The sequence below is a fragment of the Camellia sinensis genome, chromosome 2, assembly GCF_055761805.1.
Source record: "Camellia sinensis isolate YWXY chromosome 2, ASM5576180v1, whole genome shotgun sequence".
Taxonomy (NCBI): domain Eukaryota; kingdom Viridiplantae; phylum Streptophyta; class Magnoliopsida; order Ericales; family Theaceae; genus Camellia; species Camellia sinensis.
In genome coordinates this window covers 27,860,384-27,932,472 of record NC_138962.1, presented here as the reverse complement: position 1 = coordinate 27,932,472, position 72,089 = coordinate 27,860,384, and the positions used below count along the sequence as shown (strand labels likewise).

The 72,089-nt window shown below is 34.6% G+C and overlaps 5 protein-coding genes and 1 pseudogene across 13 annotated transcripts; 3 read left to right on the top strand and 3 right to left on the bottom strand.

Annotated features, from left to right (window-relative positions):
• The first annotated feature begins 226 nt into the window (after window positions 1–226).
• LOC114323748 (uncharacterized) lies at window positions 227–1,682 on the top strand. Its single transcript, XM_028271410.2, has one exon. The coding sequence runs from the start codon at window positions 417–419 to the stop codon at window positions 1,155–1,157; it is 741 nt and encodes a 246-aa protein (XP_028127211.2). The 5' UTR covers window positions 227–416; the 3' UTR covers window positions 1,158–1,682.
• Window positions 1,683–5,535: 3,853 nt separating this feature from the next.
• On the top strand, window positions 5,536–6,603 carry LOC114323755 (uncharacterized). The gene has a single exon (XM_028271418.2). It carries the CDS (start codon window positions 5,831–5,833, stop codon window positions 6,275–6,277), a length of 447 nt encoding a protein of 148 aa, XP_028127219.2. The 5' UTR covers window positions 5,536–5,830; the 3' UTR covers window positions 6,278–6,603.
• Window positions 6,604–35,055: 28,452 nt separating this feature from the next.
• Window positions 35,056–45,548, bottom strand: PDV2 (plastid division2). Of its 4 annotated transcripts, none has more exons than XM_028195276.2 (3): window positions 45,035–45,545; window positions 39,719–40,388; window positions 35,056–35,644 (listed from the first exon to the last, which is right to left on the bottom strand). In XM_028195276.2, the coding sequence occupies exons 1-2, from the start codon at window positions 45,281–45,283 to the stop codon at window positions 39,723–39,725; spliced, it is 915 nt and encodes a 304-aa protein (XP_028051077.2). In that variant the 5' UTR covers window positions 45,284–45,545; the 3' UTR covers window positions 35,056–35,644; window positions 39,719–39,722. The 4 variants fall into 4 exon arrangements, with proteins under 4 accessions (XP_028051077.2, XP_028127684.2, XP_028127677.2 ...); XM_028271883.2 differs by lacking the exon at window positions 35,056–35,644 and adding an exon at window positions 37,612–38,350; XM_028271876.2 differs by lacking the exon at window positions 35,056–35,644 and adding an exon at window positions 37,612–38,309.
• Window positions 37,867–38,699, top strand: LOC114255966 (uncharacterized). Its single transcript, XM_028195513.2, has 2 exons — window positions 37,867–38,130; window positions 38,598–38,699. Exons 1-2 carry the CDS (start codon window positions 37,867–37,869, stop codon window positions 38,697–38,699), a joined length of 366 nt encoding a protein of 121 aa, XP_028051314.2.
• An 845-nt stretch (window positions 45,549–46,393) lies between the features above and the next one.
• On the bottom strand, window positions 46,394–60,238 carry LOC114255972 (uncharacterized; annotated as a pseudogene). The gene is made up of 13 exons (XR_014360732.1): window positions 60,088–60,238; window positions 53,927–54,106; window positions 53,209–53,281; window positions 53,016–53,099; window positions 52,512–52,628; window positions 51,957–52,391; window positions 51,646–51,818; window positions 48,272–48,514; window positions 48,044–48,143; window positions 47,864–47,923; window positions 47,694–47,780; window positions 47,475–47,603; window positions 46,394–47,045 (listed from the first exon to the last, which is right to left on the bottom strand). The product of XR_014360732.1 is annotated as an uncharacterized LOC114255972 (transcript).
• Window positions 60,239–61,579: 1,341 nt separating this feature from the next.
• LOC114255767 (putative E3 ubiquitin-protein ligase ARI2) lies at window positions 61,580–70,218 on the bottom strand. Of its 5 annotated transcripts, none has more exons than XR_003626945.2 (7): window positions 69,821–70,195; window positions 68,840–68,872; window positions 68,467–68,737; window positions 67,606–68,086; window positions 65,662–66,134; window positions 65,346–65,512; window positions 61,580–62,159 (listed from the first exon to the last, which is right to left on the bottom strand). XR_003626945.2 is itself a non-coding variant. In XM_028195293.2 (7 exons), exons 1-7 carry the CDS (start codon window positions 69,941–69,943, stop codon window positions 62,026–62,028), a joined length of 1,758 nt encoding a protein of 585 aa, XP_028051094.2. In that variant the 5' UTR covers window positions 69,944–70,196; the 3' UTR covers window positions 61,580–62,025. The 5 variants fall into 5 exon arrangements, 3 of the variants coding, with proteins under 3 accessions (XP_028051094.2, XP_028051109.2, XP_028051101.1); XM_028195293.2 differs by having other exon boundaries at window positions 65,586–66,134; window positions 69,821–70,196; XM_028195308.2 differs by lacking the exon at window positions 69,821–70,195 and adding an exon at window positions 69,436–69,782 and having other exon boundaries at window positions 65,586–66,134.
• Window positions 70,219–72,089: the final 1,871 nt, after the last annotated feature.

Genomic DNA, 72,089 nt, shown 5'->3' with positions numbered 1-72,089 from the left:
CTATCCTATATAAATAATAAATAATGACATAAATTTTAAAAAAAATTATATAAAAAATATATACAAAATGATGTGACAAATTTGCATTCATATTTCAAGTCAAAATATCTATTAAAAGAATACTACTGTTATATCATTTTGATTAAATTTTTTATATAAATTTTTTTTAGGGATCATTTTCCTTCCTATATGCACTCATTTTCCACTATCACAACCATCCATAAGCATAAATCCCTCTTTAGTTGCTTCAACAACAAGCCACATTATAACCCTAATTAGAAAATCTAATTATGACCTTACATGGATTCTAATCACTTTTACATATTCTCATCCATCAACCAAACCATCACAAACCACCTCTATATATATTTTACTCACCTGAATTATAAGCCACTGCCTAGCTAGCTACCAAAACCATGAAATACAATGAGATAACTCATTTCAGCCACCCACAACACAAGCTCAAGTTTGAGTACACTGAAGTTCCATTCAAGTGTGATGGTTGCAAAGAAGTTGGCATAGGCTCAAGATACAAATGCTCCAATAACAACACTTGTGACTATGATCTCCACATCCACTGTGCCCTCCCTTCCCCTTCTCTCTCCCACCCTTTCTACACCAAATGCTCTTTCCAATTCCTACCCCGCCCACCGGGCCCCACTCCCCGCTACTGCAACGCCTGCGAAAAGGACATCACCGGCTTCCTCTACCATTGCAAGGCCTGTGGATTCGACCTCCACCCATGTTGCGCGAAGCTCCCCATGGTGCTCGATGACGGTGAAGTGAAGTTGTACCTGTATAGGAAGGTTAGCGCATCGTGTCATCGGTGTGGGAGGAAGGGGAGGAGTTGGAGTTACCGGTCGAATTGCAAGAAATATAACTTGCATGTTGCTTGTGTGAAGGAGATGTTGGTGGAGTATTGGCATGAGATATATTTTGGGGGTGGTGGGAGTGGGGGAAGAGGATGGAGCGAGAGGAAGTTGGAGACTAGAATTCCTAGTTTGAGAGGTACACTTCAGACCCCTCATAATAGGAATAGGGGCAAAGGGAAGTGTTGTCAGATGGCTGCTTTGGCTGTCCAGTTTGTTATATCAGCTGTTCTTGGTGACCCGACTACCCTCATTGCTGGGGTTGTTGGATCATTGATGTCTATGTAGTGCAGTTCGGTTACAATCCGTAAACTAAATACAGAATCGAACATAAAATATGCGGATGATAAGATTTTACAAAGTTTGTTGGTGGGACCTACTTTTGAAAATCTTGTCAATTCATATACATTCTATGTCCGATTCTGTAACTTGTTTTTGTATCACTAAACTTAATACCGGATAGTGAGGTGGGTTGGTTTAAAATGTAGACGTGGCTATTAATAAGTTTAAAAACATAGAAACTAAATATAAAATTGGACTTGTGAAATATATGAATAGACAAGATTTTATTAGATTTGTTAGTTGAATCTATTTATAAAAAATCATGTCTATCAATATATATTTTTTTATGTCTAATTTTGTATTTTATTTTTGTATTTTTGAACTTATTGTGTTGATGTTAAAAGTTATAGCTTTGTTTGATGAAGATTTTGGTTTGGAGAATGGTGGATAAAGGTCCATATATGGATCTAATGTGACTTGTAAGTTGTAACCTACTTTTCTGATAATGCACCTTTTAAATATTTTGTTTGATATTGATATCTGTTCTTTCTTTCTTTTTTTTTTTTCTTTTTTTTTTTTTTTTTTTTTTTGGGATGGGGATTTTGATCTTGAGACTTAATAGCTTGATGTTACTGTTATTGCAAAGTAAGTTTCATTGAAGGCCAATTTAGGCATATCAAAGTGACATAAAAAAGAAAAGAAAAGACAAAAGTGATAACATAACCATCAAAATGGTCTATATATTCAATGATGTGAAATTTACAACATAAACAATTGGCGGCATGCAATCCTCTATCCAAAATTTTTTCTCAAGATCCTTTGTCAAGAAATTTTCGTATCCCCTTGCATCATCGTGTGAGTATGATTGCGAAATACTTGAGATAAAAACACAACATTTTTCAGAATGAGAATCTAGATTTAAAAATAAATATTAAGCGTAAAGATTACACAATTTTACGTATCATGACCAATAAATATCATAAATGAGATTATATGGGCACTTATTTATCTCCTACTAATCTAAACAAATAATCTCCATGATAGTCATATAATTTTTTTTATTAATAGATACTATTGTTATATAATAACACCATTCTATCAAATACTTATTCTGAAATCAACATCAACATTCCTATATTCTTTGCCTCATGTTGTAATCAAAGTTAAGACTGGCTTATGAATCTATTGGTGGCTCAATTTAGGTCTGTTTCGGAAATAAGAAAAATGCTAATTTTTTCGTGTTTTTAGTTTTTTTTTTTTTGACTTTTTTTTAAAAAATATACTAAAAAAAATGATGTGACTTAAAAAAATTAATAAGTCAATAAATTAATTTTTTTTCTTAATTACCAAAATAGGCTTAATCTTAAGTTTGTGGCATAGTGGTCCTTAAACAAATGGAGCTGAAATGGCCGCTCTCCTATTCTTGAACCCAAGTCACATCTAGTTTTTGTAAAAAAGTAAAAGGAGCTCAATAAAATACATAATATATCAAATTAACAACATTATTTGGGAACTCTTTTTTAATAAAGATTATATTAGGGTATTTACAATAGAATAGTTAAAAAAGTGTGTTAAAGTATGTTATATGATAAAAAGTAATAAAAGTGGGACCTAAAAATATGTGTTAAGGTGTGTTAAGAGTTTGTTAATTTTAGAGAGTGAGTGATGGTACAATAGATGTGTTAAGGGGTGTGTTAAGATGTGTGTTAAATATATATATATATATATATATGTGTGTGTACATAATAAATAAAATAAATAAATAATTTAATTTAATCAAAAATTTCAAGCTCAAAATTAAATTTTAAGTCTAAAAAAAAATCCCAACAAGTTAAAAAAAAAATTAAAAAAAAATTGCCGTTGACCGTTCAACCGGCCGGACATCCGGCCAGTCAATATGTAAGAACACAAACACACTCCCCTCCGCTAGCTAAAACCATCACTGCAGATAACAAACGTTTTAACACACACTACTAACACGCCTACTAATAGCTCCATTGTAAGACCAAAAATAAAAAATAACTTGTTAAAAATTAACAACCGACACTAAGGCCTCGTTTGGGAAGGCTCTGTTTTAGCCAAAAAGTCAAAAAGTTACTAAATTAGCCAATTAGCCAATTAGTCATACCAAAAAGTCAACAATTACGGCTTCTCTCTACTTTTTGCATAGCTTTTCGTAATTAGTCAAAAAGTCATCCCAAACATACAAGTTTTTTTTACCTACTTTTTTAACCAATTAGCCAAAAAATTACTAAATTAACCTGTTTCCAAACGAGGCCTAAGACCGTGTTTAACTACTCTGTTGCTGATGTTCTTATAACTCAATGAATTACTCTCATTTATTCTACTTTGGAACATCAAATCAACCCTTTAATTAAGTTAAGTGTGGGCTGTCCTCATTCACACTTCAATTCAAAGACCTTTCTCTATTCTTCCTTGGACTACCCCCAGGACTCACCTTTTTTTTCTCCAATAATTTTTGATATAATAATCTTGTCATGATACTTTAAAATTATATTTTAAATTTAAATTATTATTATAAAATTATTACACAAATTATTAAAGATAATTCTAACCTCAACATTAAACTCCATAACTATTTTGTGTACCTAAATTAAATCCTATAACTATTTAATATAGGCATAATGGAAGAATTATATATATTTGAGGCTCTTCGATGTCTAGCCTAAACAATGAATGCTTGTCACATCACCACTTTATGTTAATTAATAGTTTAGATTTTGTTTATGTATTTGCAAGAAAAAAAAAATTTGTTTGGAATAATTTAAAATAAGTATATTTTTGATTTTTTATAAAAAAAATATAAAAAAATAAAGAAATAATATGATCTAAAAAAGATAAAAAAAAAAAATATGCTTATATAGCACATCCCATATTAGTAGATAAATCTAAAAAGTAATTTATAAAATGTATCGAGATAACACAATTTGAAATAAATAATGGTATTAATCATGAAAAAAATATAAAGATAATATAAAAGATTATTTATTTTTAAATTATACATATAATAAAACACTATATACTAATTAAAAAATAAAAAATATTTATAAAATATTTTATAATATTTTTTCACCATCATAATAGTATTATTGATTTGAAATCTCAGACTGTTCTCTCGTACCCATAAAAGAAAGGGTTAATTACACTAATAGTTCTTATAATTTGAGACTTATGTCATTTTAGTCCCTGACTTTTCAATTGTGACACATTTGACCCTGAATTTTAAATCTTGTTCCAAATAAGGACAATTAAAAATATCATTAAAATTTTCAAGAGTAAAATCGTCAATTTAATAAAATATAAACTAATTTAACAAAAATAAATGTCAAATTTTTTTTTAATTTTTTTAAAATTATTTTTATCCACCAAGGATAAAATTATGTAAAATAAATAAAAATTATATGATTAATTTTTTAAAATTAATTTTACATGATTATCATCCAAACACATAATAAAAATTAATTTGGTAAAAATAAATAAATAAATGTCTAAAAGATTTATCAATTTTACATAATTTTATTTTTAGTAGGTAAAAATAATTTTTAAAAATTCAAAAATATTTGTTTGACATTTATTTTTGTCAAAATAGTTTATATTTTATCAAATTGACAATTTTACTCTTAAAAAATTTAATTATATATTCAATTGTCCTTATTTGAAACAAAATTCAAAATTTAAGATAAAATATATTATAATTAAAAAATCAAAAATCAAAAGTGATATAAGTCTCAAACTATAGAGACTATATATGTAATTTACTCTGAAAGAAAACATTTTACTTTAGTAAAGACGAAACCTCGAACACGCTCAAAACCAAAAAAAAAAATAGTTATATACAGAAGGTTGTTGTCGACTGTTTGACAGTTTCGTACTTGTTTCAATAAAAACGCCAAACAAGTCCCTAAAAAAATTAGTAAAGATCTCTTCTCACTCCTAGGTTATTTGGGATGACCTAAATAAGTATATTTTTTGTCTTTTTATGAAAAGATATGTAAAAAAATAGAGAGATGATGTGATGAAAAAAAGATAAAAAGATAAAAAGTGTGTACTTATTTAGGATAGCCAAACTTAACTTAAAATTTTTGTCCACTTATCCTAAATTACTCATAACTATTATTCATTTAAAAATTTTAAGATTTAAAAATTCTAAAATATATCTAATTATTATGAGTGATTTGACACATGAAAATACAAAATTTTGAAGATAGAAAACCCTTAGGCCTAAAAAATCACCAAAGATCTTTTAGAGTGTTTTTTTCTTAAAGTTTTCTAAAGTGATATATTGTGTGGTTGAGATTTAATGTTAAAAAATTAATATGACTTGTTATTAAATCTCAACTATACAATACACCACTCTAAAAAATTTTAGAAAAAAAAAACCCTAGAGGAAGCTTGCTCCTAATAACATACATTAGTCCAAAACCGACGACAAATACGACGTAGTAACAACGAAATTAAGAAATACAAACAAACAAACGACCCATCCGAAGACGCATCTATCTACCGTATCTATCTGTATATCTCTCCTCTTTTCTCTATCTTCCAAGTCTCTAAAATGAAACACATATCTGAATTCTAATCTCTCGCCATTTGATTCAGTCCATTTTTTTTTATAACTCAGTATCTGACCCACTAGATTAACTAATTACTACTCAAGGATGGGAAACTGTAACTCGGACGAGTCAACCTCTGTTGTTACCACGACGGCGAAGCTGGTGTTCTTGGACGGAGCACTTCAAGAGTTCTCGTCGCCGGTGAAAGTCTCCCACGTGCTTCAGAAGAACCCGGCGTGTTTCGTGTGTGACTCGGACGATATGTACTTCGATGACTTTGTTTCAGCGATGGATGGGGAGGAGGAGCTTCGGTTAGGGCAGCTTTACTTTGCTCTGCCGTTGAATTGGTTGGGGCAGCCGCTTCAGGCGGAGGATATGGCGGCTTTGGCAGTTAAAGCCAGTGTGGCTCTTGAAAAGAGTTGCGGCGGTGGCGGTGGCGGTGGCGGGTTAGTGGAAGAGAGAAGAGAGAGGAGAGGTGGTGGTGGTAGTGGTGGCGGTCGTCATAAAGGGCGTAAGTTCACCGCAAAGTTGAGTGTGATAGAGGAAGATTGAAGAGTGGGAACGGACAAATCAAGATAACTTGCACATAAATAGATAACATAATTGAAAAAAATTATGTATGATTTTGTAATTTATTTTTAGACTTTTTTTTTAACAAGGGCAAGGTGGTTTTCTCTAGTTGGTTACTTCTCTCTATCTCACCAGAAATGGCCTATGCTACTACTGTTTGGTAGTAGTGTCTTTTAATCTTTATAAGAGCCTAAATCAAGTTAAACTTGATTGTGGGTATGTATCACTTATTAAAGCAATTAAAGATTGCTCTCTTTAAATTTGTACATAACTTTGTATAAGTTGGCAAAATGACTAGCTTGAAGAAATTGATGAACGAGTTTTGATACTGATATTCACCTACATGAGTCTATATTATCTAATATTGATACATGATTATATCGATACTAAATCTGATACTACTATTTTAAATTGTATTGAAGTCTTATAGTGATTAATTTGTAGCAACGAGTTTATTATTGACAAAAATCTAATCAGAAGTACACACATCTTTTTTCCGTTCACTTTCAATCAAAGTTATGTTTAGATTAGCCCCTGAGATTTGGTTCAATTACATCTCACCCCTTACATTCTGAAAATTACATCACCATTTCTGCAGTTAATAGTCTCATTTCACAAGCCCCTACTTATATAAAAGGCAACAATTCCTAATAAAAAAATAGAGAAAATTACATTAAAAAAAAAGAAAAGAAAATGAAAAAAAACAAAAAACAAAAGAAGTAAAACAAAATAAGAAAAGAGAAAGCACATGAATTCAATGTCTTCGTTTTGTCTAAATAATTACAATGACATGGAGGTTAATGTAATTTCTCAAATCTTAGGGGTTGATATGCCTTAAATCCAAATCTCAAGGGTGTAAGTGTAATTTATCCTTTAGATTATTTTCTTTTTCTTTTTTTCTTCACAATATATATATATATATATATATTTTTCCATCTAAATCCCAAATTGAAAAGCAGCCTTAAAGGAATCCCAAAGCTTGAATCTTCAATCATATTCCAACCTGCCCAACAGATTGCTCATTGATTTTAATTTCCAGTACACACATGTATAAACTTTTGACATATTGAACTACCAAAAATGATATTCTCGTTTTCCTGGGTACCAAACACTGTCATGTCAAGGTCCAAAACAGTGAAAGCGTGCATCACATGGTTGATTTTGCTTGCAAGAAGAGATTCGAAGGAGCTCTTGGGATACATGAACTATCTTTATGCCAAACGGTATAAACTGTAACATGTCATGTGTAAAAAAAAATTTAAAAATAAAATAAAACTTTATCATAATTATGCAGCAATAACATTTTTGAAAAGGAAAATTAGTAAAATATCTCTCTCCAATTTTTTGTAATACGAGAGGTTCAAAATAATTTTTTTATTAGCTAAGGTCCCTCAACATTTTTCTAGAAAAATTTCGCCTGACTCAAAGAAGAAAATTAAAAAATTTCTAAGTCAAAGCAAAATTTCTTTGAGCCAGACAAAATTTCTTTTAGTCGAATTTTCTCTGTGAAGATGTTGAGGGACCTTAACTATTATAAAAATATTATATGTCATTTATCTTATAAAATTTTAATATCAGGGATCTTAAAAAAAAATTCTTTTTTAAAATAATAAATTATTTTTATGAGAGGTGCTAGGCTTCAGGAAAAAATTTCAGGAAAACCTTCAAGAAAATGGAGGAAAATGGAGGAGGAGAAGGAGGAGAAGGAGGGGAGGAGGAACTAGAGGGGGCCATCAAAATGGAAGGAGGCGGAGGCGGGGCTGGACAGAGGCGGAGGCGGGCTTGGTTAGAGGCTGCGACGGCGGGCTGGGCAGACGACCGGGGCTGGGCAGACGACCGACCGACGGCGGACGACCGCGGCTGGGCAGACGACCGAGCCCCTCCAGTTCCTCCTCCTCCCTCCTCCTTCTCCTCCTCCTCCTCCTCCATTTTCCTGAAGGTTTTCCTGAAAAATTTTCCTGAAGCCTAGCACTTTTCTATTTTTATTAATCTTTTAGTTAAAGTTGGGTAAGGACCACAATTAGCCAGTCAAATAGAAGTCAAAATTAACCCGATTTTATTGAACTGTAATATCACATAAAATGATAAGAAAATGATATATAAGTTCACTTTTTAAACTCACTTTCTAAATTCAATAATATGTCAAAAGATGATTGATAATTAAAATAATATTACTGTTTCACTCAATATTTATTTCTAACAAAGGTAATAAGGTTAGTGTATCGTGAAGGCCCATGTGAGCCATACCAAAAAGTTTAAAAAGTAAAAAATAAAATGAATGGCAATGAATGTATTGACTGTTGGTGATAATTACAAATAAAATACTAAAAAATAAGAATAATAGAAATTACAAAAACTATTATAAGGGTTGAGGCGCGGGAAATTCATTCTCTTTAAAGAGATTCAAGCCCTCTGCGGTTAGGCAAAGCCTCACACCGGTGCAACAGAAAAAACCTTGACTTGTTCCCCCAGGATACAACAGCTCGACTAAGTCGTATGGTTTACCAATACTGCACAATTGGTTGAACCCAAAGTTTTATCACATACACCTTTTTTATTTGCCTAATAATCTCACTTAAGACATAACAACACAACTAAAACTTCTTCTCTCATATGTTTCAAAATAGGAGATAAGCTCAATATATATAGAAAGGAAACTTAATAGGCAAGGTTCTTGGTGGATAAGATAACAAGAGACTTGACCAAGACCTTGGAAGCTTATTTAGAAAGACTTGGAATAGATAAGTCTTGGGAAGACTAGGAGAGGATTTGAATGGATAAGTCTTGGCAAACCTTATCTTGGAAGATTTGGATGGATAGGAATGGGGAGACTAGGAAGACTTGTTTAGGAAGTCTTGGAGACTAGAATGGGAAGCAAACTAGGTAGAAAAGAAAAGAGAAACAACCTATGACACATTATAATATTAAAATGCCTGCTAAAATTCTCCTACCTATTTTAATATTATAGGTAACAAAAATTGAGATTATTAGGAAAATAAGGATATTATGCATCATGGTAGGTGTGCTCTGCATTGAACCTCCATTAGTGAAACAATAATATCTACTCCAGAGCCAATAGTATGCTCAGCATTGAACTATGACTACTTAAGGGAAATAAATAATTATTGCATACACATAATATTCCAGGTGTTTACAAAAGCTTTAAAAGCTAGCACATTACGGCCTTGTGCGATCCCAGGATTCATGAGTGTGTTTGAGAATTAGCTCAAATCTCATAGGTAGCGGCCCCACTACCACACTCACATAGGTGAATTCTGTCAAGGATGCTCCTGTAACGATGACACCTCACTCAATAAGAGCTACAGAAATTCATTAAGAGTTCCTTTAATAACTCAACCTCTACAACGTTACAGGATTAATGCACTTACATCATAGGGATGGGTAAAAAGTAATTTAGTGCATTTCTCACGGCCATCATATGATCGTTTTTCTCTTTGAACCCAGTTATAGGATCTCTGGTCCCTGGGTTGAGTATCCTCATACATGGCTCCTGCTATATTCAATAGGCTTCAACCCCATCCCCCTCGATGTATTCCAGACTCTATCTCTTGCTAAGGCCTTAGTTAATGGATCTGCAAGATTATCATCAGATTTAATATAATCCACATTTATGATGCCATTATTCATATAAAATCTCACAGTACTGTGTTTTCTTCTGATAGGTCTGAATTTACCATTATAATAACGGTTATTAACTCGACCAATTGCTGCGGTGCTATCACAGTGAATCAATGTAGGTGGAATCAGTTTTTCCCAACAAGAGATTTCATTTAACAAATCTCTTAACCAATTTGCTTCTTCACTAGCTGTAGCTAAAGCAATAAGCTCAGCCTCCATTGTTGAATAAGCAATAATGGTTTGTTTTTTCGATTTCCAACTTATAGCACCACCTCCCAATGTAAATAAGTAACCAGTGGTTGATAATGAATCACCTGACAAGGTATTCCAATCGACATCACTGTAACCTTCAAGTACTGCAGGATACTTATTATAAAACAAGCCATATTTTATGGTACCAGATAAATATTTCATAATACGCTCAATGGCTAGCCAGTGATCACTGCCAGGCTTGCTAGTAAACCTGCTAAGTACTCCAACTGCATATGCAATGTCAGGTCTAGTACAGTCAGTCGCATAATGCAAGCTACCAATCATACTAACATATTCCTTTTGATTAATTACATCCTCATCATTTTTAATAGGAAATAAACGCACATGAGGACCAAAAGGAGTAAGAACATGCTTGCAGTTATAAAAATTATATTTTCTCAAAATTTTCTCAACATAATGCGACTGATCAAGAAATATACCATCACAGGTTTTGGTAATTTTCATTCCCAAAATATAATTAGCCTCACCAAGATCTTTCATATCAAAATGGCTACTAAGCATATTTTTAGTTTCTACGATGATATGCAAATTAGAGCCAAATATAAGTAGATCATCCACATAGAGGCTAATAATGACATGTGAATTCTCTTCAGATTTATAGTAAATGCGTTTATCACATTCATTCGTTTTATAGTCATTCTCAATCATGCAGGAATCAAATTTCTCATGCCACTGTTTAGGGGCCTGTTTTAAGCCATATAGGGATTTAACTAGCTTGCACACTTTGCTTTCTTAACCAGGTTCCACAAAACCCTCAGGTTGATTGTAACAACCCTCATACTGTTTACTGATTAGGGACTGATTGATTACCGATAATCACCGATTACTGCTAAACGGAACTGATGATGACTGATAACTGACTGATAATTGAACTGAGTAAAGTACTGAACTGACTGATTGAAATTGGAAACTGAATTGACTGAGTATATGTTAGTTAATTGCATTCTATCTGTTTGATTGTCTGATTATCTGTTCATGTTTATATGTTTAAACTGCTAATTGAAGGCCTTATCGGCGGCCGAATTAGAAACCGATTGATGTTCCGTGACCCTCATAATTAATGTGATTTTATGGTATAATTATCTGAAAATTGATTAGGTATGATTAAATTAGATTAAATAAGCTAATTGAAGAGTTGGACTTAATTACCGTTCCGCCACTTAGTGGCCACCACATCACACCTCTTGAGCCTTTTACACTCCACGTATGTGATCAAACCAAACATTCTTCTCCTCTTCTTGCCTCAACCGACCTTAGAGAGAGAGAGACTTGAGGAGTTGGTTTTCATCTTGAATTGCTTGGAATTGTTTGAGAATTGAAGTGTGATTGCTACTTTGAGCTCCTAGACCTTGAATACAAGACTAAGGTAGGACATTCATCTTCTTGTTATTGTTCTTGAGTTCATTCTTGCACAATTCATGCTTTAATTGTAGAGTTAAGCCATGTTTTGGTGCATACATGTTGGATTGAAGCTCATCTCTTGCATGCATGTTAGTATTATTGCATCTTGAGGTTGATTACATGGACATTGGTACATGCATGCTCATATTGTTGTTATAGACCATGTTTTCATCTGGTTTTGGAAAGAAATGAGCTCATTTGAGCAAGCTTTGGAGCTTCAATTTGGTTTAAAACTCATTCATGCATGTTTGAATGTTGTTCTTGAAAATGGGTTTGAATATGGTTTTAATTGACTCACCTTTGGGGCTTGAATTCATAAATTGAGCTTTGAATCTTGTTATACATTGAATTTAGTGGTGTTTTCCAGAATTTGGGCCCAAGAGGTCGAGTTTGGAGTGGTAGAATGCTTGGTTTGAGCTTGGGAGGCAGATCTGGAAATTCCAGATTTGGCTTCCTCGCTCGAGCGAAGGATTCCCCGCTCGAGCGAGCACCTTTGTCCAGGGCTCCGCTCGAGCGACCATCGAGCGACCATCGCGCGTAAAATCTCAGCATCCAGTACTTTTACTGTTTTGCAGACCGCTCGAGCGAAGGATTCCTCGCTCGAGCGAAGCCTTTGATTTTGGACTTACGCTCGAGCGGAGAAAGTCTCGCTCGAGCGAAGCCCCTATTTTCAGCAAAGTTTGCAAAATGTTTTCTAAGTGTATTTTTGCATCCTCATCCCATCCTAGGCATTCTTAGGCCTAGTTTAAGACATTTAGATGAGGATATCGTTGTAGAACACACCAAGGCAAATTAGGGATTAAGTTATGATATTTCCCAACTGTGTAGCTTAGTGTGTTCAATCTATTAACTGTGTAGGGTTGGCAACTGGGGAGACACGCTCTAGCCTACTGTAGCCCAAACTCTGTGAGTAACGATTATGTAAAGATATGTTCACAAATGATTATTTTCTGAACAACTGAACTGTACTGTTTTCTGAACTGATTACTGTTAACTGAATGAATGTATGTCCTTTATTTCTGAACTGTACTGTGGCATCCTTAGCACCTACTGTTTACTGTTACAGAGATCTCTGTCGGTTCCCTCGTGGAACCACTACTGTTTACTGACTGATGGCCATCATTACTGTTCGGTCTTTCAAGACCTACTGTTACTGTTATGCTAATGGATGTACCACATATGACTGTTTACTGTACTGAACGACCGAAATACTGATTGAATTGAACTGTTTTCATTACTGTAAGGACATTCATTCTAAACCCCTTTACGCTTTATGTTATTCACTGGGCTTTAGCTCACTGCTCATATATATATGTAGGTGTACAGGCACCAGACCGCAGCTAGAGGCGTCAGGGTTACTCTAGTTTTGTCAAGCCAGCCTTTGTGCCTCACTGCGAGGTTCCGAGTTGCCATGCTATGGCTTGGGGGTGTTTTGTCTGTTTTTCCCCCTTCTGTACTGTTTTACTGTTTTGTATAGACCGTACTGTTTTGTACAGACGGAATGTTTTCTGTACTGTTCTGTAGGGTTGAGTCCCTAGTTGAATGGATGTGAATATTGTACATACTGTTCTGTACTGTTTATGTGTGAATGTATGAAAAGCCTTTTTGCATACAGACTGTCACAGCTCAATGGACACTATTTATTTACTGTATTGGCTTCCGCCAGGCCCTGTACTCTGTTTTACTGTATTACTGTTCAGCAGGCCTTCGGTAATCTCGGATTACTGGCCGGTTACGGTGCTAAACCCATAGGGCCGGGTTTGGGTCGTGACATTGATCCATATAGATTTCTTCACCCAGGTCTTCATTTAAAAAAACTATTTTAACATCCATTTGATGAATTTTTAGATCATGAATTGCAGCTACTGTAATTAATAATCTAATGGATGTAACTCTAGTAACCGGAGAAAATGTATCAAAAAAGTCAAGAGCTGCTTGTTGTTTAAAACCTTTTGCAACAAGCCTTACTTTATATTTATCAATAGTTCCATCCGGTTTAAGTTTTTTTCTCAAAACCCATTTACAGCCAATAGTTTTATAACCTGGTGGTAAATCTACTAATACCCAAGTTTTATTGGATAATAATGATTCCATCTCATCATTTACAGCCTCGTTCCAAAAAATAGAGTCAGGAGATGCCAAAACTTCTTGTAAAGTTAATGGAGTTTCCTCCACATTAAAAACATGATAATCAGGGCCAAAATCTTTTTTTAATCTGGCTCTTTTACTCCTTCTACGTTCAAAAACTACAGTGTCTTGGTTTTGTAAAAGAGGACCAGAGGAACCAGTTTCAGATAAAATATTTTCTTAATAATTTTGACCCCCACCATTTTTAGATTTAAAATGAAATTTTTCTTCATGAAAAATTGCATCACCTGATTCAAAAATTATTTTGTTTTTCATGTCAAAAAATCTATAGGCTGTACTATTTGTTGCATATCTAAGAAAAGCACATGTGGCAGCTTTCACCCCTAATTTAGGTCTTTTAGGGTCCACAAGTCTAACAAAAGCTAGACAACCCCAAACCCTCAAATATCTCAAATTTGGCTTATGTCCTTTCCACAACTCAAAAGGTGTAACTTTTGTTTTTTTATGTGGCACTCTATTCATAACATAACATGCAGTTAAGATTGCTTCTCCCCACAAATTTGAAGGAGCACCTGCTTCAATTAGCATAGCATTTGTTAAATCAGTTAAAGTTTTATTTTTCCTTTCTGCTACACCATTAGCTGCAGGTGAATATGGTGGAGTAGTTTCATGGAATATTCCCAAAGACAGAGCAAACAAGTTGAATCCAAAAGATTCATACTCCCGGCCTCTATCATTTCTATATCTTTTAATCTTTTTACCGAATTGATTTTCAACTTCAAGAATGAATTCTTTAAATTTTTCAAAAGCATCATTTTTATTTTTCAACAAGTATACATAAGTGTATTTTGAAAAATCATCAATAAAAGTGATAAAATATCTATTTCCACCACGTGTTAAAATTCCTTCAAATTCACATAAATCAGTGTGAATTAATTCTAACAATTCAGTATTTCTCACCACACTTTTATGAGGCCTTTTAGTTATTTTTGTTTGACTGCAAACTTCACATTTCTCAAACTTATTTGTTAGTCTGGGAATTAATCCTAACCTACTCATCACTCCCACATATCGGCTATTAATATGACACAGATGAGCATGCCAAAAATTCATAGAAGACATCATGTAAACATAAACATGTGCTTTCTTATTCTCAACATTTAATTTAAACATTCCATCACAGGCATATCCTTTTCCCACAAATATGCCTTTTTTAGTGATTACATATTGGTCAAATTCGATAGTCTGCTTGAAACCAGCTTTGTTGAGCAAATAACTTGACATCAAATTTTTTCTCATGAACGGTGTGTACAACACATCTTTTAAGACAAGCACACGTCCAGAGGTAAAATTCAGCTCAACATCCCCATACCCGAGCACCTTGGTTAAACTGGAGTTACCAAGCATAATAGTTCTCTCCTCATTAAAAGGAGTGAAATCTTTGCACCAATCTTTATCATAGCAGACATGCCTATTGGCACCAGAGTCTGCCCACCACCCTTCCACAGATTGAACCATAAAAATATCTGTGATCATAGCCACAAATGGTTCCTCGGTAACATTAGCCTGTAGTCGAGACTGTTGTTTCCGAAATTTACAAGTTCGAGCAATATGCCCACTTTTGCCACACACAAAACATGTCACGTTTGTCAAATCTTGTGAAGGGGGTTCTTGGTTCCATTTATTTTGCCTTAGGTAATTTTTTTTTGTGACCTTCCAGTATTTTTCTAAATTTTCTTAACTGGCTTCAAGTGACTATTTTTGTGAAATCGACCTTTAGGTAAAGTATTTCCAGAAGTTAAATTTACCTTTGCAGTGGAATGCTCTTATGTCATAAGCGCATCTTGTCCTCATGCTTTCTCTTCTACCCGAATCCGTGTGATTAGAGTCTCCAAGGACATCTCTTTTTGCTTGTGACGCATTGACTTTTGGAACTCCCTCCAAGATGATGGTAGTTTGTCAACAATACTTGCTACAACAAGATTGTCTCCAATTTTGATGCCTTCAGATCTAACTTCAGTTACTAACATTTGAAAATCTTGAGCTTGCTCCACCACTGATTTTCCATCTATCATCTTATAGCGGAAAAAACGGCTTGCAACATATTTTTTAGCGCCTGCCTCTTCAGTGTCATATTTGTTCTGCAAGGCTTTCCAAATTTTCTTGGCAGTGGTGTAAGTAGTATCATAATAATCATAAAATTAATCTGAAAGGCAGTTCAAAAGATAGTATCGACATTTTACTCATCTGTTTTGTATTTCTCGATTTTTTCAAGATGAGCAGCATACTCCTCGTCAGTCATCTCTTCAGTGAGCACTTTGTTTGGATTTTTCTCAGTCAGGATATACGCCACCTTGAGGAAACTGAGGTAGAAAAGCACCTTGCCTTTCCATCTCTTGAAATGAGCTCCCTTGAACCGGAAGGGCTTGTTGAGATCGCTGGTATTCTCGTTGGGCTTCTTTAGTACTGGCTCCATGAACTTTTGCTATTTGAATCTCCTTAAAATTGTTGGTGATAATTACAAATAAAACACCAGAAAATAAGAATAATAGAAATTACAAAAACTATTGTAAGGGCTAAGGCACGGGAAATTCGCTCTCTTTAAGGAAATTCAAGCCCTCTACGGTTAGGCAAAGCCTCACACTGGTGCAGCAGAAAAAACCTTGACTTGTCCTCCCCAGGATACAACAGCCCGACTAAGTCGTATGGTTCACCAATACTACACAATTGGTTGAACCCAAAGCTTTATCACATACACCATTTTTATTTGCCTAATAATCTCACTCAAGACATAACACAACCAAAACTTCTTCTCTCGTATGTTTCAAGATAGGAGATAAGCTCAATATATATAGAAAGGAAACTTAATAGGCAAGGTTCTTGGTGTATAAGATAACAAGAGACTTGACTAAGACCTTGGAAGCTTATCTAGGAAGACTTGGAATGGGTAAGTCTTGGGAAGACTAGGAGAAGACTTGAATAGATAAGCCTTGGCAAACCTTATCTTGGAAGATTTGGATGGATAGGAATGGGGAGACTAGGAAGACTTGTTTAGGAAGTCTTGGAGACTAGAATGGGAAGCAAACTAGGTAGAAAAGAAAAGAGAAACAACCTATGATACATTATAATATTAAAATACCTGCTAACATTGACCATATCTAGAAATTGACCAAATAATAGCATCAATTTCATAGTGTTCATACCTCAATTATTTTAGAATGGACACTGCATAATATGTTAGTTTATACTATATAATAATCACATAAAACCATACTATATACATAATATTTTAGGCTTTCCCCTCACCTTGGACACCTCATTTATTTTATATATATTTGGTGACATTCATTGGGATTTATATATAAGTTTCTTTTTGGGGCTATGGATAAGCAAAGCTTATTTGAATCTATGATTTGGTTCATTTATTTAACAGTTTGTGGAATGGTATCTTCCCAGGAGAGTTTAAATTTTGTCTTAGCAATTATCTAAATATAGTTTAGGGTCTGTCCTTTTCTCTAAATTCTTGACCTTGTAGACATCTGGTATCTGGGACAGGATGATCTGTTTGACTCATTACCAATTAGTATATAAAAGATAAGGATAAATTATATTTTAAACTCTCAATTTAACTGACCTTTCACTTTAATTCCTATTTCTATTGTTTTAAATTAAATAATTTGGTCATTTCTTTTCAAGTTAGAGATTAAAATTAATAATTTTAGAATACTTTTCAGTCTCTCAAAGGATACACAAAAATTTGAATGAAATGACTAATTAGGGACATTATTTAAATTGAAACAATAAAGATTAAGGTAAAATTTAAAATGATGAAAATGTGTAATTTACCCAAAAGACAAACAATACGAAGTTAGAAAAAAAAAAAAAAAAAAACAAAAGTCCACAAGGTTGGGAAAATAAAATGAAATAAATTTATTTTATGTTTTACTTACGTGACTTTAAATTTGAAACTACGCCACATATTTAATTGTTTGATTACTTTTTTACTAATGTTTCTCACTCCCTAATTTATTTTTATATTTATAAAAAACAATATATTGTACTTGAATTGGGATAAAAAAAATTAAAAGATAAAATAAAATTGGAGGAATGAGTCTCAGTTAGGGATGACAGAGCCATGTAGTGCCGGATTTAGGAAATTAAGTTAGAGGGGACACTTCTTAATTATAATTTTTTATTTAAAAAAAATCATGATCAATATTAAGATAATAATAATTTTATGAACTAAATTTAAGTATAAGAAATTAAAAATCATTATTAATAGGAACAAATCAAAATTCTATAGCACAAAAAATTATGTAAGTTTGGTGCGAGATGATGATGTAAGTTTGTAATTTTAACAGAAAAAATTATGGATCAAAATTCCTAATTTTAGAAAATAAAAACACATCATTTATAGCAAAAATTATTATAAAATCTATTTAATTTTTATTTGACAGAAAATATTAAAGAGATGATATTGCTTATAAATGATATGTTTTGAATGAAAATTATTAAATAGTCTTAGAGTATCATATGGCGTTGCTTATGTGATGATCAAAGTATGAGAAATCACAAATCACACTAAGTAATTTGTCAACTACTTGAAAAATAATGAGTTAATTATATTCAATCCATACGATTTTCTACTACACTATTGGTTTAGACTATTACATAAACAATAACACATAATGCTCTCAAAGTATCAAATAACTACCTATTTTGAACAATATAATAAATTCTTAACTAAAGAACATGTTAAGAAAAAAAATATACATTTTATATATGACCACAAAATAAAAATTAAAAAAAATTCAAAATTAACGGAGACCTTCCTCGGCTCCGCCCCTGGAGCCATGCCTATAATGCTTCTTTCTTTCATGCTTCTTACAATATTTGAACAATATCCTCCAGCTTTGAGAATGATAATAGCCTGGAGTAATTATCAGTAACATCGTAGCACTATTAAAAAAAAATGATATTATTTAATAATCTATTAGTGAGTTTTGCCTAGGAATGGCAATGGGTAGTGCGGGGCAGGGGATCACACTCCCCATTTCCAATTCACGTCCCCAATCCCCAATGTTGATAATACTCCCATCCCCGGTCCTGATTCTCGACGGGGAACCTATCACTATTCCCGCCACCGCCCCTTAACGGGGATCTGGTTTTCCAGACCCCGAAAATTCTCCGGTCCAAAAAAAAAAAAGAACCAATAATACAACAGATTAACAAAATCATCAACAGATCAACAACATCATCCATCAACAACAGATCATCTATACTTACACAACAGATCAACAAAATTATCAACATCATCATACACAACATATCAAAAAAAGAAAAAACAGAGAGATGGTAAGATTTGAGAACTACAACTCAAAAAAAGAAATCAGAGAGATGGTGTCAGCGGCGAGGCAGCGATGTTGACAGCAGCAAAGGAAAAGGCGTTGCTGTGATGTTCTTGAGGAAGGAAATCGGCAAGATCAGAGGAGGGAGAGGACAGTGGAGGAGCCGCTGTCGCTGCTATGAAGAACACTTGCAGTAGAGAGAGAGAGAGAGAGAAAGACAGAGAGAGAGAGAGAGAAAAAAAAAAGACTGAGAGGAGAGAAGAGAAGTGAGTGTGAGTGAGTGGGAGAGAGAGAGAGAGGTAGACTCAACTCAACCCTAAACATATATATATATATATATATAGAGAGAGAATATTCGGGGAATCTTTGGGGAATTATTCGAGGATTATCCGGGGCCGGGGCGAGGGAAACCTATTCCCGTCCGCGGCCTGAAAACCGTTAGGGATTTAATTTTCAATACCATCCCCGACCCTACAGGGGGTAATTTTCGAGAAAAACCCGTTCTAATTGGGATCAGAAGATCGAGTCCTCGTCCAGCCGAGTTCAAATTGTCATCCCTAATTTTGCCTCAAAACATAAGTGGTACAATTTGCAGAACTTATATATAGATATATATATACATTTTGAGAATTACACATCAGGTGGTAATTCAGAAAAATATTAATAAAAAATAATAAATATTAATAATTAAAATTATAAATTATCTCATTTTTTTAATCCCTCACTGATGTGTTATTTCTCTCTGAGAGATGCTGGAGACCCCTAGTACGAAAAGACCCCCAGCACCCCCACCTCCACGTGGGGGCCTGCTAGGGATGGCAATTTAAACCCGGTCCGACGGGGATCCGATCCCCCGACCCCGATTAGAACGGATTTTTTTCGAAAATTATCCCCATAGGGCCAGGGATAGTATTAAAAATTAAATCCCCGATAGTTTTCGGGCCGGGGACGGGGATTGGTTTCCCGACCCCGGCCCCGCCCCGACCTCGCCTTGAATTATCCTTGAAAAAATCCCCGAATCTTCCCCCCATATATATATGTTTGAGTTGAGTCTGCCTCTTTTATCTCACTCACTGGAATTCATATTCTCTCAACCTCTCTCTCTCTCTGTGCAACTGCTGCTACTCACGGCGTAGGCCGATCTCCCTCCTCCTCCTCCAGTCGATCTCCCTCATCCTCCTCCGGTCGATCTCCCTCCTCCTCCACTATCTTGGTCGATCTCCCTCATCCTCTGCTGTCTCGGCTGATCTTCTCTCTAGTTCTGTCTCACCATCATCAAAGTTCTGTCCTCTCCTCTCTATCATCGCCGATCTCCTCAGATCTGGTGAAGATATATGTCGTCAGAGTTTGTTGTTGAATGTTGATGATGTTGTTGTTGAATATTTATTTTTTATTTGGTGATGATGTTGTTGAATGTTGATGATGAATATATATATGTGGTGGTGTTGTTGAATGTTGCTCAGATTTGTTTTTTTTTTGTTGAATATATAGTGGTGTTGTTGTTTTTTTTTTTTTTTGCCGGGGAATTTTCGGGGTCGAGGAAACCCGATCCCCGTTGGGAACGGGGACGGGAAATTTTCTACCATCGGGGATCGGGGACAGGGAGTGCGATCCCCGGCCCCGGCCCGGCCCGTTTCCATCCCTAGGGTCTGCCAATGGAGAAGAAAAAGAAGAAAAAAAAAAACAATTTTTTGACCAATCAAAACAGACCCCAGCACCCCCACTGGGGGTCTTATGCATTTTCCTTTCTCTCTCTTTTTTTTTATTTATTTTTTTAAATATGTGTTAGGACCATAGAACATATAAAAATTGGTAATATTATTCATCGGTTCATTCAGTGCTATAATGAACATTATTTAGGGACACTTATCAATCGGTCCTATGAATTAGACTTATTTATCTATTGTTGGAGAAAAATGGTTGAATAAGAAATTGCTTCATAAATGTGTATATAACTCACACATTTAAGGCTCATCAGTTTTACAAAATTGATTAGGCAGTTTTGCTAGCATTAGTTGCCAGCCTTGATGGCTAGAAGCTCTTCCCCTCTTCCCCATGGTGTATAAAAGGAGGCTCTATTCCTTGAAAAGAGATACAGAATTTTTCCTTGACATCCATACACTGTCAGTCTACTTCTCCCATAATTTTCTTCCTGAGAGAGAGTGCTGCCGTTGTCCGTTCGCTAAGCTAATCAGAAGGTGCTTCTGTTGTAACTGGTAAAAATCGTCGTATCTTGGGAAATAGACGCCGGCGTACCTCTAGCACCCAACAGTGAGGCGGCGAATCTATTTTAAGGAGACTGTGGTATCACACAGGCTTCGGTTTGCTTCCTTTAACCATTTTATATTTTATCTATATTTTATTCAGCATGTTATTTTTCCTGAGATTGAAGGTTTGTTTTGTTCATCTCATAATTTTGCGATATGCAATGTGAAATTATGTAATGTGACTAGTTTCTCCCAACAAGCTTAAAATAGATTCGACGTTTATCATAGAATTAGCTTAATAGATTCATAGGTGTGTGTGTGTAATAATTTTGCATGTAATTGGCCACTGGCAGTACTAGCGAGTTAATTGGTTTATTAGATGCATGTACACAGGGTTAAGCTTTTGATTTTGCCATATTGTGTATGCTACTATTTGGTCTTTCCATGGCATGGAATAGGCCACTGTTATCAATAGGGAAGAAGAGTTCCATTGGTGCAACGTTAATTCACTGTATTTTCTAATTAATTTATTAATTTATGGTGTACCGGTTCATGCCTTGTATTTCTAGATTTACATGCTTCTAGTTTACAATATAAATTACATGTTCATTCGGGTTTAATTTTTGGTGTAATTTACATTTCTAGCATGTTTATTAGGTAGTAAATTTTCATGTAACTTGTACCTATTAATCTTTAATTTACGTGTGGAGTTGTAAAGTTTATAACTTGCCTATATTTAAATTCATGTTAATTTTTCTAGAATTATTTGCATGTTAATCATGTCATTTGCAATTCTTACCTAGTAATGTGATTTAAGTATTTAGGAGTTATAAAATGTTTGTAACTTGCCTCAATTAATTACATGTTTAGTGTACCATAAGTTCATATGTAACCTTTACCAATTTAAAATATGGTTTAATTATATTTAATTTAGGTTTGTAACTTATATAGTTAATTACATGTTTATTTTGTAATTAATTTTTTATAATTTTTTTTAGTTTAAATTCTAGATGTGTAACGTAAGGGTTGGTTTTAACCTTTACTTACAGTTATTTATTAGTTTGTTTGCAAGTACCCTCCCCTTTAATCATTACTTTGCCAAAAGCAAAGAAAAGCTGAGGGAGATTTTGTTGTATTTTGCTGCTAACTCTTTATTGCAGGAATACCTATGGAAATGAGAAAAATGATTAATTTGGACTAAATATTTGAAGCAATTGTTTGCTTGAGTGTTCATTTGTGGTTATTCACCAATATGTAAAGAACGTTTTATTTGCTTGTAATTATTGTAGCAATTTTGTTGTAATTGCTTGTACAGTTTGGAACTTGGTGTGTTTAACCTAGTTCATTCCTTGGAAAATTTAATTCTTAAAGTTGTTTCCCATGGACTAGGAGTCAACATGCTCTTGAAAGTTTTGTCTAAGGTTAACTGGGTTTTAAGTGGGACCGGTGTGACCCCTCCAGTCTTCTTGGAAACTTTCCTGACCATGTTCGATTCTAGGTTGCGTGGTGAGACTAGTTTTGAATTAAATTTCCAATTGTGGGATTTTCTAGTATTAAGTTTGATTTCTAAAAATACAGAATAGTGAAAATTCTACTGTAATTTTTCAGAAATGGCAACTGTCTCTGATGCTACTACTGCTGCTGCTAATGTTGGTGGGGATCCGAACCCCGGGGCGACTGGCTTGCCAACCCCTGCTGTGACCTCTGTGGTCAATCCTCCTGTTGTTACTCCGGCTGTTCCAGGAGGACCGCTCAATCATCACCAGCGCCCGGAGAAGTTCACGGGAGTGAATTTCAAGAGATGGCAGCAGAAGATGCTGTTTTATTTGACTACTCTAAGCCTTGTGAGGTTTCTGAGTGAAGATGTACTAGCCGTAGAGGAGAATGAGCAAGATAAACAAAAGCTCATGGCTTTGGACGCTTGGAAACAAACAGACTTCTTATGCTAGAATTACATTCTGAACGGCTTGGCGGATCCGCTTTTCAATGTGTTCTATGCCAAGAAATCGGCTAAAGAGTTGTGAGATGCCTTGGACAAAAAGTAAAAGACCGAGGATGCTGGGATAAAGAAATTTATCGTCGGCCGGTTCCTGAACTTCGAGATGGTGGACTGTAAAACTGTCCTGAGTCAAGTCCAAGAGTTCCAAGTGATTCTGCACGAGATACATGTAGAAGGGATGGTCCTAAGTGAGTCATTCCAGACAGCTGCTTTGATTGAGAAGCTGCCTAACGGCTGGAAAGACTTTAAGAACTACTTGAAGCACAAACGAAAGGAGATAACAGTCGAAGAGCTCGTTGTCAGGCTCCGAATTGAAGAGGACAACAGGAAGAAATGAGGGAGTACCTCCACTATCAAAGCCAACATGGTTGAGTATGGCGAGTCCTCGAGGGCGAGAAAAAAACCAGGGACAGGCAAAAGCTCAAAATTGGGGGCTAGAGGAGGAATCTCCAAAAGGCCAGCCTACAAGCTAAAGGAGCCTACTTTTAGGTTCGATAGCAAATGCTTCAATTGTGGAAGTGACGGGCATCGAGCAGTTGATTGTCTAAAGAAGAAGCCCTACAGGAAAAACCCTCCCCAACACAAAAATCGGGCACACATGGCTGAAATGGAGGAATTGTCACACGATGTGGACGACATGCATCTGTCAGCCGTCGTGTCAGAAGTGAACATGGTGGGATCAAACTCGAGGGAGTGGTGGGTGGACACTGGGGCCACTCGCCATATTTGTGCAGAGATGAGAATGTTCACAACTTTCGAACCGGTTTCAAACGGGGAGAAGTTGTTTATGGGAAACTCTGCAACCTCAGCTGTTGAGGGTAAAGGCAAGGTGATCCTGAAGATGACTTCAGGAAAAGAACTGACTTTGAACGATGTCCTTTTTGTGCCGGTCATTCGTAAGAACCTTGTCTCGGAGTCTCTCCTAAGCAAGCATGGCTTCCGCATGGTGTTTGAATCAGACAAGATCGTGTTGACCAAGGGCGGGGTCTATGTGGGGAAGGGATATATGTCAGGTGGTATGTTTAAATTGAATGTAATGACACTTATCCCTAAGATTAATGAGAAAGCTTCTTCTTCTGCTTATATGCTTGAGTCCCCTAATTTATGGCATGGTAGATTGGGTTATGTAAATTTTGACTCTTTACGTAGATTAATCATGTTAGATCACATACCATCTTTCAAGATTAATCCACAACACAAGTGTGAAACTTGTGTAGAAGCAAAATTGACAAGGTCTTCTTTTCATTCTATTGAAAGAAGTACCCAGCCTTTGGGTTTAGTGCATAGTGATGTATGTGAATTGAAAGTTGTACAATCACGTGGTGGCAACAAGTACTTCATCACTTTTGTTGATGGTTACACTAAATACTGTTATGTATATTTGCTTAAAAGCAAAGACGAGGCTATTGATAAATTTATTCTTTTTAAGAATGAAGTTGAGAATCAATTAAACCGGAAAATCAAGGCATTGAGAAGTGATCGTGGTGGTGAGTATGAATCCCCGTTTGCCGAGACTTATGCTCAATTTGGGATTATTCACCAAACCACAGCGCCTTGTTCGCCTCAGTCAAATGGTGTTGCTGAGCGGAAGAACAGGACGCTGAAAGAGATGATGAATGCAATGTTAATAAGCTCTGGGTTGCCACAGAACTTATGGGGGGAAACAATTCTCTCCGCGAATTATATTCTTAATAGAATACCACGGAAGAAAGTGGACAAGACTCCATATGAGTTGTGGAAAGGTCACAAGCCTTCATATAAATACCTACGAATATGGAGGTGTCTTGCAAAAGTGGCGGTACCTACACCCAAGTGGGTTAAGATAGGTCCGAAAACCGTGGACTGTATTTTCATTGGTTATGCACAAAATAGTAGTGCATATAGATTTCTAGTGCACAAGTCTGATATTTCAGATATACACAAGAATACTATCATGGAATCTAGTAGTGCATCTTTCTTTGAAGATGTATTTCCGTGTCGTCCCCAAGACAGGGTTCCGAGTTCCATGAAAGAAATAGATGATCACGAAGACGATCACATAGATGATCAAACAGCTGATCAAATAACTGATCAAGTAGATAATCAAGCTGATGACGTAGATGAGCCAAGAAGGAGTAAAAGGGCTAGAACTACAAAGTCTTTTGGTCCTGACTTCTTGACTTATATGTTAGAGGGAGAACCTCGAACGTTCCATGAAGCTGTGACTTCACCTGAAAGTCCTTTATGGAAAGAAGCAATTAAGAGTGAGATTGACTCCATCTTACAGAACCATACTTGGGAGTTGGTTGATCTACCCCTAGGCAGTAAGGCCTTGGGGAGTAAGTGGATCTTTCAAAGAAAGATGAAAGCGGATGGGTCAATTGACAAATATAAAGCTCGGCTAGTTATCAAAAGATACAGACAGCGAGAAGGCCTGGATTACTTTGATACGTATTCACCTGTGACAAGGATTACATCCATTCGCATTGTGATTGCAATAGCAGCTTTACGTGGTTTAGAAATACATCAGATGAATGTAAAAACAGCTTTCTTAAATGGAGATTTAGATGAAGAAATCTACATGGAGCAACCCGAGGGGTTTTCAGCTCTAGGAAAAAGTAAGAAAGTCTGTAAGCTTGTCAAGTCATTGTATGGTTTGAAGCAAGCTCCCAAACAATGGCATGAGAAGTTTGACAATGCTATGTTGTCAAATAGGTTTCGAATCAATGAGGGTGATAAGTACGTATATGTTAAAGACACTGACAAAGGTTATGTCATTTTATGTCTATACGTTGATGACATACTCATTGTTGGTAGCAATGATGAAATGATTAAAGCTACTAAAAGATTGTTAAACTCTAAGTTTGACATGAAGGATATGGGCCTTGCAGATGTCATTCTGGGTGTTAAGATCACCAAAACATCTGGTGGTATTATACTTTCTCAAACTCATTATGTTAATAAGATACTTGAGAAATTTGGAAAGTCAGATACAAGTATGTTTAGGACACCGGTAGACTTAAGTCTATAATTGACCAAGAATAATGGTGAGAGTGTCTCTCAACTAGAATATTCTCGGGTCATTGGAAGTTTGATGTATCTGATGAGTTGTACAAGGCCGGATATCGCCGACGCCGTTAGTAGGCTGAGTAGATACACGAATAATCCTAATGCTACTCATTGGAAGGGCATTACGCGGGTGTTGGGGTATATCCATTACACCCTGGATTATGGGCTGCATTATACCAGATACCCAGCTGTACTAGAAGGGTATAGTGACGCAAATTGGATATCTGATATAAAAGATTCCAAATCCACTAGTGGTTATGTGTTTACCCTCGGAGGGGCAGCCGTGTCTTCGAAATCTGCCAAGCAAACGTGTATCTCGAGATCAACGATGGAATCTGAGTTTATTGCTTTAGATAAAGCAACTGAAGAAGCTGAATGGTTTCGCCAGTTTGTTGAGGATATTTCACGTTGGCCGAAACCTGTGCCAGCTATCAGTATTCATTGCGATAGCCAATCAGCGATTGGTCGGGCACAGAGTAATATGTATAATGGAAAGTCTAGACATATTCGTCGTAGACATAATTCCATACAACAACTACTCTCAAATGGAGTTGTCTCTCTAGACTATGTCAAGTCTAAGGACAACATTGCGGATCCGCTAACCAAAGGGTTAACTCGAGAGTTAGTAGAAAAGTCGTCAAGATGAATGGGGTTAAGGCCTTTAGTAAAGGTTATCGGAACGGAAAACCCAACCTAGTTGACTGGAGATCCCAAGATCTAGGTTCAAAGGGATAACCTAACTTCGTGTAACGGGTGAGTCACTGAAGAGGTAAATCCTCTTGCCCATCCTTTATACAGTGATGCCCTGTGGGGGTGGAAGGTTAAGCTAATACTTTTAATGACCTTAGTGATGTGGTATAATGAAATACCGTATCTAGGTTACCTATGTGAGTGCGAAGTGGGGCCGTTTTTTTAAGAATTGCCAAGGCCGAATTCTTTAAAAACACTCACAGAACCAGGCTAGTGTTCCAGGGCCATACCGGACACACCAGTGAGAACAAGAACAATGGTTGGACTAACTCCTGTTAGGAATGGCAACGGGGCGGGGCGGGGCGAGGCGGGGCCGGGGATCACACTCCCCGTCCCCGATCCCCGATGGTACAAATTTCTCCGTCCCCGGCCCCAATCCCCGATGGGGAGCCTATCACCACCCCCGCCCCCGTTCCCCAACGGGGATCGGGTTTCCCCGACCCCGATAATTCCCCAGCTAAAATTAAAAAAAAAAAAAAAAAACAACAACAACAACATAAACATCCAACAACAACAGATCTGAGCAAAGACTCATCAACAACAAAAACAATCATCAACAGATCTAAATAGATCATTTTATCCCTATATTTATAAAAATATAAAAAATAAAAAGAAAAATAAAAAATAATTATAAAAAATGATCTAAATAGATCATTTTATCCCTATATTCATCAAATGTAAAAAAATTATCCCTATATTCATCAAATGTAAAAAAATAAAAATAAAAAATAAAAAAATCTAACAAATCTTTTTCTTCATCTTCATTAGAGGCTCAGATGGTTGAATGATGCGACAGAAGCGAGAGGCAGATTGGAGGGACGACGACAACGATCTGAGCTCAGACGGAATGGAGGGATGACGGCGATCGGAGGGAAGCAGAGAGATCGTCGTGAGGCAGATCGGAGGGAGGGAGAGAGATCAGCGTGAGATCGGAGGGAGGGAGAGAGATCGGCGTAAGGCAGATCGGACGGAGACAGTGATGGTGGTCAGAGTGAGGTAGTGAGGTCGGAAGGAGGAATGGAGATCAGAGGGAGGCGAGGGTTTCTGACTCAGAATATTTGTTAGTGTAGTGTTTGTTTACATCTTCATTAGGAAACATATATATATATATATATATATATATAGGAGGGTTATATCTGTAATTTCTTATCGGGGAAATGGGGACGGGGAACGGGGATGGGGCCGGGGCGGGTCCGGGGCTGGGGAAAGTATCACCGTCCCCGGCCCGAAAGTAATCGGGGATTTATTTTTTAATACCATCCCCGGCCCGTGGGGAATTTTTTTCGGGGAAAAACCATTCCATTCGGGGTCGGGAGGTCGGGTCCCCGTCGGGCCGGTTTCAAATTGTCATCCCTAACTCCTGTGTGAGGTCTATTGTCTCGGTTTACATAAACGGCAGAACAGTTCAAGACATCACGTTCACTGGTCAGCCAGTAAATTCGATAGGCTTTCATTACGAAAGGTTCAAGGCCAACAGCTACCTTTTCTGATGCAGGGTTAATCTATGTGCTCTCTCTCTTTCCGAGTCTTTGTTGATAAACGTTGAGCGTTTGTTGTATTTGGTCAATTTTTATTCATGTGGGGGATTGTTGGAGAAAAATGGTTGAATAAGAAATTGCCTCATAAATGTATATATAACTCACACATTTAAGGCTCATCAGTTTTACAAAATTGATTGGGCAGTTTTGCTAGCATTAGTTGCTAGCCTTGATGGCTAGAGGCTCCTCCCCTCTCCCCATGGTGTATAAAAGGAGGCCCTATTCCTTGAAAAGAGATACAGAATTTTTCCTTGACATCCATACACTGTCAGTCTACTTCTCCTATAATTTTCTTCCTGAGAGAGAGTGCTGCCGTTGTCCGTTCGCCAAGCTAATCAGAAGGTGCTTCTGTTGTAGCTGGTAAAAACTGTCGTATCCTAGGAAGTAGACGCCGTCGTACCTCCAGCACCCAACAGTGAGGCGGCGAATCTATTTTAAGGAGACTGTGGTATCACACAGGTTTCGGTTTGCTTCCTTTAACCTTTTTATATTGTATCTGTATTTTATTCAACATGTTATTTTTCCTGGGATTGAAGGTTTGTTTTGTTCATCTCATAATTTTGCGATATGCAATGTGAAATTATGTAATGTGAGTAATTTCTCCCAACATCTATAGACCTTAACTGATAAACTTATTATAAATTTATTCAAAAAAATAATAAAAAATTGATAAATTTATCAATAGAACTTAATAGATAATTTATCTCATTATTTATTGTGCAATTCAAATCCAACATGAGAGCTTCCGTTTAAAATTATTGATCAATTTTAAAGGACAAACTTTTTGATTTTTGTAACGGTGGTACTATATGTACTAATTAATATACACATTAGTATATTAATTAGTGTTATATCATTATTACTGATCCTACTTATTATACAAATTATAAATATTTAAAATTTTTAAAATTATATTATATTATCTATTAATATATTAATTAAAACATATAACATTATTCTTTTTGTAATAGGCATTGACCGTGTCCGTGGTCGAAGTCTTCAACCCACACGCATGGCAAAGCTTTTCTACAAAATTGATCATGTAAGCTAACTTGAAAACAGACCAAATTGTCTCCGGTCTATTATATGACTGGACCGGCCTAGTTTAAGGCCTATTTTGGTAATTAGAAAAAAAAAATAGTTTATTGATTTATTGATTTATTTAGGTCATATTATCTATCAATTTTTTTTGTACATTTTTTAATTAAAAAAAAAAATCAAATTCCCAAACTAGGTCTAAGTTTATATACTTCTATTATGATAATTTAATCTGTTTATTTTTAAGTTTTTGTGTGCAAATCATTAATAAAAATAGATTAATTTAATAATTATAATCACATAATTTTAACATATTTGTTTTTTGGAAAAAAAATATTTTATTATAATATGCTAATCTAATTCAAATTTAGTCATCTACCGTACACGGATTGGGACTATAATTTTTTACTGAAATTCTGAATTTATTATTTGTGAGGTCAGGTCCTTCGTAATTTGATCTTTTAGGCACATTATAGTCATAGGCACATACGTACCCCAGAAGAGGAAAATAAAAAGAATTGACTAATATGTAATATGGTACCTTCATTGTTAAAATTATATGATTCAATTGAAATATTATTACACTAAGTTTAGACGTCACAAAAAAAAAAAAAAAAAAAAAAAATTTGCGTACACCGTCTCTAAATTATGATTAGTCGACCAGTTAGTTGATTGGTAAAGGTTGATGGGCTGTTTGACAGCCACGGTTTTAAAATGAATTTCGTGAAATTTTTTTTTTTTTTTTTTGGTATATTGTTGACATTATTTACATTGTTTAAAAAAAAAGGCCCATTTGACATAAGGGTCAAAAAATTATGTCATTTGGACACTCTTAAAAAATTATGAGATCTCTGATAAATATCTTAAAGGCATTAAACTGACCATACAAATTTTATTGTACAAAAAGCCTATTCACTAAAAAATGACTTCAATTTTTAAATACAGAATATATTTAAAATTGTTATTATGAACCAAATCATGAACGAGCTTGTATTTGACTGTCAATTTTGAATAAATTTTTTATTTTTATTTTTATTTTTTGATTGGTAAAACTGCTTTTTATTGTGACAATTTGTAATAAGTTGTTATTATGAACCCCTTTATAAAGTGATTCCTAAGGCCTCGTTTGGGAACAGGCTAATTTAGTAATTTTTTGGTTATTTGGCTAAAAAAGTAGGTAAAAAAAACTTATATGTTTGGGATGACTTTTTGATTAATTACGAAAAGATGTGCAAAAAGTAGAGAGAAAAGAGAATCTTTGACTTTTTGGTATGAGTTATTGACTTTTTGGCTAAAAAGATAACTTTTTGGCTAAAAAGATAACTTTTTGACTTTTTGACTAAAAAGGTAAATCCCCAAACGAGGCCTTAGTCACATCATAATAAGGAAAGCAGCCATGCCGGTGCCAAATGTACATTGAACCATGCTACTACCATTTGTACAACTGGTGGCTGGCTGGTGCAATTAATTTTTTTTTTTTTTTGGTTGCATAAAAAATGGATAATAAATATGTGGATAATATATATAGTCACAAAAAATAAAAATCTTTTTTGTGGTACTAGTGTGTTAATGCTGCCATTGAATTGTTTTAAGCTGCATCTTATTTTATTTTTGTGTGCGCTCATGGAGAGAAGTCACACTACTTCTTACCAGAAAAATCCTCATAACTATGGTTTTTGGAACAGACAGTTGGATTTTGTGGCATGATCAACACAGCTTTCACATCTACTATTTCTTACCAGGAAAATCCTCATAATTCTGTTTGTTTGCTTGCTTGTTTCTCGATGTGTTTGGTTAGGAAATTTGGGGAGAGATTTAGAAAGGGAAAGGAAAAAGGTGTGTAAAACTATGTGAAATATAGGCATGATTTATTCACATTTCACCGTTTCCAAATCTCTTCCCAAATCTCCCAACCAACTACAGTATTAAAATATATGAAACAGGACCTATATATCAACTGTCCAACCATTGATCAAAAAAAAAAAAAAAAAAAAAACTGTGCAACCAAGCAAAGTGACTGATTTAACAAACGCGGCCTGAAAGGAAGTAGTATAGTTCAATAACAGCACCCAAATGTTTGTAATTGAGGAGTTTCTTTTCATGGAAAGACAGGTTTCATTAAAAAATAAAATAAAATATTTAATTTTTAATAAAATAAAAAAACTAACAAATTTGTGTTTTGTTTTTTATCTTTAATAACAACAAATTCAAATTTTAGTCCTCTTTTTTTTTTTTTTTTTGTATGTGCTAATTTTAAGGCCTTCCATTCCAGTCTAAAAAGTGAAAAAAAAAAAAAAAGAGATTCGCTAAAAGTAAAAGTTGTCAACAAAAAATGTTGCTAGATAATATTTGATAAATACTCTCTCATGTTACGCATGGAGAGAACAGATTAAGTGCATGATAATCACAAGGTCAAAAAGTGACCTTCAACTCAGAAATTTTTTAGAACTAAAATCAACCTAAACAAAACATGCTATTTTCAATGTTAGTGGGGAAGATGGGGTCTAAACTATACCAAACCAATTTGTATATTGAGAAAGCATACACAATGGTTGATATAACATAAAGAAAAAGAAGATGGTAACAAAACTATTATGTGTTCGTTTGGGAAATGAATTGACTTTTTGACTATTGTAACTTGAGATTAAAAAGTCTCGTTTGGGAATGATTTTTTTTATTTTTTTTTACTTTTATTGAGAGAAATAATGTAATGATTATAAGTTGAATATGATGTTTTATCTTATTAGATTAAAAAGTCTATTTTGTTTCTTTATGACTAAAACCAAACCCAACCCTTCTTTCCAAACGAAGCCTATGAAATCAAATGGTTGTCGCATTCTTATGGAATTGAATTGAGTTGAATGAAGGAGAGATAATCAATGGAGGGCCATGGAAGAAAATAACTTTTCTTTTGGGAAAGCTGGTAAATAATTGGAACAGCTGTTCCATCCTTTTTTGTCCAAACATTGTAGGAAATGTGAAAAGAAAATTCAGTCAGTTCAAACCACCCACTCATTGTCGTTTGAGGGTTTTTTTTATTAAAAAAAATATATATATATATATATATATGTTTTGACTTTTTTAAGAGTTAAAAAAGTATATATATATATAAGTAAAAAAATTGATGAAACATCTCGGTTTTAGCTGCTGACAAATCCGTTAAATGATTTAATTTTTTAATTTTTGTAAAAAATTTCCAAACAACCCCTAAGACTTGATAGGACTTTGAATATTCTTTTTATTTTTCCCGTGTTGGCAAGGACGGACCTATACGAAAATTATAAGGGGCCATGATCCCCTGCTTTTGGCTTGACTGCTTGTACATTTTTTTTTATTGCTATTTCTTATGTGATATGTAGTGACCCCTAGCTCTTCTTTATTCTGTTTTTTTACTTTAAAGTAATTTATTTGCTTTTCTCTTTCTTTTGTTTTTTGTAATTTTTTTTATTCTTATATTTTTTTTATTTTCTTTCTCTTTTTTTTTTTAATTTTGAGTTTTTTTTTTCCTTTTTTCTTTTGGACTTATCTCTTGATTGCAAATTACATGTTAATTTTTTTTTTTTTGGTCACAAATTCAACCATATAATGCCCAATTTATTGTCATATAATTGTGGGCAAATTGTGAATCTCTAACAGTATTCACATTTTTATTCAAGTTTTGATCCCCCGAAAGACAAAAGTCTGGTTATGTCCCTGCGTGTTAGCCTCTAAGCCATCGTTAATTACAAGCCAAGCTAATAAGAAAGTGAAGATGAAAGTGAAAGGAGAACGAAAAATATTTCTTCATAAATTAATTTTCAGAAATATTATGTATTTAAAAAATATATATATATATATAAGGAAAAAAGTTCAAATTTTAAATATATAGAGTGGATATATTCTAAACTTGTTGGGTATAAGACAATCGATAAATCTAATTCATATATTTTAAATTATATATAATTTCTATAAAAAAAAATTCTAAGTACTTAATTAACACTGTTGATATGAGATTAATTTATATTGTTTTTATGAATAATATACACGTAGAAACTTATTACAAAATGTATAAATCTCTTTTTTTGATTTGTTGAAATTCCCAATATAGAGACAACATGCTATTTTTTTCGTAAGCTTTTCCCGAACCTACAAAAACATTAAACCACACACACATCAAAATTTACGTATATTATATAATGACAAACGTTTTTAAAATTAATATAATGACAGTAGTTAAGAATGTCATTAACAGCACTCATATTATATAGATCTTGTCTCATAAATTTTTTATGCTTTGTTTCTTTCTTTTCTTTGTTGTAGAAAGAATTATTTTTTAATCTTCGTAGGTAAAGATAAATATATTTATGTTTTTAGAGTTCTGGTAGTTAGGCAACCATTATCATTAGATATTTTAATAAATATATATAAAATAATAAATAAATAATAGATAGTAAAGTATGAAGATGCATGTGTCACTTCACATTTTTGGTGATTGTGTATACTCAATGCCCAACTTTTTAATCTGTGGACTAATATATATATATATATATATATATATAATTTGTAGCACTTTAAAAAATTTAATATTATATCAATAATGCATGTGCCTAGAGGGATGCGTCTAGAGTGGCCTGTCAACAAATACTAGTTTCAAAACTAAATGAAATCAAAAATGTCATTCTTCTAGAAATTTTATATAGAATTACTTATTATTATAAAAACAATGCAACAATTGTATTTTTGTAATTATAAAGCACAGTTATGAATTCTACCCTTCTTGGGTTTTATAGGATACGAGTAATGAATGATATAAATATATATATATATATATATATATTAAAATCATTATTATTTAAAAAAAAATCATTGCCACGTTATTTTGGACCATATTTTTTTTTTAACGTGGTCAAATTTAATAAATACAATTTTTGTTTACAAATCGTTGAATAAAAATATTATTTATACATAATTTATCATTAGAATGACGTGCAAATAATATTTTTATAATTAAATATTATTTAAATAAATACTTTATTTTAAAATAATAAATTTCAATACAAATACAATATTTATATTTTTTTTTATTTATATATCACTACTCATCATGCCAATCACAACCACAACATTACCAAACCCTAATCAACATTCTATCTGTCTCTCAAAATTAAACCCAATTAAAAAACTTTTTTTTTTTTTTCAAAAAATCACTATCACATTAATCAACTTGAATTTAATGCATAAATTTCTTATTGTAAATCATTCTCTTATGCGAATATTTTTCTCTCCCTATCAAAAATAAATCCAAGACTAAAGAACATTTCTCTTTCAATATAATCACTATCCACATTATTCAAATCAAATTTAATCCATAAATTTTTTAATGCAAATCATTCTCATATGCCAAAGACTTTTCTTTCCCTATAAATCACAACCACAACACTCCCAAACTCCAATCAACATTCACATTCTCTCTCCAACTCAAAAAAAAAATCTCTCTCTCTCTCTCTCTCTCTCTCTCTCACACACACATGGGTATTTGTGTTTCTTCCCAAATCATAAGGAGGTGTGGCACGACCAAATATCCACCCACAACCATGATAATCGACATGAATGCCCATCACCAAGAATTCACACAACCAATCAAGGCAAGCCACATCCTCCGCCCAGAATCCAAACACCTTCCTCTGCAGCTCAGAAACCATGTATGTTGGCTCACATGCCCCACACGTGCCATACGATGAAGAACTCCAACTTGGTCAAATTTACTTCCTCATGCCATTGCCAACCTCAAAATCCCAGAAGACACCACTTTCATTGCAAGACTTGTGTGCCCTAGCCATCAAGGCCAGTACAGCCCTCAATGACTATTCATTCGGTCATGGGACTTGCACCAACAAAGACACTGCCATTTTCCAATAAAACCAGTGTCGGGTTTTCTGGCTTTGACATGGGTGGTGGGATGAATTCTCTGGTGGCGGTGCGTGGTGGTGGCCGGAGAATTGAGTTGTAAGAGGGTGGTGGGGGTCCATTGTTTGTATCCTCTGTAATAGGACAGACAGCTCAGGGAACTTTGATTAATGGTAGAATTTTTTAATCGAAGAATCAAAAATAGCAATTAATATTTGGATTATGATTGCATTAATGGTTGTTGCAGTAATGTCCATGTAATATAATATAATGCATTCCGATCATAAATTTAAATTTGAAATTTTTAGAGCCATTGTTCCAAACTCATTTGTTGTTCACAAAAACAATAACAATTTAAAAGATAGTATTGCTTTTATCTATCTGTAGTGTCCACGTATAACTCTAATGGATTTGACTTAGTAAGAGGAGAGGCAATCAAAGGACTCCTAAACTTTGGAGCTGTCGGATTTGTTCAATTGTTAACTTCAAAATCCTGATATTAGTTGTTAACTTCAAAATCCTTATATTAGTTAAGGTGTGCGTAAATGAATTTAGACAACTCTAACTTATCAATATATATATCCACCTATCTAAAAAAATTATCTTTTAAAATAATAATTTGTACTTCTCACTAATGTATTTCATTTACCATGTCTTTAAAACCAAAACAAATGAATCATTGAATTACATGCCATATATACTCATAAAAATTAATTTATCACCATTTTTTCTATAATTACACAGGATCTTAGATATTCAAAACTCATGTCCTTCTATGTTTAATATAAATCCAACCATATAATCGTGTCTCAAGATTCTCGTTTCAATATTCTTATTTCGTACAATTGAAAGTGCATTAGATACCAAAAAAAAAAAAAAAAAAAATTAGATTCAAAAAATTTCTCCCCCATAGTGCAGTATTGTAATATTCATGTTTTTTTGTTTTTTTTTTTTTTTTATCAAATTCATCTCTCTACTTGATTCCATTTTCCTAGTGAACCCATCAAGTTTTCATACTGGCCAGTCAAAGTCAATTTGTCAAGCTATAAATTGTAATTCTACAGGTCATTCTTCTACCAATAAAGTATGGATTTTTATGTAACAAAATTTTGTACAGATATAAAAATCTCAGAAACTTATTTGTAAATGTGTCATGCAATAATAAAAGTTTAGCATTTGAAATGGAACGTATTAAAATAATATGATAAGAGCAATTCAACAGTAACATCTCTGAATATAAATAATATGTGAGATTTGTATAATATTACAAGTCGTCCATATCCAATTCATACAAACTCTCAAATAAAATTAATCATTAAAAACTGACTTGCTAAGAGAGAAATGTTCAAATAAATATCTTCACATGGTGAAACTCATTGTTAACAAGGTACATTTTAAGAGCATGACAGTGGGCCTGTTACTAATAAAAAATTAGAGCCAAAAACACTTCTCTCCTAACTTTTAAATAATAATTTTCTTTTAGTTTATTTAATTTATTTCTATTTAATAAATTATAAACAAAAACTATATCAAATAGTTTAGCACAAACCCTCAAAATAAATAATTAAATAAAATAAAAAGCTATAAGTAACTTATATAAATTGCACCAAATAACCCCAAAACAACCCCAATGCATAGAGAGAGAGAGAGACAGCGGACAAGGTCAATCTTTTGTGGATGAAGCATGATTGTGCGTGGTAATTAATTTTCTTCTCAATATTCACAAAGATCAAAACCCTGTATATGGAAGCTCATAGTTTTAATTAAATATCATTTAAATAGATAATTAATTTTAAAATAATAAGTCTTAATACAAACAAATATTTTTATTTATATATGCCAATACTTCTCTCTCCCTCTAGATCACAACCACAACACTACCAAAACCCAGTCGACATTCTCTCCCTCTCAAAAAATAAACCCAAAAATAAAGAACATTTCTCTTTCAGAAAAATCACTATCACATTATTCCAATCAAATTTAATGTATAAATTTTATTTATTTTTTATTGCAAATCAATCGCATGTGCCAATGCTTTTCTCTCTATCAAAGATAAATCCAAAAATGAAGAACATTTCTTTTTCACAAAATCACTACCACATTATTCAAATCAAGTTTAATGTATAATCTTTTTTATTTATTGCAAATCATACTTATATACCAATACTTTTCTCTCCCTATAAATCACAACCCCAACACTACCAAACCACAATACTACCAGACCACAATCAACATTCATTCTCTCTCTCTCTCTCTCTCTCTCTCTCTCTCTCTCTCTCTCATGGGTGTCTGTACTTCTCAATTCACAACGAGATGTGGCACCACCAAATATCCACCCACAGCCCTGATAATTGAAATGGATTCCCATCTACAAGAATTCAAACAACCAATCAAGGCATATCACATCCTCTCCCAGAATCCAAATTCCTTCCTCTGCAGCTCAGAGACCATGTATGTCGGCTCACGTGCTCTTCACGTGCCCTATGATGAAGAACTCCAGCCTAGTCAAACTTACTTCCTCATGCCATTGCCAACCAAGTCCCAGCAGACACCACTTTCTTTGCAAGACTTGTGTGCTTTAGCCATCAAGGCTAGTACAGCTCTCAATAATTCAGTCAAGGTACTTGCAACAACAAAGACACTGCCGTTTTCTGATAAAAACTGTTGTCGGAATTTCCGGCTGGACCGCCGGCTTTGACATGGCTGGGATGAATTCTCCGGTGGCAGCATATGGTGACCGGAGAATTGAGTAGTGTGATCAGCAAAGTTGAGTGGGACAACCAAAAGGGTAGTGGTGACCTAAAGGGCGCATTGTTGTATCAATTCATATTTCAATGAGTCTACGGCCACAAAAAAAGTAAATAAATAAATAAGGAAACTGGACAAGTTGCAAACTCTCTCATTCAACTCACCATCACCACCATCCCCAGACAATCCTTGAAGTATGTACAAATGAAATATGAATGTACAGTATATTTCAATGTTTTCACTTCAGATTAGGTGTTTTGAGTTTCAGATTTATTATAAATGAAATATATAGATTTCATTGTTCATTGTTATTGTTCAGAATAGATTTTTGAGTTGTAGATTTCTTTCAAGACCTATCAGATAAAGCAGCAGCAAGACCACAAACTGTGCTACCAATTTTCACAGAAAAATCCATTCAGAGAATCAGATTCTGATACTTAATTGGACCAGACTGGATTAAAATTGGATTATGTGGATTTGGATTTAATCAAGTAATCGGATTTGGATTTAAATAAACGTATCAGATTATTTGGGTCAGTTTGGGGTGAAACCTGATCCATTGATAGACCTAGTTTAAGTTATTTACACTTTTTCTCTTGTATTCCAGTAATAGACAGAGTCTCACTAATAATTTTAGACTAAAGTATATTGTTAACACTATTAATGACAAACATTAATTACCAAATTATATTTTGTTTCTTCACACTGTTATCTACTCTCTCTCTATTAATATTCTTTCTTTTCTAAAATTTTACCTAATTGAAACTTAATCAAATATTTTTAACTCAATAAAACTTAAATTTAAGTCAAATGCCAAACTAATTTATAATTTATTTTTATAATAATGTGTATAATTAATTAAAATATATTAATAACTAAAATACTAAACTAGTACACTGACTGGAATTAAAATACCGCAGCCAACAAAATCAACCGAATAACATTTCCAATAAACAGAGGATGGCTTTAGTGCAGCAAAAAAATTACTCCACTGTGATTTGGGTGTTATAGCCTATAGGTTCAAATCACGGGAAAAAAAAATCTTTCCGCATTTGGGCATTTGGGAGTAAGGCCTTGCAATGGCAGGAGTCTTGTGGGACTGCCTTTAGAACATTTCCAGTATTTAAAAAAAAAAAAAAAAAAACAAATCTGTAAACTCAAGACCAACCCACACATCCACATTTTTGTCTTCTGGCAGACAATTTCATTTTGATCATTAAAGTTGCTGCAATCTCTTTTTTTATATTTATTAAAAGTTGCTGCAATCTCTGAATTTGAAGAAATAGCAAAAAAATTCCAAATTTTATCCTAAATAATTGGAAATAAAGTAAGGAAAAGCCATTTGAATTAGATAATGAAACCCAAATACATCATCACAACCATAAGCAACCAAAGAAATTCTGTGAACACGATGTCAAAAAAAGATTTGGCAAAATATACAAGAGAGGGGCAATAAATACCTTTTCATCCACACCCGTAATTTACATCTGGTGTTGCAACAACCGACTCAAATGGAATTTCAACTCTCTCTTTCACAAGGCAACGAGCTTCGCCATCTTCCATCACCAAGACCTTACCGGGTGGGCATTGGCCCCTTTTTATTTTTCTCTCCTCTTCAGTTCCTCGCTGTCGGAAGACCCCAAAAATCTTGAATTCTGTATTGTCTCTTTTCCTAAGCCTAGGTTCAAAGCCAGCCAATCCTAGAATAGATATCACGCCAACAAGAGTAAGCATTGTCTTGGCTGCCGTGTTGACGAAGAGTCTCAACCCTTTAAGTGGGTTTTGAGAACCAGATTGTGTTTGTTTTCTCTCTGATTCATGGAGACTATTCTTTGTTTCAATTGTAGTGTCACTATTAATGAGCCCGTTTTGAGGAAGCTTACGTGTGGAAGGGAAGTGGGAAAGATAGCCATTGTCTGATGCAAGGGAGTGGGAAGGCCGACTGGGATATGGGGGAAGGAGGAGATCGTTGTTGTCCTCAACAGTTTCACTAGCGAAAGCAGTAGTTTCGTGTATGACTTCCAAGTCTTCACCTTTGTACTCTTTCAGCTTTTTAAGCAGCTTCTTGCGGCTACAGTCAATCTCAGCCAAGGCTGCTTCCCTCTCATACCATTGCTGTTGTTGGAGAGCCTGAAAATCAAAAGTGAACTGTGAAGATGCATACAACAGTTTGTGAAGCAAGAAAATGAGAATTCTTATAATGTCGTGTTTGGATTTAGGATTCTTGAGTGAAAAGAAAAGGAAAGACAGGTAACCAAACCAAAAGAACAAAAAAGAAATTTTGAAGAATGCTCATTCATTTTCTTAACAATTTTTTCAGCCACACAAAACAAAAGTGAGGAATTTAGGCAGTGTTTGATTAGACTTTCAAAGTGTGATTCCACCCTTTAGTTTCAGCATGGTGTTTGTTTACAGTTTTCGAAAATTGATTCTACACCTACTTTTCAAAACACGTCTACCCGTTCATCCTTCCGAACGTCTAACCGGTTGACCGGAACAGTGTTCGGGTTTTTTTTTTTTTTTTTTGGCACTTGTTATTTTTATATTTTAAATAAAAAATATTTTGGGAATTTTTTTTAAATTTTTTATGAGTTTTGAATAGAATTTTGGATTGTGTGTTTGGTTATGAGTTGTAAATTTTTAAATCAAATATCATATGTCACATCACTCAATTCAAAACTCATAACCAAACAAATTTTCCACACTCAAATCATAATTCCAAAACTCACAAACTCAAAATACAGCTCTATTCTCAAATCATAATTCTAAAACTCTACCAAGCACAACCTTAGCTTCTCTCCCTTGCTTTCCGTTTTCCTGTTTTTTCCCTTTCATTTTCCTATCCCTCAACAAATTTTAGAACCAAACAAAGCATAAAGGAACACTATCTTATTCCAACTCCAATTTCACATCAACTTTAATAAATGATAATTTCAACACAACAGGTTTAGTCACAACAAACAGTATGCAAACAGTAGTGATTCATGTATTCATGACAATGGTAGGTCGTCCCAATACAAATTACATATTTTACTTCATTAACCTATTGATCCTCAAATTATGGAAAGAAAAGGAAAATATTCATCATTGACACTTTTCCTCTTAAAAGGAGTTCCCCTATTAGCTTTATGCAGCACAGGAGCATCTTGAGCCTTATTCAAAGCCAACTTCTAAAGAACAATGGACCTTCCACGATGTAATTCCTTGCCATGAATCGAATATGCAATTTACTTAAACATCACTGCTGAGCGATTCCTAAAAGAAGGAATAAAAGGAAGAACCTGCTTTGAACAATATGTGCAGGAAGGCCATCCTAGGTAGGGCTGTTCATACAAACCGCGTACCCAATGGAACCGACCAGTCCGACTCGGCCCACATCATCACGGACTGTTTCGAAACGCTTCTAGATCGGCAGCGGTTCTAATTTAGAAAAATTATTGAGTGCACGGTATATTATTATCCGTTGGAACCGACCCGACCGATAATGCCTTACATATTAACTTGCTTGAGCCATCCACCTGTCAACTATGTATTTAATTTCAAACATTTGAGATTGCAATCTTTGAATGATGACTCTGCCTATATCATGTGATGATATGACTTCTCAGAGTACACTCTCTCTCCCTCTCTTTTTCTCTTTGTCTCTCGTATTTTTAAATAGTTGGTACTCACAATACTTAAAAAAAAACCGGTGGTATTATATGCATCAATTGGTATATTAATTAGTGTACCAATATATGTTATAATATTATTACTGACCTCACCCATTATACAAATTATAAATATCCAAAACCTCCAAAATTATACCACATCATCTATTAGTACACTAATTGATATATAAATTAATACATATAGCATTATTAAAATAAAATAAAAAAAGAAATCTGCTCTCCCATATTTCCAAACACTTGGTCTTGGTACTTACAATACTTGCACACTCTTTTATATTTTCGAAAAACCAAACAGCAGAGTAGTATACAAGATTCTTTGCCTGCCTCTCTCTGCTGTATCTCTCTCTCGCTCTCTCCCTCCTCAATCATCTCTCTATCGCCATCTCGTTAGTTCTCCCTTGATTTCTTTCTTCAATCTGCTAGCGAGTTTGAAGCATAAATGCGACAAGGTCGATCTTCAATCCTAGAAGAGGGTTTTAATCTTCCAGATATTTGAGGTATCTTTCTTATAATTTTTACTTTTGACCCTGATTTTTTTACCTTTTTGTTTGTTAGTAGTTTCATATTTTAATTCATTGGTTTAAAATCTTTTGAATTGATGATGGTTGATTTAGGATTTGTACCTATTTCATGTTTTCATATTTTATTTAGGATTTTAAATTTTTTTATTTTATTTGTTTATGATTTGATTTTGGATTTTCAACTTTTTTAACATATGCTTTATATTAAAATAGGTCCAACATTCTATTTGCCAAACCCGCTTGACTCGACTGCAACCGATCCGACAAACCGAATAGATGCTCGGTCGATTTCGAAAGTCATATGGTTCGAAAGCAATTTCACTAATTGCAAACTCAACTATGTTCGGTAGATTGACGAATTGGGACTAAACCCGACCCGGACCAACCCGTGAACACCCCTAATCCTAGGAGTTGCAAGGACAAGGTTGTTCAAAATTAACATTTATTACCACTACAAATTAGTTATCACAATTTCACTCCTTAAATTCCAAGTCAATTTTCTACACATTTTTTTCCAACCAATAATTTCATCTGCATGTCATAAATTCATAATGCACTAGTTTACAGACTTTATAATGTTATATTGTGTTTCAAACTTGCAGGAATAAGAAGATTTAAATAAATAATCACAAATCCTACCTAAAAAAAAGAGTATCTACGTTAATAATCACAAATCTAATTTAATAATAACAATTCTTCAAAGAATCATATGCAATTATCTAAACTTGTTTGCAAACTTTGGGTTGAAGATCAACCGACTTGTAAATTTTAAGATTGGTGATTCAGATCTCGTGTGTCTAGGTTTTTCAGAGGTCAACATGTGTTTTCTATGAGATCGAGAAATTGAAAGGGAAAACAATATATTAAAAACAAAAAATTGAACTTTTATACAGCTAGGAATCAACTGTGCCACCGGTACAGCCATTACACCTGTGATTTTTATTCCCACAGATATTGCAGCCATAACGAGTGGTGAAGTTGATCCATATCCATTAAAAAATGGTAACAGCCGCTTTCAAAACCTTGCTACCAATTTAATATCTTTGTAATGTAATTGCTCAGCATAGAGCCTTTGCCTTGGAAAATGACATACATGAACATCCTCATTATAGAAGGTAAAGAGGGATGGGGAGAAGTTTTACATAGATTCTAAATTTGGGTTTCCTACGTCAAGATAAAATTGAAATGACTCAGGCGCAAAGAGTAAACCCACCAATAGCACCCAAAAAAAAAGGAGGGATAATATGAACTAGATATGTCTTCTGGACTTCAAAAGACACAGTGAGGGAATAATAGCAATTATCATAAAACATTTAGAAAATATGGTATTAGTACGGCACCATGATCTTACTGCAAATAGCAGCAGGAAGTGATCCTATCAGTATATTAAAAAATTACAAGAGCTGGCCATGGCCAAAACTTAGCACAACAATACAATCTTGTGATGCATTGGTGTGAAGGCATTTAACAACTTTATCCAGGAACAGATTTAGTTTCATGATAAGAAAAATAAGAATGCAATTGACGGAAAGGTTTTAAGAGAAGAAGAGAAACTCCGCACCTAAACTAAGGCCAAGTTTGGGAAGACTAAATAAGTGCACTTTTTGACTTTTTATGAAATATGGGTTGGATTTGAAATGATGTGTTAGAGAGGTGATGTGACTTAAATAAGATGATGTGACTTAAATAGGATAGTGACTTTTTGACTTTTTGAATTTTTTGGAGGATGCCAAACTTGGCCTAATAGACCTCAAAGAAAATGACAAAAGCCATAAATAGACAATGTTGCAGGTCTAAGGAAAGAAAGGGAATTTTAACTAGATATATTAATTTAGTAGTTAAAGGTGGATGCAACCGGGTATTAACTATCATTGCTAAAACTGAAGAAAGCGTAGAAAGTTTTCCCCCGCAACACACTTACCTTAACTGTTGCCATGAGTTCTGAACAAATTAGTTGGGCTCTTCAAGAAGTTGCATGGTCTTTCTTGTCATTGGTACATAATTATAGTTGAACAATTAGAGGTTGATTATTCTTGGGGTCATGCTATGATACACACCCTCAAAAGGATGTGTAAGTTACGACATTTGTGGGGTTGATTTTAGGGTCATAACTAAAAAAAGAATGGTATAACCAAAACTTTTGAATCATAACCAATATCACAATAAGTCGTAACAAACATCACAATGTATATAACCTAAGTCATAGCTAATACCACAATAGGTCATAACCAAAACTACAACCCCCGTATCTAGGGTTTATGGTACACAACCGAATTTCCCTTCTTATAGAGAAAAACTTCAATTTGGCAAGGTTTGAGAGTAAAATATTAGAAGCATGGAACACTATGTGAAATGGAAGTACGACAAAGCGTTGAACAAAGGGTGAATCTAAAAGATATGCAAAAATTTCAATCCAAAACACACAAATCAAAATGGTGTAAACATAGAGGCAAATGAAGCATAAACATACATCAATTAAAATCATATTGCACGCAAAATTGAACAGAACAGCAACTTCAATCAGGGTTTTATTAGGGTTTGGAATCGAACCCTGGATTTAATTTTTTAGAACCAGAGAGCAGACCTGTAAAGAAGAGAGCAGGGCTTCGAGCGATTCGAGAGCATCTCGAATGTTCAAAAGGCTCTCCGCTGCTTCTTCTTCAACTTCTTCTTCTTCCTCTGCTTCACCGACCTTGTCCCGAGACCCATTATCTTTATCTTCTTTCTCTTCTTGTTCTTGCAGAGCCGTTGAAGCCCTGTGGATGCAATTGATGATCTTGGAGCGAAGCTCGGAAGCTCGAGCCAAGACCAACCCAATACCATCTTCATCCATCTCTCTCCCTCTCCCTCTCTCTCTCTGGTTTTGAAGTGGGTTTTGTTGATCTCAGATGGATTTTGATGATTCTTGCAAGTGTTGTTGAGGAGGGTTTTCAGGAGAGGCCAAAAATGGGGACAGTGGGTGGTATATATAAGTGATGCAGGTGCACTCTCAACAGATGACACACTTTCCAGCAACTTTCCTGTCAACCAAACAAAATAGTATTGCCAAAACCCTATTTCCCTAACAAACAAAATTTGATCTTTATTAGTCTCTCTCTTTACCTAAAAACTGTTGTCACAAGAAAAATATATATTAAAAAAATTATTTATTTTATATTTGACATTTTGTATGGTTCAGGACTGCTGTGTATACACGTGGGTATGAAACCAAAATCAAGGGTGGAATCACTTTTTTCCTCTGGGTCTATCATTTGGTCAAAAAAAAAAAATTTAGTAATTTGAATTTGTATGATTCGAATAATTCGAATACATCAAAATAGCGTTATTTTACTTTTAAAATTATATTGTTTTGAGACATTCAAGTTATTCGAATCGTAAAAATTCGAACTATCAAAAATTATTGGTCCAAAAATCTACAATTTTTATCCGATCTAAGCACATATTTCAAATAGATTGACTGACTCGAATGAGATTTAAGTTGAAGTTAGGTTTAAGGTTTGATCCGTGAGTGCAATAAAAAAAAATTTAAGAAAATAAACTTGAATCTCGATTAATCTATCGGGAAGACAGTTCGTGACTAGCAAACTCAACCCGTTAACCCTATTAGACAAGCCTTGTGTTTAAGGGCTTGATCCGTGAGCTACGTTGGTCCTAAAAAAAAAAAAAAAAAAAAAAAAATCTGTTAAAGAATTTTTTTTACAAGTGGGCATGGACATCATTTTCACAGTCCAACCAAATGTTGATTCTTACTTTCTAAAGACTTTCCATGAGAGTTAAAATTTGGATAAATTACAGATTTTTTTTTTTTTTTTTTTTTGGCTAGCAGATAAATTACAGTTTCATAAGTTTGGTTTGTTACTATCCTCTATCTTATCCCATCTTTGCTAATTTGCCTTTTACTCCTAATTCAAAATTAGTTTGGAGGAAAACCTTGGAGAAGAAATTAACACACAAAATTGTCATTCAACCACTTTGAAGAGTTGTCACAATATTAACACAACACTACAAACCCAGAAAAAAAATAAATAAATAAAATACTAATAATTATGAAACAGAGTTCAAACTTATGAGACCTAGATTACAATCAATAGGACAATTTCCATTACAGAATGTGGCAGCACTTCATCCTCAATCCACTTGTTATGGAAATAGTAGCTGCAACAATTAGGAACAACGGTTGAATCACAATACCGAGCCATTTTAATAAGACACTGGTGACCAAACAAGCTTAATATACTCCAACTCAACAAGCCCAAGCCAGTTTGATCACCATTCTTATGAAAACATGCTTTCAAGTTGTTTCACTTGGTCAATTCTTCGGAGAGCAGATAGCGAAACGTGAAGTTGTGAGGAATCCACTCAATTCTCTTCCATAATTTACCTTGCTGAACACTCTTTTCTATATAACCGGGCATTGAATGCTCAACCATCTCCACGAAACCAGCTGGGCATAAACCTGAGTCTTTTGCAAAAGAGTCGACAAGCTTTGGTAGAAGGATCTTCTGTTCTCTTTGTATGGCAAAGGTGGTATGGATGTAATCTTCTTTTTCAGCTTCCAGCTCCTGGAACACCCTCTTGGGTGTGTACACACGAACCTGAAGAATCATAATTCATAATAACAAAATGAAAAGCATTTGGGTAACTATGTATCGAAAAACTGTAATGTGCCCTTGACACGCTCTTCTAATGTTTATGTTGGTTCATGTTTCAGCTTCAAGGCTGGATGAGAGATAATTTGGCTCTGCTTCTTTAACTATTGCAACCAATGTATCAAGTTTGAATGAACTTTGAAGAAATACAATCATTGTTTTTGCTGTCTTTTTTCTCTCTAGAACAAAATCATTTGTAGACTGTTCTAAACTTGCCGATTGTGCAAACACTCGTGCTGCATTCGAATTGTTCATGTTCATATTTCTAAAAACACGACCAAACAGTGAAATACTTTGCACCAAAAGTGCAGTTTTCGCACCAAGAGATAAAGAAGAGAGACAAATATTGCATATAAATTAGGGACATGAGTGTACCACAGGATCAGAATGGCTGCCTGAACAAAGCGCAAAATATAAGCAAGGTTCGGGGTGCCCAATCGCATATGCTTTCTGTGCATCTCCAGACTTGAATTTTTTCTTGGGGAAAAACAATGATTGGAGCCACTACAATCAAAAGCAAGCTTCATTAGGCCCCGTGAAAATGTTTTCCATTGTAACTGTAAAAAAATAATAATAACAGGAAACGAAATGTACTTGTCCTGGATGAGGCAACCGGCATCCTAAGATTGAATTCTGTATCTTGTCTACGCTTATGGTATGACCTCCCACATTATATGCAGCCTGAAATGAATAGTGCAGAAGCTTTGATGTTAGGAACACAAAATTAGACATCATTTTTTCGAATAACATCAAAGAGTCATCACCTTGAGGAGAAGGAATATTCTTTTCATGTTACTACGTGGAATCCCATAAACCAAAAATGCCTGAAACATCAAAAAATAAAATTAAACAAATTAGTTGCATTTGTCACAGCCTCGTAGTCATAGCACTAGTCTAACAATAAAGTTAACAGGATCATAAGATTATAATTTTAGAATTATTACATGCATCGCTAGCGCATTGTGTATGTTAATCCAGAAAGCTAGCTTCTCCTCGTGTTTCATCATTTTAGGATCAACTTCTTCCAACCGACAAACAAGTGATCTGCAATAGGACAGTTTTCGCTCTTCAAGCTCATTAATACTAGCATAGAAGGAACTATGACATTGGAATTTATTATGCTTATAACAACGCACCACTTTGCTTAAAAAAGCTTAAATATTTAGGCTCACCTAAAATTTTGAAGCATATCTTTCACACATGTCAACCTTTGACTATCTCTACAAATCCATTTCACCTCAACCATTGTGCTGAAAGATCCACTTAATTCCTTTGACCCTTCAATGTTACAAAAATTGTATATCGACGAATGGAAAGATGAATCTTTCCTGAGTTCCGGGCTCTGCATATCATATTGATGTTGTGGAGAAGAGGCACTAATGGATGAGGAGAATGATCTTGGAGAGGAAGTGAAACTGTTAGAATAAATGTATAGGGAAAAAGAGAGAAACAATTATGTATGTATTATTGATTGTTATATTGAATGTTACAATGATTCTTATATATATAGAAGAGTAGGTGGTAGTAGGTGGTAGGTGGAGTAGGTGAAGTGGAGGTGGTAGGTGGAGTAGGTGAAGTGGAGGTGGTAGGTGGAGTAGGTGAAGTGGAGGTGGTAGGTGGAGTAGTAGGTATGTTTACAATTTACAATTTACATTAACAGCCCCCCTCAAACTCAAGGAGGATAGGTACTAGCCAACTTGAGTTTGGAGAGAGTAACAAAACAGAAAAATAAGCTGACAAATAAAATTAAAAATGGGATAGGAGACACTGTATGGTCGTGTCAGACCGATGTAGAAGACAGTTTATGGGGTCATGTCGGACCGTTGTAGAAGCTGACCGGAATCAATGTCGGGACAGTTTACGGGGTCATGTCGGACCGATGTAGAAGCTGACCGGAATCAATGTCGGGACAGTTTACGGGGTCATGTCGGACCGTTGGAGAAGCTTGTGGTGGTGCACCAAGGGGGCGACTTAGGGAGTGCGCCATGGGGTGGCTTGGGTGGTTCCCATGGTGTGTAACCATGCTCACCATGATACATGATATATGTATAACCCCCCCTCAAACTCAAATAGGTGTGAAGATAGAAACCTATTTGAGGTTGAAACAAAGGGATTGATAAAAGCTGACCGTTGTAGAAGACACTGGATGAGTGTGTATATAGGCTGCCCAAAAGATATACATGGATATATATATCGAGCCCTCAAAAGTCGCGCCCTCAAAAGGCGTGCCCAATCTTTCAAAAGGCGTGCCATCAAAAGGCGTGCCCAATTCATAAAAAGGTGTGCCGGACATTATGGCGAGGCGCGTGACTACCTTGGCTTGCGCGCCCGTTTTGTCGTCTGTCGGCAAGTGGCGCGCGATGCGCAGATCGGCCCTGGCTATTTAAACCAAGGGTGAGGCGGAGGCTGTGCAAACCAGTCTGAAACCTCTGAACTCTCGGAGAGCTTGTCTCTAAGAGCTGCAAATCTTGAAACACTCGGTATCAAACCCTGTCTGACAGTACCAATCAGTAATCGCTGCTTCTCTGAAACACTTAGCAACCTAAAAACATGGCCTCGTCTTCCCGTTCAGCTACCCAGAATATGGCCTCTTCGTCCCGTGGTCTGCTCACTCTCTTTCCCGACCTCAACGAGTCAACAAGAGAGATAACTGGTGCGGTGGCCAGTGAACCTCAACCAAGCGCCTCTGGTTTTGCTCCGTTGAACTTTCCAATGCGGTCGGTGGAGCAAAAAATGGCGGTGCAAACTGATATTGAGGCCAATCAGTATACTTTGAAGTCATGTGTGGAGACCATGACGGCGGTCACAAACCTGTCGCACCGACTGCAGAGTAGGACAAATGAGGTGCAGCAGTTAAACGCTCAACTGGCTCTGCTCCAGCGCATGTATAAGGATGCGCGAGCAGAGATAAGTGTGCTAAAGGCGGAAAATAAGGAGCTGAAGCGGAAGGCCACCGTTATGTTCCGATTTGGAGGGCCGCCATATGCTGCAGTGGAGGAGCAGGGAGTAGTGATCGTGCCCAGTGGAGTGGGAAACACGGAGGCAGCACCGTCAAGGGCCGTCCAGGACGGAGGCAAGAAGAAAAAACCGGCGGCAGAGTAGAGAAGGTTAATCCCGCATGTGGATGTGGTTGTTTTGTTTTGTTTTTTTTGTTTTTTTGTTTGTTTTTTTTTTTTTTTTTTTGGTGTAAAAGTGTGATCGGGGTTGATCCCCGATATGAATAAAACAAATGTGTTGTGCAAACCCGGATGGTAGGAAGGACATGCAGAAAAAATCAAGTGGTGAGAATGTTTGATGTTTTTTTTTTTTTTTTTTTTTTTTTTTGGTGATAAAATATATATATTATTGGTGAAATGAGGAGGAGTGCCTACGGAAGTATGGCTCAGTGAGTGGGTGGAGAGATGACACTAATATATTTTAAAATATTAAAACAATATGTATAATAAAATAATATACAAGTGGATGAGGGGACAAAAGTGATGAATGATGGGTCTGCGGTTGTTAATGTATATATATATTAGATATACTCTAGTGGGATGAATGGTGGGTTCTGGCTATTGTCTGTGTAGAGAGAGGTTTGGTTTTAAAGGGGAATCAAGGATATGATGAAAGTGGGCTAGTAGAGTGAATAATATAAAAATAAAAAGAAACGAAAAGAGGGGGGCAAAAGTTGGTGTCTGGGTGTGATGATAAATAAATAAGAAAAAAGGGGGACAAAAGTTGGGCGGTGGTAGAAGCAAAACAATAAATAAATAAATAAAAAGAAAAGAAAAGAAAGAAAAGAAGAGAAGCATCAGAATGGTGACTCTTCTGGTGGAGGTTCATCTGAGAGTGGTTCTGAAGAAGAGAAGGAGATTGCTGTAAGGAATGGTGAAAGTTCTGATGGAGGTGCAGCCAAGAGGTGCAACCAAAGGTAGTTGAAGTCGTGTTGAAGATTTACATGCACTGTGAAGGTTGTTCAGAGGATATCAAGTACCGCATCCACAAGATGCAGGGTGTGATGACTGTGGATACAGATATGAATAACTCCCAAGTGACTGTGAAGGGAATGTTTGAACCGAATAAGCTGGTCGAGTACATCAACAAAAGGGCAGGCAAACATGCTGTGTGCATGGAAGAAGAAGATGGCGCAAGTGGCGAAGCCGGACTTGGCGAAGAGGACGGAGGTGAGCTTAATGAGCCAGCTCGACTCGCCGGTGAAGCCGTGGACGACGGCGACTATTCCGTTGATTCAGTTATGGGATTCGTGGCAGCGGATGGAAGGTATGTGTAGAGGTCCGGCGGGCGGCCAAGGCGAGGCTGCCGCCCGCCGGTGAAGCAGAATGACTAGGTTGTTAACCTTGCTCTGATACCATGTTAGAATAAATGTGTAGGAAAAAAGAGAGAAACGATTATGTATGTATTATTGATTGTTATATTGAATGTTACAATGATTCTTATATATATAGAAGAGTAGGTGGTAGGTGGAGTAGGTGAAGTGGAGGTGGTAGGTGGAGTAGGTGAAGTGGAGGTGGTAGGTGGAGTAGTAGGTATGTTTACAATTTACAATTTACATTAACAGAAACCATGATTGATCAAAGGGGGATCTGCAAGTTCACTATATATGGCTAAGATGCACTTGATCATCTCCTCAGAGAGAGAGTTTGGTTTCTCCAGATTACGACCGTGAATACTGATACTGAGATGCTCTGCCAGATTAGCTGAATTTGGAGCAGCACCCTAGGTACAACAGGGGTTTTGGGAAATAAATTCAAAACTACATGGACTTTGGAAATATGATTTAAAATCACACGCATTGGTAAAGAAACTCCAATTTATACACAATGTCCTTGAAATAGTTGTTTCAGATCGACTTACCTCCAGCATTGACAAAGGTAAGGAATGGTTTGAGTGTACTGCCTCAGCAAAACTTCCCATTGGAGAAGCGATAAAAGAACAAGCTGAACGTTGAGATAGCGAGGAGTGGCAGCGGCAAATGCTAGAATCTAGTAGTGCCTCTGTTCCCGAAATGTCACCAGATTCCTTTGGTGGATTATAAATTAAATCTTGAGATGGCAGAAAACAGTTGGAGTTTATCACCGAGTTCTCATTTTTTGTTGTGACATTGTGTCCAGGAACTTTTAAAGACAGCCATTTATGTGTGGTTGAAGTCGATGCTGATTTTTCATCGAGTGTAGATAAAAATGAGGCTCTTTCATCAAATGTCTTCCGATAAAGTGAAAGAAGATACTTCTCCATATAGACAACTTGCATCTCTAAGACCGCTATCTCCTTGATCAGATCCTCAGCAGGCTGAGAAGAAATAAATGAAAATAGAAGTTTAATTCAGAAGAAAAATAACAAAGAAAGCACATGAAAATTGCATCAAGAAACTTAGTAGCCTTAAAATCAAATAGAGGGAAAAGAAGCAACCTTGGTGATCGGGTTTTCACTTGTGGGATCATGGGAAAGAGGCCTATAAGTCATTGCCTTTTGTAGTGCAGACCGTACAACAAATTAGTTCTCTAGTTGTTTCTGAAGTAGTAGAATCTGTGGAGGTGGAGAGAGCAAAAAAATTAAAAAATAAATAAATAATCCAAATCCATGATTAACATAAAAAAATTGATTAAGATGACACCACTCAATTGAATTATGGACTTGAAACATACAACATGACGCCATTTACATTTCTTTTTCTTTTTTCTTTTGGTTTTACAAATCATTGTGCACCTATTGCAGGTTTTAGGGAAGTATCACTTTCACATATTTCGAAATAAATCGTCTAATCAAACAAGATTTTGAAATTTGTCTCTCTTAAAACCGTGCCAAAACCATTCTCCCACAAACTCTGAAGATAATGCAGACAGCATGCACTCAGATTTTTTCTTTTTCTTTTTTTAAAACAACACGGATCAAATTGATATTCATATTTCATACCTCTGGATTCATAGAATTTTGAATCTCAGTGGTCAGAGACTGTCTCGCCTTTGCTTTAACACAACTCTTCAGTTCTCCCATGTTCTGTTACGCAACAAGACTAAAAGATCAAGTTCTTGGAAAATGCTTGTAAATTAGTAGAAATTTTACAAAGTAAAGAGTCAAAATAAATAAATAAATAAATAACTATTACCAACTTAGGACGATGAGACGCTTCTAGAATGTTACTCAATCTATCTTCCCAAGTTTTCTTCATGGCAGAATCGCTTCAACATCACAAAAACAAAATTGGTTTAAGTATAATATGGCACAAGAGAAAATGGAAGTTAAATCCACTCTACTTAGGTTCTAACGAGAACTTTTTATCTTTAAATTGGATATTTTTCTTCTTTATTCAAAAAGAAGTAAAATTAAGCTTATTCTAGTACATTGACAACCATCATGACCTGTTACATCACAATCAAAAAAGGGAAAGAAAGGAGAGTATATATGCCCCCAAAAGCCACCAATTCTAGTCAATTAAACCGATTCAAATAATATTTCCTGCCTTTTTAGCTAACAAGTAATGTGCTTTCCCCAACTCAATACACATAGGAGAAAGAACATAAAAACAGTCCTCCATTTTTCACATCCATACATACACAAAAGCAATTGAAGTATGTTTTCCTTCCTACTGTGGAAATGAAATAGAAGAGAGAATAAACAAATTGAAAAGAACGAGTCTAAGAACGCAAAAAACCGTTCACAGAACCGGACACAAGATACTTTTAGAAGTGCATCCTACTAACAAATTTTAAAAAATCCTGTTCATTCATGTTCCATTTTGTGTTTGGTTTTTGTGTGCATACTAAAACCGAACCTAGAGAGAGAGAGAGAGAGAGAGAGAGAGAGAGAGAGAGAGAGAATTTCACCTCTTAGAGTGCTTGTGACCTTTTGTTGCAGCTTCCATGAAGTTCAACAGCTGCAAAGATGATGAAACCATGCATGTTCTTCTATCTACCCATATGCACATGAACACTAACAAGTGGGTTCAGACCCCACTTCCAAAGAATATCCAGAGACAGCATTAAATAGAGCAAGTTTTTATCTACCTGAAATTGGTAAGTACCCACAAAGGAACAGTATCAGAATTCAATAAAGATACAAGAAACATTGTATGGCTGTAGATACAAACTCACTCAGACCCATAAACAAACAGAGAACATACACTGAGAGAGAGAGAGAGAGAGAGAGAGAGAGAGAGAGACTACTCACCTGGTATTTGGAATGCTGGACCAAAATGCACTCACACATTCAATGACCAAACCAAAATGGATTTCTCAGATATTCCTAAACACAAATCTAATATGTACATACATATATATGTGGAGGGGCATAAGGGGGTGGGAATTTATTTGGTTAGTCACTTGTCTTAAGAAAGCAATAGCATAACAACTTTTTTTGGGTTTTGAAATGGTGAGCTTTTTGGTGCATTAAAAGAAGGAACAGGATGGGGAGTGGTTGGCTTTTTTATTGTATTGAAGAAAGTCATTTTGGTGAACTTGAGCATCATCAATGCTTCAAACTACAGTATTTTTTCATTCTCTTGGCCAATCACCAAGGAACTAAAGGACAAGAAACAAAGGGGTGAGTCTAATCTAGTACAAATATAGGAGTTCCTAGGACCCTGGCTTGGTTTCTCTAAAATTGAGAACATCAACTCACTCTCTTTTCTTTTTCTTTTTTTCTTTTTTTTTTTTGTTTTTTTTGGTTGTGGGAAGAAGTAATAGTAAAAAAGATTTCAAATCCAATTTTTATAGGATACTAAAAGAATTGACAGTTTTATACAAACCCTATTACCAGGATAGATTAATTTCACTATTAAAATTTTAAAATTTTTGCCTGGCAGATTAATATGGTTTTGATGGAACAGAAATTCAGAAATAATAACAGAACAACCACACAAGAATAACAGGAGAATTTCACTATTAATGGAGAGAATACAATGAGCCAGCTTTTTCATCACTACCACTGTTTGCAGCAGCTCTTCTCATGGCCATTAAAACCGTATAACCCAAAATAACTCAATAATACCAAACTAGGTCCAAACCTAACAAACCAATACCAGGTCAAATCAAACCGATTAACTCTCTTATCAGAATTTACTATTCGTCATTCAATTCACTATTCGTAATTTTTGTACGAATCTTTGAGTGAATTTATTTTTAAAGTGAATTTCTAGTGAATCGTACGATTCACAATCAATTCACGATTCGATTCAATTTTTATAATTCATGCAATTTTTAAAATTATTATGCCTAATATATTTTTGACTCTTTTTTTATTCTATTTTTTTTAGTAAAAATGATATAATACAACTTCTGATAACGATCAATACCAAAATAACCAATATATATGCATGATTGGTTGTTATTTTAGTGATCATGAGGTTTTTAATAGAATCCAATCAATACCCAACATATTTTTAACCTTTCTTCTCATTTTTTTTCTTTTAAAAAAATCATAATATATCTTCTAAAGATGTTTAAGATTAAAATTAGACTATTATCTATTACTATTTTGTTAAATTGAATATTACATATGTAAAGTTAGTTATACCTTTTAAAATATTTTAGACTTTAATATAAAATATTCGAAATAATTATTTCTTATTATTGCTTAAAAAAGTATATATGCTTATTGTTCAAATATCAATATAGTTGTTAATTATTATTACTTTAGATAAATAATTTGTTTATTTGGTTATTATTTTTATTAAGAATGATTAATAAAAAATATCTATAAAAAGAATAAGATAAGATGGTGATTTTATATAGGAACCTTTGTTAACTTCTTATCTATTAAACTATGTGATAATCATTCAAAATAATATTTTCATTGATTTAAGTCTAAACATTTCATATTCATAAAATATATTTAACATCTAAATGTGTAAATATATATTTTTAAGTAATTTAAAAAAAGTGACTAAATCTTTATGATTCACAATTTACGATTCAATTCGCGATTCAATACGATCTATTTCAATTCACGATACAAACTTCGATTCAACAACTACGCCAATTAATCAAGTTGTGCACATCGCCAACTATTCATAGGCACAATCAAAGTTATTTTCGAAGCAAACTCACAAGTAGTATTGTTACTTTCGTTACTTAACAAACATTTAAAATTCATTGAAGTCTACGGAAATATAAAAAATCACATAAAATAATTATGGTCATGCATATCAAATGAAGAGACCCATCATAAAAAATATACAGTCGTGATAGAGGCCTCGAATTCGAGGCCTCGAATTTGGCTCGAATCCCAGCAGCCCCCAAAACGACGTCGTTTTGGGGTTTTTTTGGTTTTTTTTTTTTTTTCTTTTCTTCTTCCTTGTTCGAATAGAACCAAAGGGGAGGGGAGGAGAGGGGAAGAAGAGAGAGAGAGGGGAGGGGAAGAAGAGAGAGAGGAAGGAAGAAGAAGAGGGAGCCGCCGGTGGGCCGGATTGGAAGGGACCATAATCACCGGGGGAGGAGGAAGAGGAGGCGGAGGCGGCGGCGATGCAGCTGCTGCGACGAGCTGGATCGGGCGACGATCGGACGGCTGGCAAGCTCGACGAGCTGCGACGGTGAGTCTTCGGCAAATCCGGACCCCCTCCCCTCCCATTCCTCTCTCTCTTCTTCCCCTCCCCTCCCCTCTGGTTCTGCGAAGAAGAAGAAAAAAAAAAATTGATTTCGAGGCAAATTCGAGCCTCAAATTCGAGGCTTGAATCATTAATCAAAAATATAGGACAAATTACAAACATCTCCCTCGAAGTCTGGTGAAAATATAGATTTTCTTCTGAGGTTTGAAAAATTACATCCCACCCCCTGAGATTTATATTTCCATAACAAATTGCTCCCTGAGGTTTTTATTTTCATACAGATTCTCCCCTAATTTGTTATGCAAATTTGATTTTTAAGAGGCAATTTGTAATTTCTCAAATCTCAGAGAAGAATCTGTATTTTCACCAAATCTCGAGAGGGCGTTTGTAATTTGCCCAAAAATATAATTCATTTAGATTATTCCATATATGTTTTATGTAGTTGATTATGTGATAGATTTTGTACACTTTAGTGTTCTTTGCCCTAGGCTTTGTTCCTTAAATCACAGCAAGGGTACGAGCAAAATTTTTAGGGGGTGTTTGGCAAGTAGCTTTTTTGATTTTTTTGGTTGAAATAATATTAAAAGACAAAATAGGCTAAAATAGTTAATAAGATAAAATGTCACATCTGTCACGACCTGTTCCCTGTACTCAAGGGTTAAGTATCGTGATGGTCAGTAACTGATATTACCTCTAGCCAATTCTTAAACAAATTAATAAACGCAAGCGGAAGTAATATTTAAGTGAGGGTACCAAAATAATCATTGAAACTTCTATTTAATTAACTTGTCAGAGCTGAACTATCTCTACAAAGTGCTTCGTGCCTACCCCACGCACTGACCCTGACATATCACCTGAAAGTGATAAACAACTATAAGCACCTAGCAGAGTGAGACATATTATACTAAGAGTATAAGGGCATAAAATTCACCATGGATAATTATTGGCTAAACAGAGCTTGATATTAAAATACAGAATATATAATACAGAGATCAAATACGAAAATCATATACATAATCATAACCACGGTACAGAACGGAACAGAATAGATGTATGGACTCAAGAGATGGCTCATACGAACTCTAGAGGTGGGTCACACCATAGTGTAGCACTTAGTTCCGTATAGCACTTTGCTCCACACTAGAAGTCATAACCACGGTACAGAACCGGACAAATGTATGGACTCAAGAGATGGCTCGTACGAACTCTAGAGGTGGCTCTCACCATAGTGTAGCACTTAGTTCCGTACAGCACTTTGCTCCACACCAGTAATTCAGAGGATCAATGGATGACAGATAGAGGATCACAAAGTAACTAATCAGAGAGTCAATGGTTATTTAAGTCCCCTAAGGCATGTGAACCCCGTGGTGGTACTTACAAAATATAATTGTTTATAAGATTATAGACAAACATTCTTAAAATATAAAACAAACATATTAATGGGTTTTCTTTTAGTAAATATGGTTCAGAAAATAATCCACGTAACTGAAATAATAATATAGTTTATAATAATTTATAAAATATAACTTGTATAAAATAAATATGGTAAGTCAAAATATACGTAAAATATATTATGATAACTCAAGATATAATATACCTCACCTTAACTTTAATACATCACTCTTTCTTTTCACTATCAAAAATCCTATCAACTTTCATTATTTTTTCTTCATTTCTTTCCTTCCTTTCACTCTTCTTTCTTTCTCTCCTTTTCTTTTTCTTTTCTTTTTCTTTTCGCTGAGGTGAACCCGCCTCTCCTTAGACAGGGAGGAGAAACCATTCTCTCGCTAACACGTGGCCAGCTCAAATCATTAAGCAAATTCGTTCATTAATTTATAACAATGATTCATTTCACTAAAAATATCACCACTAATAGCACTAATACATTAAAAAAGTAAAACAAAAAAAAAATACAACTCCAAAACTAAAACATCACATCATTAATGGCGGGACCCACTGCTCCCAAGCATTTTTCATTAGTTTATAGATTTATACTTATTTTTCAATAAATATTTAAGATAATTATATTTTGATCTAATTTTTTAATATAATTATATTAATTAATTAATTCTTAAATAAATTACACTTTATTATATACCAACAGTAAATTAATTATTTATCTATATTTTGACCCCTAAACTTTTAATAAGTATATTGTTTTACAAAATTACACATAAAAATATATAATAAATTATATATTTTCGTAACTGTGATTAAATAATATTGGTATAAATCTTACAGAATAATTAAAAACTTGGATTGTTACAACATCAAATCTCTAATCCTTTTACTTTTTCTCTCACAAATATCATGTCTAATTATAAAAAAATCTAACTATATTCCTAAATATAAAAATTTTAATCCCCTAAAATAGTTAAAAATTAAAAAAACTTACTAAAATAATAACTTTCCAAACAGCCGCACACAGAGGGAGGATTACAGTGGTGTTGGGCTTTAACACCTAAAAGGGATGCACTTAGAAAAAGGGCATAAACGTAAAGGAAGCCTCAAATGGGCTGAAAGCTAGGTGGATGGTCAAAGGAAAAACAGAAGGATGCATTGCAATGAAATGACTGGTTTGGGTGGGTTTTATCCATTCTCTATATCTCATCTCAACAAAAACAAAAAACAAAAATAATAATAATAATTGGGTACAACCAAACAGGGCTTTGTGTTACAATAATAACCATACCCAGTATTTTACCCAACAAAAAATCACTGTAGGTTAATTCATTCAATACATGAAACCACAAAACATCAATTCATTCTCAACCACGCGTTTACATTCTGAACAAAATTCTCGACACATTTTTGAAGTAACCAAGTTTACTGTTTGTGTTATTACACATTAATGAGATCCAAATAATCAAATGCCGCTTCTATATGTTTCCCTGCCCAATGTCAGTCACAAAAAACAAAACCACTATTATTTGGTCAAGTATCTATTTTCAAGACACTCCAAACATAACTATAAAATGTACAAATTCCTCAAGTTTGACTCAAATCAATTCATTACAAGCCCATTTAAAATTGGATAAATAAGTCAATTTTAAAATATTTTAAAACTCATTAAGTTATCAAATTAAACTTGAATGACCTACTAGTTAACTAGTTTATATCTCTATTTGCAAAGTGGTTTAACGGGAACATAACAAAAATTCAACAAACTTCAATGCCATTAGAATTAGTTTAACAAGATTATCTGATATAGAAATGTAAGATTAAGAAAGATGCTTAGGTCTCTCTGATATCACATCTACTGAGGCAAAAAGCTAACACCGTTTACTATACAAAATCATTGGGAGCTCAAACAATACTAAACTATATCATGTAACAAAAATGTTAAACAAGCTCAAACAATACTAAACTAGTTCATGAAACTAGAATGTTAAACATTAAAAAACATGTTTGGCATAGGAAAGTGAGATGGCTAGTTAAGAAAACGACTTGTCGCATGTCACTTTTGCAGTAGCTTCTTCTGGCCATAGAAGAAGCAAGTTAGGCCCTGTTTGTTTGATGGGGTGCAAGCCCTTTCAAGAGTCGCATCCTCTTGACCCTACTTGATTTATGGAAAATTTGGCTCAATCATAATCTATGAAGTACGGATATAGATATAAATAGGGCAAATTACATATACACCCCTCGAGGTTTGGCTAAATTACAGATACCCCCCTGAGGTTTCGGAAATTACATCCCGCCCCCTGAGGTTTGTATTTTTATAACAATTTGCCCCCTGAGGTTTATATTTCATAACAAATTACCCCCTAATTTCTTATGCAAATATAGCATTCAGGGGGGAATTCGTAATTTCTCAAACCTCCGGGGGGCATCTGTAATTTAGCCAAACCTCGAGGGGTGTATATGTAATTTGCCCATATAAATACTAGTACGATATAAGTACGTTGATATGATAAAATTTATAAATAAATAAAAAAATACGGTTACAACTTGCTGCACTTGTAAAAATATATATATATTTTTTAATTTAGATAATGTAAAAATTAATTAAATATTTTAATTTGTTAAGATCCAATATATAATTAATATTTAATGCTTAAAGTAAAAATATAAATCAAAATTAAATGCCAATATATTAAATAACTTACAAACCATAATTTAATTTTAAAATCATACTTAGCATAAAACAAAAAATAAAAGAAAGCCTAGTGAAAAAAGTCTTATTTCTGTAGTAAAAAAAAAAAAAAAAATTGTTTCAATTGAAATACAATATCGCTTAAGTATATACTATGTATGTTTTAATACGCCAAAAATTAAGAATACAAAATTTAAATACGTGTATCATGTACCTGATACATATACAAAAATACTATACAAAATACCATACCCCGATAAGTACCCAATACATATCCGGCATGTTTTTCGAAATAGTCATGTTTCATAGATCATAATTATATCACATTTACAGGAACAAAAATGGAAAGAATTTGAATGAGCAGCAATTTGTAAGTGTTGCTACTGATTACAGATTAACAGACACCACAATGACAATTACAATCACATATGCCTATGATGATTATCCAAAAACTCAAAAATTAATAAATAAATAAAAATGATGAGATTATTTCATCCTTAAAACAAAGTTACGAAGACGAAAGCCTACAGTTCAATCTCCAAATTCAGCAACCAGAGGGAAGGGAGGGAAGGAAATAGCAAGCATACAAGCTGTTGGGAGCAACTTCTTAAAAGCTAAAATTTGATAGTGAGAAGGTAGAATCTAAAAATATCTCTTCTCTTACTTCAAAATAATCAGCTTTTTTTCTCATAAACTGTTGTAAACAGAAACTGTATCAAATAGTATGACGCAAATTTCCAAAATATCACCTCATAAGTTGCACCATACAGGGTCATAATCCTATTCCCTAATGAACTTCAAAATTAAATGCATACATATACACATGTATGAGAAGAAAAACAATTAAAGCAAGAAATAAATAAATAAATAAATAAAAGTTTCTAGAAATATACAAAATAAACTGAAACCAAGCAAATATCCAGACACATACTCTATAATACTAGCCTCCAAAGGATTTGAAGGTTTTTATCCAAGAGATGTGATAGCAGTATTGCTCTGTGCACAAGTCTCCAAGTAGAGAGAATACACAGATTTATACCCATCAAAGCCCAATGAAAGGCTATGTACACAAAATGATTTTCAAAAACGAAAAGCCCTAGTTTCTCTTTCACAATGTCTCAAAATGATGTTGGACTATGGAATCATGGAGAAAACGAGATGAAGAAAATAAGGCAAAACATCTGGTATTTCATCCATGATTGATCATATATCAGAAAGACACGGAGTTGCTCTTAAGTTAGAGCTGTACACTTATAATATTTGTAATGGTTTGACCGGGAACTCTAAGATCAGTTCCTGTCAATGACCTCTGCAGGTAAGTTGAGGTCTATTGTGCTTTCCTTTCTAGGGCGCTTCCGTGATGAGCATCCACTTTCATCTAAACTCCCAGAGCCTGAAGGCCGATTGGATTCTTTTGTGATTCCTGCAAATAAAAACATTGCTTCAGAAGAGTACTGTTAAAACCAACTTACAGATTTCAACATTTATAGAAAAAGGTAGTCAAATATTTGACAAAATTCCATACTGTGAAACAATAGTATTGTTACAAACTTATAATTCTATTGTTCCATATTATGGAACAATAAAAGAAAAAATTTCATACCACAAAACAATTCAATTCAAACATTACCCATGCCTTACATGAAAATCAAAATTAATTAAAAGGGTTTGCTCCATTTTTTAATTAAGATGCTAAAAAAATTGAAAAACAGGAGCCCCAAGAGAAGAGTTTGCTCCAAATTTTAGTTTCAGAAACTTTGATCTAGCACATGCATTCATAAGCAGTTAGAAGCTATATACGATATATTAGTATATACACATCAGATACTATGTAGAAAGCATAATTTCCTCACAGAATAAAGCATGCACTGAAATTTTTGTTTCAACAATAAAATTTGAGTGAAAACACATAATCACAAAAAAATTTACAATATTAAAATACATACAAAGAAATCTTCCATCTACAACTAGAGAGATGCTGGACTGCCTAAATAATAGAAATCCTAAATTTTTGGATCTCAATATCATAGTATCCATGAAATATTAATGGCCTGTTTATAACCATCCAAGAAAACCCTAATTGAAAGTTTCCAAGAATAAAAAACTACATCAACGAAGACTAAAAAATAGTAAAACCCATATTATAAATAAAAAATAACATTAAAATAAATATTTAATCTTCCTCTAATTCCTTCTTGTTCCTCAGTAATTTTCTTCAACTGCAAAAAACTAACCTCCGAAGAGTTTTAAAATAGAAGTACACCATAAAATGAAACTCAAACTGATGAAGCAATTCCTCAAGTACAATATCATGTGGGTCAACTAGATGATACGAAAAATATCCATGTATGAGAATGATGCTTTGACTATTGGTATCATCCACAACAAGATATCCACTAGATTACTACTGATACAAGCAAACTGACTGGAAAAGCAGCAATTCATGAAAAAAACACCATCAAATCAAACAAGAGGCTTCGAAGTGCCTCGATCAAGTAGACTACCATATTTTCCACAAAAAATATTAGACCAATATCTGAATTAGTAAAATGTGCATTTGGCCCTTATTCAAGAATAGCTAAATCAAGCCCATGAGATGTCAACATGAAATATTTCAATTGACTAGATTTTAAAGACATTTGAATAACTACAATGTCCTGATGCCAAAAATAAGTAAATAATATCATCTAAGTTACTGCTAGCATCAGTTAGAGGAACGTGCAAAGTGACAGAATCAAAGGATTGTGGAGGGTAATAACTAACACAAATGTCAAGTGCACCCTGATTACCAGACAAATAAATCAGACGTATGAGAAGCGATTGACAGACTCACAACTAAGCGCATTAGTAGGAAAATCAATGCCTAGATCAACATATAGCACAGATACTGATTCAACAGATCGTTTCTCAAGTACAGATACTGATTCAACAGATTGTTTCTCAATTACCATAACATCTGATAATTCAACCTCAGACAGTTCTTGGTCACTTCAAGATGAGTGTCATCATTGATATGGATTTGTCTCACAGATTATTCAAGGGGGTCCATGTTATCTCTAATGGTGTTCGTGAGGGCACGAATGGTGCTCATGTTCTCTTCAAAGGAGGGCCATGACTATCGAGTAGTGATCATGTTAATGCATAAGATGTAATTAAGTGCTCATAAGAAAGTACGAGGCAAAGAAAGCAAAACAACTTCTTTTTCCAATGAGAGAATGCAAAGAAACAATAAACAAAAGTTGGGCCATTTTGAAGTAATACTAGTTCTTCCAATGAAATAAAAATACTAACAAAATTTTCAAATGAAAAATGTGTGCGTCTGGAAGCAAAAAAGAACCGCTAGATGGCTAAAAGTTGTGCACGAGGTGGATTGGCAGGCGTTGTGGGCTGAGTGCAGATTGGCGAAAATTTTGTGTGACATAAGGATGCAAGCTTTGAGGTGTTCATCATGGTGCAGATTTCGTGTGGCATGAGGACATGACCTGGGCTAGCAAATTCAAATCGGGTTTGTTCCATAGGAAGGCAATGAAGGTTTTGAGACATGATGGATTGGGGTTAGGTTGGTCTGGGCTTGGGCTTGAGCTAGTTTTGTGGTTGGGATTCATTTAGTGGAATATGGGTTGGGTGTGTTGATTTAGTGGAATATAGTCGATTTGGGCTCTGATGCCACTTTATGCAGGCAGCCAACAAAAGAAAATAAATGTAAAAAAAAGACCACACCAAAAAAAAATAAAAGAACCCATATCTCTTTGATCTCAATATCATAGTCTCCAATCCATAAACCTATTACATTACAGCCTATTTATAAACATCTAAGAAAACACTAACTAAAAATTTTAAAAAATAAAAACCTACCATAATTAAAGACTAATAACACAATAAAACCTATTCAATTATTAAAAAAGAAAATAACATTAAAATAAATCTTTAATCTTCATCCAATTTCTTCTCATTCCCCATCAGTATGCTCGTGAAATGTGGTGTGTCACTGAAGTGTACCTATCAAATCAAAAGAAAATTTTGCTCTCTATGGAGATTAGATGTCAAAACTGGTACGAAATGAAGAAAATAAGTTGAGGTGATATAGTCAAGCAGAACAAAGTACAATTTTGTAACAAAGAATCATCTGTGTCAAGTATGGACAAAAGGATGTGCAGTCAGAGAAAAACATTTTATATTGCTCCAGATAGAGATTTTGAGATAAAACAATTTTCTGAGCTCAATCCAAACAAACCATCAGAAATAATTTGTCACTACTTCATACAGATAGCTTTTCATAACCAATAAGCATCTCTACCAAGAGAAATCATTTTTCATAACCAGAAGTCAGAGAATTGTGACGTCTTAAATTTGATTCATGCCAGCATTAAAGTATTCGTGAAATTTGTCAAAAGTAAAATATTGTTTATATATATGAATCAGAACACCGCTGACCCGGCACCATGATGTAGCACCACTTATTTTCCCACAACCTACCAACCATAATCTCTGAAATGTAACACTTCCCAATTACATATTAAATAGGATTCCCAAATTTCCACATGCCGTCGTCTAATAAAGAATCACAGTTAAATTCCAAGTAGCGGAGAATAAGTCCAGAAAAACTTACCGTTTGTGTGATAATCTCGCGTAGGACATTTCTCAGTGTTGGTGACTTTAGGGTTCCAACAGACAGAAAGTTCTGTTGCCTTCTCAATGCCTTTTGACTGGTATGGAGCTATGCTGTGAATACCAAATTGGAGCGAACCCAATAAATCGTTTTCAATGCATTCATACCTGCAAGAAGTTAGAAAGTGCATGAGTATCAAAAACCTTAATAAGTTTGAGGCCATGCCACAGCCATACTGACATCTTCTTGCAGAGGTTATCAGTGATCACAGAGAGATTGATGACAACCATCCTTATCTCCATAACTTTGTTCTCACCAAACTGATCAAATGGCTCTTCTATATACTTGGATAGCTTTTCAACATTTGCCTCAAGTTGCTGCTGCTGGTCCTCAAATAAATGTTGTTTTATTTCCCTTTCCTCCTTTGTCATCTCATCCATAAAAAGGTCATCACCAAACATATAATATGCAAATGGATATGAATATGAAAGCACCCGCCTTGACCTAAAAAGCCTGTAAAGTCCATTTGTAACCCAGCTGAAATCTTTGAGTCTTAATTCGTTCCTCTCCAAGTTTGACACCTTCTCTCTTATAGTCTCCTTCAGGTTAGATTCAAGCTTAAAGGAATCTGTATGCGCTTTGTAGCGATTATGATAGTGCATGTAACGGTAGAGATCCCGCTTTGCACGCTCAGCCTTCTTCTCTCGATCTTCTTTATAGCGACCACAACTGTGACCATTGATACGTGACCAAGTATGATCACGGCCAGTAGCTCCACCACAGAGCCAACTACATCAAAAGTAAGACAACATCACTCAATAAAAACTCCACCAGAAGAAAAAAGAAAGGAACGAAAAAAAAGCATTCATAATTAAAAAAAAAAAAAAGGCCAAGTGCTGAATAAAAAAAGACGTGATCAAACATGCAGACCAAGAAAGAATTTCAATCCAAATAAAACAAAATTGATATCCCAGACAAAACATATGACAGACTCAGAGACAAAATATGACCATATTATTCCTACCTTAAGTAATCAAGTCAATTCCATCACATATTCTAACCAACTATAATAAAAGATTAATCACACAAACAGGGTCTCCAAAAAAGCAAAATACTAAAAAGAACCTCAATATATACATGTAGAGCATCTTTAACACTCTTTCATTCTAACAGCAAATCAGAAGCAATAATGTTTATGTGGGTATCTGGCTATGAATCAAGCTATTGATGAATTCAGGCTAAGGGTATAGCATCATAGATCAATGGACCCATGAGAAATCTCACAAAATGAATTCCACACTCGCTGGTTACTTACTGATCATACCAGAAAGTTAATTCAGGTCATCTAGGTGTTTTGTTAGATATCCTGATCATGTCAAGAATGTCATATCATGAATGCTGAGAACATTAGGACTGCATCTGATCATGTAGATACATATGCACATTCATATTAACAAGTATAACTCTTGTGACCACCAAAATATGGCGCAAAAACTAATCCAACAGGCATTTCTACATTTTTAAGACAGAAGACATATGACCACAACTAGTATACTATAGAAGAAATATAGGAACACTGAGGTTTTAGCCACCAACCTTGACCTTCTTCTGATAAAACTTCCATCCAACGTACATTGTTATTATCTCCCTTCTTCATACATTTACATCTCATCAGAGCCATGTTATAACAGCATCATTTACATCAATGACAGCCCCTCCTTCTCTTTTTTCAGTCATGTAAGCAGAGAAAAAATATGCATTCCACTACAGGAAAGCACATTCAGAAAATTATGCTCATAACTACATTAAATAGATGCTTGGTATAGTACCAGTCCTGGAGTCCCACATCAAGGTTTAGGAATAACCGAATAAGTGCAGTGTGTGCAGCACATCCATCTCTCACAAAGACAAAAATAGGTTTAGGAGTAAGTCCAGTCTGTACAAAACATGCATCTCTCACATATACATAATTCTCCACCAAATTTTAACTAAAGGATAAAAGGTTTAATTTTTCTGATTTAGGATGAGTAAGTGAACCTCTTTCCGGTCCACAATATTAGAAAGAAACTAAGAATACAGTAAGCAGATTAGTTCCTAACTGCTTCCAGACCCCACCCAATATACACACGAACAAGGAAAAAAACCTTAAGAAGAACAACAACAACAACAACAACAACAAAATAACTTTCTTCGGCAGAGGATTTCAAAGATAGCACCAACTCACTAAAATGAAACAAAGGCAACCAGAAATAAGTCTCACCAAAATGCTTGCCCACAGATGCAGCTCACAAGGTTGCAGCCCCCATTCTTCTCCACAGGTTTGTGACACTTAGGACAAGATTTTGTATGAACTGTAATCCAGTTAACTGTTTCTGATTCATCATGACACTTTTTAGTCCACAGCTCCCACATCAAACATGAACAGGGTGAGTGTGCTTCAGCTAAGCAGCTGAAACAGAACTGTAAACCACATGAACATTCAACCTCACAAAATTCATCATCCTCGACACGAATTGCATTCCCACAATGAGGAGCACTCGGGCACCATTTAACCATTTTATTGTCCTCAATATATGACTCAAGAAGAAAACGATCAAATTTCTCTGCTAAATCAGGATGGCTTTTACTAACAAGATTTCTGACGATAGCTTCATCACAAATAGCATTACATTTGTGTGCCATGCACCTAATACGCTTACTCTGACCCTCATTTATCTTCACAATAAAATGCTCTGTCCAACCTAAAAGCAAGAAAAAAAAAATATAGACAATAAACCTCCCTTGTGATAATGTATACTGCATGAATAATGAAGCCTACATTCAAGAATTGAGAATAATAAACAATCCAGTAAATATATCTCCCAACATCATCTTCAAATAGAAGTAATTTTTTGAAAAAAGAAAAAAAGAAAAAGGGGGCATGTATACAATAACTAACTCCTTTCCTCGTGAACAATATTTAAGGCTGATATCATCATCTAAATCGACGAGTTCTGTGTGTCTGTGCATTAAAATTTTTAAGTTATTTATAAGGTATGGTCTGTGATTTCTTGAACTTTATGAGATATCTACCACAACGCAATAAAGTGAGGCAGCCAGCAGATAAAGGAAGCAAGCTTACAATTGTTGCAGAAGTCATGGCCACAGTCCATTTTTGTCGCCTCAGTACCAGGTACATCCTCTATGCAAATATTGCACATTATTGTAGAAGAGGACGGCAAATCATGATTTTCAACCAAAGTCACACCTGCTCCAGCAAACAAGCAATCTCTCCCCTTCTCCACAAGAACTGCAAACAACTTCTCGACATCCCAGCGGTAATGAATTAGTAGAGTCCGTGCATGGTGTTCTCTTAGAGACAGCAAGTCCATCACTCTACGCAAATCTTCCCTCTACAATAATGTGCAATAACTAAAAGTTTCAGTCTTCCGAAAAATATAGATGTATTCACAACATCAACATCAAAAGCAAATAGAAGTTTATTTCCCTTTTACCTGTGCAGCCAAAAGAGACTCTTTGGTGATTACCTGCAAAAGGTCCAAAACGGATTGTAAAAGGTACAGTATCAAAAACTAAACAAAACAAAACCAAATTAAACTATGTATCCCAATCAAGTGAGGTCCACTGCATGAATCCTTTTCCGCCTTTCACCATTCAACTCAATCAAGGGCTATAAGCTTGGTTAATTTAAACACACGTTCATATTAGGATTTATGTTCATAAGGGATCCGATGGGATGGGGATTTTTACATGCTGAGTGTCAAGATACTTAACACACAACCCTCCTCATTTATCTGGGCTTGGGACCGGCTGTATAAAAGATTAGATAATAAGCACAACACAAGCAGAGTTATACGGTATCAGAAACTGGTACATAAAAATAAATAATGGGTATTTTAGCAAAGTTCATTCTTAATAGGTTTTTCCATTCACCACTCAGGATTGCACAAATAGAAATAGCAAAAATGTACATTGGCATAATTATAAATTACAATCACAAAAAAATATATGTGATGAGCTGAGGAGTTCACCGCAACCCTGATACAATATAAAAGTGATTAAACAAGAGGACTCACTTAACAAAACTAACCCTTTTTTAATCCCTTATGCTGTGTTTGGATATGGATTTGGGTACAATAGGCATCACTTAACAAGACTAACCCTTTTTAATCCCTTATGCTGTAACTTTTCCCTTTCCCTTTCCTAATCCCCATCCAAATCAATGAACCAAACACAGCCTTAAAGAGAAGTGAATATCTGTTTGAGAGGCCTCCCCGAAACAACAAATTACCACTAACTCAATCACTTGAGCCCCAAAATCACCAAAATGAATCTTCATATAGCAATAAGAAGATACTATGATAGCATAGAATCAGCTCCAATTTATTAGAGAGAGAGAGAGAGAGAGAGAGGGGAAATTTTTCAACGAACGAAGACAAGAAACATATATACAGGGAGACACATGCATTGAATACCTTACAAGAAGAAGCTTTTGGAGGGACCCACTGGACATGAGACTCGTCGTTATCGATTCCGTCGAGGGAATCTTGATCGGAGCAGTAATAATCTTGTTCGCTACTACTCGTACAATCCTCCATCGCTGATGACGACGATGATGATGATTGTGTGAATAAATTAGTCGATCCTTGTACGAAATTCGATGGTTCGATCAGAGCTAAATGTGATGAAAGAGAGAGAGAAAGAAAACGATGATGATGATGATCGTGACGGATTCCGGCGAGTCGCCGGCGATAGGAATTTGGGGGTTAATAAGACAGCGTATAAAAGCGATGAAGAGTATCGAGAGAGAAAGACTTGTCTTCTTGCCTTTTTGACTCCGATGCCAACCCAAATTTATTTGGAAATTCAAATTAATCGTTAAAAAATTAGAGTGTATTTGGTTTGAGTTTTCTAGATTAAGGGTATGTTTGGTTTGTGTTTGAGAGATGTGTTTTAGAGATAAAAAGTACGAAAACATGTTTGGTTTGGTTTTTTTTAAAAGATGTTTTGGAAAATTATTTTGAGATAGAGTTTTGGAAAAAGTGATTGATTTGATGTGTGTGAGAGAGAGATTTGTTTGGAAAACTTGTTTGGTTTACAAGTTTTGGGAAATTTTTTTGGGAAAATTTGTTTGGTTTGGTTATTTTTGAAAACTTATTTGTAGAGAAAATTTCTCAAATTTTTTTCAGAAAATCAAACCAAACGAGCCCTAAGTTTTTTGAAAATTGATTTTTTTTATTTTTATATTTTTTTATTTTTAATGAATATTTTTTAAATTTTAAATATTTTTTTAAATGTACCTTATTTAGATGTATTTAAAAAGTAAAAAATTTATGAAAAAATATTTTTAAAAATTAATAAATACATAAAAATATAAAAAATATAAGAAAAATGCTTGGGAGCACTAAAAGGGGATCACTAAAAGAGCACTAATGATGTGACAGTAGGCCCCATCCACTTTCTATGCCTTGTTTTTATTTTTTTATTATTTTTTTTGTCATTTTCAATGTATTAGTGCTATTAGTGATGCATTTTTTAGCGGTCTAAATCATTGTTGAAAATATAATGAGTTCTTGTATTTTTTATATTTTTGATATTGAGTGAATTTTTAAAATATTTTTTTTACAATTTTTTTATTTTTTAAGTATATTTATGTTGAGTGTGTCGAAAAAGTGAAAAAATTGTTTAAAGTATTAAAAAAATTCAGTAAAAACAAAAAAAATACGAAAAATAAGAAAGTAGAATTCTGTGAAAAGTGTTTTTTGAAAAGTAAAAACAAGCAAAGTGATGTTTTTTATGAATTGAGCTCGAATATTCTCAAAATAACATTATTTTGAGAGTAAAATAACATTGCTTTAATATATTCAGGTCATGTCAGTCACACAAACTTAAACTATTAAGCATTTTTAGCCTCCGTTTGGGAAGTTGGTTGGCTTTTTGGCTTTTTGGCTATTTTAGCCTGGGCTATTTTAGCCTGGTTTGGGAAGGGCTTTTTGGCTTTTTGGCTTTTTTGGCTTTTTTTGTGAGAGAGGATTGTAATGATTATGGGTTAGATTTGATGTTTTGTTTTTTGTGGCTAAAATAGCCTATTTTGTTTTTTGTGGCTATTTTAGCCCCAAACCAAGTTCCCAAACAATGCCTTAAGACTATTCATCTGCCAGGTCGGACCGGGCTAAATATAATCTGAATTGACCTTACTTAACAAAAATTTCACGTTCGTTTAGGTCCGACTCCTGTTTTAACACGGGGCTGATATTCGCCCTATGTATATGTCAAGTTATGTTTTAATTTTTAGGGCAAATTATATATACTCCCTCGAGGTTTAGTAAAATTACAAATGTCTTCTGAGGGTTGAGAAATTACAGATACCCCCTGAAAGTACTATTTGCATAACAAATTAGAGGGCAAATTGTTATGAAAATATAAATCTCAGGGAATAATTTGTTATGAAAATATAAACGTCAGGGGGTATCTGTAATTTCCGAAATCTCAAGGAGGTATCTGTAATTTAGGTAAATCTCGATGGAGGTATATGTAATTTGCCCTAATTTTTAATTTATCATAAATTTAATTAATTAAAATTTATCAGTGTTTGGAATTACTAAATTTTATTCACAACTATTTTTTAAATTTTTTTTTAAAAAATTCCATTAAAGCAAAACCAAAAAAATTTAAAAATAGTTGCTTTTTTAACATTTTTTTAATCTTTGGTAAATTTTTTTAGATTTTTTTTAAAAAAAAAAA

Excerpts from the sequence above, each read along its gene's own strand:
- LOC114323748 (XM_028271410.2), top strand. The coding sequence starts at position 417 with ATGAAATACAATGAGATAACTCATTTCAGCCACCCACAACACAAGCTC.
- LOC114255767 (XM_028195293.2), bottom strand. The coding sequence starts at position 69,943 with ATGGAGGATTGTACGAGTAGTAGCGAACAAGATTATTACTGCTCCGAT. Across the intron at positions 68,738-68,839 it reads AGTCTCTTTTGGCTGCACAG|AGGGAAGATTTGCGTAGAGT; the intron begins GTAAAAGGGAAA and ends ACATTATTGTAG. Across the intron at positions 62,160-65,345 it reads GCGAGATTATCACACAAACG|GAATCACAAAAGAATCCAAT; the intron begins GTAAGTTTTTCT and ends TTTTATTTGCAG.
- LOC114323755 (XM_028271418.2), top strand. The coding sequence starts at position 5,831 with ATGGGAAACTGTAACTCGGACGAGTCAACCTCTGTTGTTACCACGACG.
- LOC114255966 (XM_028195513.2), top strand. The coding sequence starts at position 37,867 with ATGGATTCCCATCTACAAGAATTCAAACAACCAATCAAGGCATATCAC. Across the intron at positions 38,131-38,597 it reads CTCTCAATAATTCAGTCAAG|ATTTCTTTCAAGACCTATCA; the intron begins GTACTTGCAACA and ends TTTGAGTTGTAG.
- PDV2 (XM_028271872.2), bottom strand. The coding sequence starts at position 45,283 with ATGGATGAAGATGGTATTGGGTTGGTCTTGGCTCGAGCTTCCGAGCTT. Across the intron at positions 40,389-45,034 it reads CCCTGCTCTCTTCTTTACAG|GCTCTCCAACAACAGCAATG; the intron begins GTCTGCTCTCTG and ends TTTGATTTTCAG.